Source organism: Chrysemys picta, chromosome 13, assembly GCF_011386835.1.
Source record: "Chrysemys picta bellii isolate R12L10 chromosome 13, ASM1138683v2, whole genome shotgun sequence".
Taxonomy (NCBI): Eukaryota; Metazoa; Chordata; order Testudines; family Emydidae; genus Chrysemys; species Chrysemys picta.
In genome coordinates, this window is record NC_088803.1 from 19,363,098 (window position 1) to 19,434,820 (window position 71,723).

The following is a 71,723-nucleotide window of genomic DNA, read 5'->3' on the forward strand; positions in this document are numbered from 1 at the left end:
TAACCTCCACACCTTAAAAGCTGCACCAAAGTAGGGAGTCTCTGAGATCTGCAGGATGGTGGTGGGCAATGCCCCTCTGCCAATTTCACTGCCTTTCCCCAAAGTTATCCACCACTTCATCATTGTTCCCTGAGTGCATCACAGAGTATTGACCTTCACAGCCCTCTTGCCAAGCTGGGGAGCTGAAGAATTACACCTATTTCAGAAGCGGAAACTGAGGCACAGAGCCTGTGATTTTCAAAGGACACTGGAGAGGTTAGAAATTCACTGATCAATGGGAAGATCAAGGGGAATTGGTCACATAACTCCCTTATTCTCCTTGGAAAATCCTAGACAAGGCAGGGATGTGAGTTATCCATGGGCACAAAGATTGTCTGTGGCACAGGACAGAAATTGGACCTCGCTCCCAAAGGCCAGTCGCTTACCCACAAAGCCATTCTCCCCCATTGCTCACAGCAGCATCCCACTCTCCTTTAAAGCTGGCTGATATTTTTTTACAGAAACAGACGCGTAAATACATTTTGAATTTTTATATTTTCAAGTGGGTAAAAAAGCCATTTTTCTCACCTTCTCACACTTTTTTTCTCCCCTTCCTTCCCCTGCCCCCATTTTTCCAAATAGCAAATTAAAAATGGGAGAGAAAATGCCTGGGAGGATATGGAAAACAGAAAACCAAACAAAGAAAACTAGAATGGCTTTTTTTTTTCAAAAGCCAAATCCAAATGAAAATCTCAGTACAAATGGAATCAAAATAAAAATTGGGCAGGAAAAGCAATGAAATGAACATTATCATTTTGTTTCATTAAAAAAATTACCTGTGAAAAAAGTTTGAACCAAAAATATCAGTTTTTTCCCTTCAAAGATGTTGCTGGAAATAATGGCTTTTTCAAGCAGCTCTAGAGATTTTCCAAATGTTTGATAGTGGGTGAGCAAACCACGCCTCTTCACTCCCAAGCTACTCGCAGACCCCCAGTCAGTACTTTCCCCAGGAATTGAAATAAGAGGGGGTGTTCAGATTTATAGGGTTGGCTGGACTAAATTGACTATACAGCGTGTAACTAGTTGACTACTGCGGGGGGGGGGGGGGGAAAGTTCAGGGTGTGTGAGTAGAGAAATCCCTGGCTCTTAGGGTCTGGTGAAGCAGGATTCCCCTGCAGTGGGGCTGAGGGGATAGTATTTAATTTAGGTGTAGTGTCCCCTCTCCACCCGGTTACCTTCTGTAATGACAATCTGCTTACAGGTTTTGATGGACAGGCCTGGGTTCTTCTCAATCCCGCCACCCACTCAGCGGGGTGTATCTTTTTTATTTTTTCCTATGAATTTATTTGGCGGTGCCTTCACCCCTCTTGCTCCTTCCTGGCAGGATTACTAGGGCAGCTTGGGAGGAAAACACTAACCACAACGTAACCCCCACTTACTTGCCAGATAGTTGGAGACTTCCAAGAAATAACACAAACACATACAATATATTCAACACAATAATTATATTAAACAGGAGACAAATATACATAACAGGGTAAAACACTATTCTTAGGGTCACCGGTGCCCACGCTGCTAATACCTGTGACTCTCCTCAGTCATGTGACTTGAGGTAGCAAATGTAAGATTAGTGTCCCATTGGTACGCATACTTTGTTGGGGCCCTTGATGACCAATGACAACAAATTCTTCTCTGCAGTGGTTTAGTCGTGTGGCTGACTGGGTTCAGTACAGCCCAATGGACTCACAAGTGGGAGGAGGTGGTAAATCCCTCCACAGGTTTAATATGCAGCAAGTTATAAAATCCCCAGACAGTCACTTGAGGACACAGTTCAGAGAGCAGGGGGTCCCCAAAACAAATTCCCTGACTGACTAACAGATGGTGTACTCACAAACTCCATGAATGATCCTTAGGTTCAGAGATGACTCTGGACTCCTCAGTCACTGCAGAGGGGCTGATCTCTGCTGGCAGTGATCCTCTTCAGGCAGGAATCAGGCTGTCTTGGTCCCAGGATTTCCCCTCACCACAAAGGGGTGCAGGGCTCAAGGTGCAGTTTACACAACTGTACTAAAATCCAAACTGTCGTCTCCTAGCCCAGCATCCAGACATACACACAGCAGGCAGCAGCCCTGAACTAGCAGGCAGAGCAGAGCTGACCATGTGGTGACTGGTCTCACCTAGGGAGCTGGAGGGCTAACTTAGCCTGCCTGGGAAAGTTTCCAAGCAAAACTCTACAAACTGGGAATCATCAGTGGAGAAGGAAAAGCCCAGCTGAGGGATCTTGCTTTCAGGTCCCTAAAGGCCAGTTTTCAGGGGGAACCCTGCATAAAGGCCTGGGACTCACCAACTCCCCACACAGCCAGTCCTGCCCTTGCCCTGGCTGGCTCCAGACTGACTCAAAAATGGCTTCTCCCCTTTCCTGAACTCCCTGGGAGGGGCATCTCACTCCCTATTGGTTGCCGGGGCAGACTCTGAGTTTGCCTTGGCTCCCCCAGAGCTGCCAGCAGACAGAGCCCCAGGAATTTTGATAATCTCCTTGGGGGTTACATAGGAAAATGCAGACCTACCCAAACCCAAACCCAAACCCAAACCCAAACCCAAACCCAAACCCAAACCCAACATCTTTCTTAGGGTGCAGTTAAGAAGGAGTCAATATCAGTAATTTAAAGGTGGAAAAAATATTATAAACTTTTATTAATTATTATTGTCATTCAGTTTCCAGGTATATTTTAAGGACACAAAATGGAGCAGGAGAACCTCACCACCCCTGTGACAGAATTTGTCCTCTTGGGCCTCACCCAGAGTTCTGAGCTGCAGCGATTCCTCTTCATTGTCTTCTCCATAGTCTACCTGACAACCTGGCTGGGAAACTTCACCATCATCACCACCGTGATAACTGACCGCCAGCTCCACACCCCCATGTACTTCCTGCTGGCCAACTTGGCTTTCATAGATATTAGTGACTCTACAGTCAGTGTGCCGAAGATGCTCTCGGGTCTCCTCTCCCAGCGCAAAACCATCTCCTTCAATGAATGCATCCTCCAGATGTTCTTCTTCCACTTCATCGCTGGTGCTATGGTATTTTTACTTGCGGTGATGGCCGCTGATAGGTACGTGGCTATCCATAAACCATTGCGATACTTGTCTATCATGAACCGGCGTGTGTGCATGGGGCTAGTGGCCGGCACATGGCTGGGTGGATTGGCTCACTCTGCTATTCAAATTGGAATGGTCTTCCAGCTACCATTCTGTGGGCCAAACGTCCTGGACAATTTCTACTGCGATGTCCCACAAGTCGTGAAACTGGCCTGCACCGACACCCGCTTGTTCGAGCTGCTGATAGTCTCCCACAATGGGGTGATTGTCATAATTATCTTCATTCTCCTGCTCATTTCGTACACCATCATCTTAGTCAAGATCAGGACACACCTCACGGAAGGGAAGCGCAAGGCTCTGTCCACCTGCGCAACCCAGATCATGGTGGTGTGTTTAATATTCGTACCCTGCATCTTCATCTATGCCCGGCCCTTCCAGAAATTCCCTATGGACAAGGTGGTCTCGGTCCTTTACACTGTAATCCCCCCAATGCTGAACCCGATGATCTACACGCTGAGGAACGCCGAGATGAAGAAGGCCATCAGGAGACTGATGAGCAGAATGCTCTTCTCGGGGAGAAAAATAAAGACATAATTTTTAAAAATTATGATTTCCCAAATTATGATTTTTTAATTTTGTTATTAACAAGGTACATGAACTTGTCATACAGTGTTAACAACTCTCAGTAGGTGTCTGTGTTTGTTCCCTTTATAAGACCCATTGTGTCGGGTCAAGCTGTAATAATTTTCTGTGGGTTTATTTTGTTCAAATTCTAAAAAATATTATACATTAGAAAATGTGGATGACCCTGTGATAGGGCTGGCTTCCCTTTTTCCTATTGGAAGGATTGTTGGGAATCAGGGTCTGCTACAAAGCTAGTCTCCAGGCAACCTACTGAGCACAAGTGGGTTGCCTAATTAGAGACACCACCTGTTTGGTGTCAAGAGTCAGTGGGCTGGTTTTTAAGCCCAGCAACCGCAGCAGTTCCACAGCTGCTCAAAGTATTCACCAGTGGCTGGGAGAACACCTGTGCTTTCTTGTTCCCAGCTTTGTTTCATCCCTAGTCCTATCTTGCGTCCTGCCTTCCCATACTCCAGTTTACCTGGTCCTGAGCCATGGCTGTGATTCTTGACTTCTGACTTTGGCTCTGAGCCTTGGCTCTTATTCCTGACTACCGATTCCAGCTGTAACCACTAGGCCTGAGACCTGCTCTAACCACTGGCCACAACTGCCTGTGTCCCAGTCACTGGCAGGATTCCACATAGTTTATTCCTCCAAGCCACTAATGTTGCAGGATCTGAAAACAAGCTACCACACATCCAGCTACTCGCCGCAATCATGTTATCAAGGGGTCCTTGCTGAGTCAATAACCAACATCGGACTTTAGCGATGGGCTTTATGCATAGCAGGGGCACTGGAAGGGGGGGCTGGGCAAAGGGCCATGCCCCACCCCAACTTTTGGGGCACTTCCGTGGCTCCTGGTGCATGGCCTTCTTCTTTCCTTGTTAATGGTCTCCAGAAATCTGGGCTTTGGACATGTGATTTGACAGAAAGCTTCAGTTGCAAGTATGCCAAATCGGATATATTCATCTTCACCAAGAGCTTTTTTATGGTATCCGTTTCCATAACTGTATCATGACTGAAATCGGCTAATGGTTTTACATTCTTTTCCCCTCCATAACGTCCTCTATTGGATTAGATAACCCAGGCTGAAACTGTGGCCTGTTTTATACAGATGTGAAACAAGAAGGGAAGTGGCTATGCCTCACCTCTGTCAAATGGCATAGCTGGGTGTGCCATCCAAGTAGGGTTGCCAATTTGGTTGGACATATTCCTGGAGATTTAATCACATGATATAATCCTTAATTAAAGATTAATCTTTAATTCCTGGAGATTCCAGACCAATCCTGGCGGGTTGCAACCCTGCACCCAAGGAGATCAGATACTGAACCCTCATGAAAACAGCATGCTATCGAATGAATTATAGACCCAGAACATGAGTCAGTGGGACATGTTAGTGCGAATCAGTGCAGCTTCACTAACACTAATGGGAAAGAGCCTCAGTTGGTATAAATCGGCCTTGCTCCATTGGAGTCAATGAGCCAATTCCACAGGAAGTGATGTACTTCCATTGTAGTCATTGGGGCCCAATCCCCAGCTGGAGTAAAAAAACTTTGCTCCATTGAAGTTAATATGGAAAATACTCAGCTGGTGTTAATTTGTGGAGCTCTGTGGAAGTGAATGGGAAATATCCACAGCGGGTATAAATCAACATAGTTGAAGTGAACATGTCCTTAGCTAGGCTAACATACTGCGGTTCAGTGAGTGTCTTCCACCAGGGAGCATGGGTGTTATTGTTGGGTGGGCTATCATCAGCAACATTATGAGCTAAATTCTTACCATCACCAGTGACACCTGTGCAAACCGCTGAGGTCTGCACGAGTGCACAGGAGTACCTGAGAGCAGATCATGAAGGAATGGTATTGCACAGTGTGTGAAGGATGTGAAGGAGTTGGGGCCGCAGAGGGGTCACTGAGGTTGGACTGTGAAAGCAGCATGGTGGGATGGTTTGGGGGATCTGTGTTTACAACTTATGAATGATGGTTGACATTTTGAAATTGTCACTATTAAAACTGCCATGTTTCTGAATTCCTCTGTGGAAATGAAAAGTCCAGCATGGGCTGACGGGGATGTGTCAAGTGTCTGCATTACCATGGACAATGACGTGTTGTTAGAAGCCAGTAACAGCCTACTCAAGGCAAAGCAGATTGGTTCCATGGCCTCGCTGGGGCTGAGGGTTTGAAGATGGAAAGTTACTAACAGTAGAACACAGAGACAAAGGGGGCAAAACAGGAGGGTCTAAAAAGGCTCACACTGAAGGAGACACACGGGAAGTTTTGGGCATGAGAGGTGTACCCCGACTGATCAGGGGAGATATTTATTTTGCTACACTACACAGTGGTTTGATAGGTTCTGCCTCCAAATCAGGCACCGCAATAGAATTATCAATAGAATGAGGCTCTTGAGGAAAGCCCAAGAAACAAGTCACATCCTGTTCTCCCAGAAGTATAAAATGTATTAGCAAAACAACCAAGATCACAGACAGTGTAACACAGCAAAGGAGGTAGAGCCAATACAAAATGGATAGCAGTTCTATACTCACAGCATCCTTTAAGCCCCAGAATAGGTGAAGCCGTCTGTGGGGTCATCAGGCCAACGCATTCCACTTATCACACTGCATTCAGGCTGGGTCTGACCTTTGATAGGGTGTTACGCCAAAGCCCAACATCTTTTATACATCTTAATGATGGGTTCTTTTCCTCCTTCAACTCACTTCCACCTCAACAATATTGGAGTTCTTATCTTCAGTAGGTCAGTCAGTCACTTATGTTATAGTCATTAGCGTTTATGTCAATTAGTGGCCATGGTACATCTGCAACTAGTACATGTAAGTTTAGGTTAAGCTCAACATCCTTTTAAACATCCCCTAAAATATAAAGGATACACGATGGTCCCTTCTGACCTTAAAGTCCATGAGACTATGAGTTCCTTGCTTTGCTTTTTCCCATCAGGTATCCCTCTTGTTTACTGTGATATTATAATTTAAGGTCAAATTATCAGTTAAATACAATGTACATAGCAACTACGTGCATCATCCTTTTATACCTAGGCCTTAGTTCTGGTAAGCTAATTGTCCTATAGGCTTGAGGCCTGTGGGCCCTTGCTTTACTCCTGTGGCAGGCTACAGAGGGACAATGGACTGTCCAACCAAGGTCAGAGACCATGAGCTGGAAGGGTGAAGTCTCCTTGTTTCAGAAGTGTAGCCATGCACAGCCGCATCAGGATCGAGGATAGCCCCAGAGACCCTTAAGCCTGGCCAAAAGAATGATAGTGATAGGTGAGGAAACTGAGGCAGGCAAATGTGTGTGGAGTTTATTGTATTGTGTATGTCTCCTGCTGTTAAAGAAAGAGAAATAGCTACTATTGGGTTGTTCACAGCGCTCTACAGGACCTTATTAGGTGACTGATGAAGTAAAAGACAAGGCCACCCTTTTGGGTGAGATTTGGGGCAAGGTTGGGCTGAAGCAATGCGGGGGACCAAGGGTCATCACAGGACCTCGGGACAGGGCAGAGGGTCACGTGGTCAAACTTTTCAGGAGGGGATATGATATCTACACCCCAAAAGTGTCCCCAGCGGCCCAAAGACAGCAGCCATGCCTGGTCCATTCCAAAAAATTGGAAGCTTAAAAGACTGCACAGGGGTCACTGGTGGTAGGGTGTGAAGGGGAGGGGGGCTGCACAGGGGTCACTGAGAGAAGAGTGAGAAGGGGAGGGGGCTGCACAGAGATCACTGAAAGAAGGGTGTGAAGGGGACAAGTCTACACTGCTCTAACCACTAGAATACAATTGCAATAGATCTCTGGAGTCTTGACTCTCAGTCCTCTGCAGTGACACTTGGGCTGGGAAGCATCGTCTCTCTAATTCCCCCATTGGAATTGACTATGAAGCGTTCTACTTGCCAGCGTACACAGCACATGCATAATACATGGGGTCCCGCAACAGTGAGGTCCAGTATTTTTAACTGAGCATAATCTATGCCCCAGGCCTCCTGATACTCTTCTGAACACACACCCAGGGTACGCAGACGGAGGTGAGGGTGGTTGTGACGTTGCACTCTATATGTTTATGGAAATATGCTTATGAGTGTGAATATAATGCAAATGGAGTATGCTTTTTGCAAAAGGTCTCTTGTAATGTGTCATAACAAAGCTTATGATCTACTGAGTGTGTTCATCCCATTTGTTTGCATATATTATTTCTATATCTGGAGTTAGGAGAATAAGATATAAACTTTTATTACTGATGTAAACATGTTAAGTGGAAGCCATTAAGAGTGCTTCAGAAGCAATCACCTGTAAATGACTCTGTTTACTTGCAAACCTTCCTGGGTACCTGCGGACCAGCCTTGGAAAAATGGAGTCAAGGGGTCTCACAGGACATGTGACCCTGTCACATCTTAAACCTCGTGCTTTTCCATTTGGAAGGAGGGGTGGGAACCCAGAGAGAGACTAATGCTTCCCACCTTGTGCCAAAGCTATAAAAGGAGGTGGAACAGAACAAAGGGGTCCCAGTCATGTGGAATACCCTGCTTTTCACCTAAGATGCCTGCTGGAACTAACAAGGTCTGTACCAGGAGAAAGGATTGGGCCCAGACTAGGAAGGAGTGTAGTCTGTGAAAGAAGCTTATTGGAACATCTCTAAGGGTGAGATTTACCTGTATTCAGTTTCTTAATGTATTAGGCTTAGACTTGTGTGTTTTGTTTTATTTTGCTTGGTAACTTACTTTGTTCTCTCTGTTATTACTTGAAACCACTTCAATCCTACTTTTTATATTTAATAAAATCACTTTTGTTTATTAATTGACCCAGAGTAAGTGATTAATACCTGGGGGAGCAAACAGCTGTGCATATCTCTCTATCAGTGTTATGGGGGGGGGAACACGACAATTTATGAGTTCACCCTGTATAAGCTTTAGACAGAGTAAAACGTATTTATTGGGGTTTGGATCCCATTGGGAACTGGGTGTCTGGGTGCTGGAGATAGGTGACCTGCTGAGCAGTTTTTGGTTAAAGTCTGCAGCTTTGGGGGCATGGACCAGACACTTTTCCGAAAAAAGGCAAAAACCCAAATTTCTGTCGAAAAATAGTGTTGCTGAATTCTTTTTGTCCCATCCTCATTTTTAACTCCTTCAGGTCCCTTTGAGAAGTGGATCTTTTTCTATTCTATTCTATTCTATTCTATTCTATTCTATTCTATTCACAAATAGGATTCTCATTTCTGCAGTTTCTGAGTTGTTTGAGATTAGCCAGAAGATCAAGATCTCTTTGATATGATTATCAACGTGTTCTGTCTTTCACTGATAAGAAAAAACCTTTTCAGAGAGGACATTACAATTTGTGGGACACACTTCTTGGGTGTGGTGGGTAGTCCAGATTTGAACGTTGATATTTTCATCAGAGGTCACCAAAAGGTCTTCGGTATCTACAGCCATTTTATGGGGGAGGCTATACTCTGATGATCTCAGATAACCTCCACAGCATGGTCCAGTGGGTAGGAAACTGGGCTAGAAACAAGAAGATCTAGGTTTTCCTCTGACTCAGCTACTGACTTCATTTGTGACCTTGGGCAAACAATGTATCCTGCGTGATAAAAGGACATAGAGTAGGGGTGGGCAAACTACGGCCCAGGGGCCGCATCTAGACATTCAGATGTTTTAACCTAGCCCTTGAGCTCCCGATGGGGAGCGGGGTCCAGGGCTTGCCCTCCTCCACATGTGCTGTGTCTCCACACGGCTCCCGGAAGTAACAGCATGTCCCCCCGCCGACTCCTATGCATAGGGGCAGCCAGGGGGTTCCGCATACTGCCCCAGCCCCAAGCGCTGGCCCAGCAGCTCCCATTGGCCAGGAACCATGAGCATTCATGGCCCGCCATACAATTTCCATAATGAGATATGTCCCTTGGGCCAAAAAGTTTGTCCATCCCTGACATAGAGGATCAAGCCCCTAGGACCGTGTCCCGAGTGAGTCATATCCACCTCTGATGGCCTTCCTGAGGGGACTTTTTCTACCTTTTGTCTCTTTCTACCCTTGTACATCTTGTCATGGCTTTAAAGACTTTTAAATTATACTGCATTGTGTCCCCTCCCCCTTGATCTGCCTTGCGTATTTGGATTGCAAGATGTTCAGGGCAGGCCCTGTCTCTTACTCTGGTTCATAGACCTCATTTGTGTTATCAGGACTCATTGGAGAAATAAGCAATGGTTTGAGATGGTCCAGTGTTTAGGGCATTTGTCTGTGACTTTGGAGACCTAGATTCAATTCCCTGTTCTTGTTGTACTTAAAGTACTGCACAGGATCTTTTCAGGGGGAATAAGACAAAACGCCACATTTATTAGTAATACATGTATTCATTAACACTGTATCATATGCATATAATATATTAAACTTACACTCACACACACACACAAACACACTCCGTCTTGTTTTTACCAATTAGTTGCTCCCCTTAACTTCACTGGCCAGGTGAGTTAGATGGGGGGGGGGGGTGGAGCCGGGCTTCTGCCGATCCGGATCGAGGCTCCCATGTTGACAAGATGAGACCCGAGGTCCTCTGCAAGACACCTCACTTTTATAGCAGCTTTCCTCTTATGCAAATCTATACCAGATTCAAATTCTGTGTCTGTGTCCATTGGTCCTTTGTGCTGCTTTCTTTTGAGTGTTGTCCCAATGCTGCAAAGAGGGTGTTTCCAAAAGAAGGTGCTTGCTTCTAACCCCCGAGGCCGTCAGTATGTCTGCTTGTCTTTAATGAGCCCACTTGACACGTTTTATTGTCCTTGGGTCTGGCTCCCAGCCCCTCTCCATCAGTTGAGGCTGTCTAGAGGTGCTTCCTTCCATGCCTTGCTCATCCACACCTCATTCATTCAACAGGGCAATTGATTAAGAGTTGGGGGGAGAGCTCTTGTTCTACTGCTAGCAAAAATAAATTTTTCTTCTATCTTATTCTATCCTTAGGGGCTATAATATTATACCAAGGGCAATGCAAAGTTTCTAAATGAGGCTTTAATACAAAGTCCCATGAAAACAGAGGTCACACGTGGGTAGACCCACCACAAGATTATATGAAGAGGCACAATGTAAAGTCATATGAAAATTATCAGAGATTTATCTACCTTGTCCCCCTTTTGACCTCTCAAGAACAATTCTTGAGTGGTCACCATATACATTTTTTTTATTTGTTGCAAACAAACCAAACAATTATAACCAGGTGAATATAACTAAAACCATTACAATTGACTAAACACCAGATATAACATAAACACAAATGCAAACAATTATAATTATAATAATTGGAAATACAACAAAACCATTACCATTACAATAATTGGGTACATTGACAAACAAAATGAGGCCCAAGTTTGATGCTGCAATAGCCATCAAACAATAAAAGTCACTGAGGTCAGGACCTTCTTAAGCACACACAACAAATAAGATTTTGTAGGAGTACCACAGTTGTTATGCAAGGTTAAGCTGATTTGGACTTAAACTAACATTCAGTTGCTAAAATGTTGTAGAATTCCCTATTTTTAACAGTTGTTTTCAGAGGTTTCTGTGGACCTGAAAGATGGGGCCATACAATTATGGGCCAAGGTCTTACAGGTTATGGGGGCCCAAGAACTACCCTTCAGGGCTTGGGGAAATAGAACCAGAGTACATAGAGGAAAGTGTGGAATTAATAATAATACAAGCAAATGTAACTAACAATACAAATGTATCAAGAACAAAAATCAACAACAAAATGACTATTAGAGAACCTAACAAAAAATAAACCTGATGCACTGGGGACCAAAGTGTTTTGGACACAAGTGGTGATTGATAAATTGGATGGACATGGGGGAAGTAGAGAGAGGAAAAGACATTTGCCCTGTCTAGTGTAGTATCCCCTCTTTTTCTGGACCCAATGCTAGCACAGGACACCACTAGAGACAGACACAGAACATGCAACACAGAACACTGAACACAGACTTTGTCATGACACTATAACCATGGTATTTTATAACTCTTCAGCTGGTACCAGCTCTCCTGATGTTCTGGTTCAGAACCTGAAAGATAGAAGCTTGGAAACAAATTAGCACAGTGCTTTAACCATGGCGGAACCTGCTTAGTCTCTGCCACAGTGTGTTTGGTACTTGGGGCTGCACAAATGCTAATTAAGTGGTGCATTTCTTGTGAGTGTAAATCCTCCCTTTCTCTCAGTAAAAGGGCGTTAACACTCCATCTAGAAAAATAATTCTGTTTTAAAATCTCCAGCCATTTTGCCATGGCCTGGAGATCTGAGGCAGAAGCAGGCACTGTTGTTAACTGTTTCAACGGCATTTTGGCCCTGGGAGGAGGAATTTACCCAAATATCCCAAATATCCCCCTTCCCAATCTCCAGAGGGGTCCCAAAGGTCTGCCCCCTTCTGGGGTCTTAAATGTTTCTTTTCCTGATGTTACTGCTGCTGTAAGATTTGAGAGTGCTGTTTTAACTCTCTATACCCAACCTGTTTTTCAGTTTTTTTATTTATTGCTTGCCTGGGCCCGATCCTGCTTTTTTTAATAGACAGTTTCTTTCCATGGGCACAAGCCTTGTTCCACTACCAATTTAGCAAGGAGGGTGGGCTTTTTAACTAGCCCCCACCCTTCCTGGTTCCGTTTCTTAAACATTTTCTCCAAAATTGTGAAATTACCTCAATATTACTTACACAGCAAAAACAAAACCAAACAAACATAAACCACACTACACTGCCCAAACTCCTATATTCTTCAGAGTTTGGTTTAACAGAACAAGATTTGTATTTTATATTTTTAACCCACTCTGGGCCATAGGGAGAGACGCTAAGCTTCCCTCTGTATTGCTCGGCCTTCTACCACCGAGGTTCATACACCAATTATACAAATCCTTCCCCGGATCAGAGTGAGAAACACTAAGTTCTCCTCTTATGCTTAGTCATGCTACGACTGAGGGTGTATGCACCTTTTCTCATAATTTAAACCTAAACTCCTATATCCTTCAGAGTTTGGTTAATTAACTGAAAGTTTATATTCTTTTTCCTAGTATGTACCTCTATAACACAATTTAAACCTAAACTCCTATATCCTTCAGAGTTTGGTTAATTAACTGAAAGTTTACACTCTTTTTCCTATAGTGCCAGGCTTGCTAAAGCTGGCGGTGTGCACACCAGTTTTATAATAACTGGATTCTATGCTTGCTCCCCCTTTCGCATTCTCCACCAAAATGTTGTACTTCAAGTACTGCACGGGGAATAAGACAAAACGCCACATTTATTAGTAATACATGTATTCATTAACACTGTATCATATGCATATAATATATTACACTTACACTCACACACACACAAAAACACACTCCGTCTTGTTGTTACCAATTAGTTGCTCCCCTTAACTTCACTGGCCAGGTGAGTTAGATGTGATGGTAATAGGTGCCATAGATGTACCAAAACCACACACAGACTCAGTGCGAGAGCAGGGGATATAGCCCTGCTAACTTGACTCACATCCTCGAGCTTTAGGCTGAGCTTTTCAAAGCTGCCTAAGGGATATAGATACCTGGAATTGGGAGTCCAAATCTCTTAGACATCTTAAAAAATCTCAGCCATAACTACAAGAGACATTCACTTCCCAGAGTCAGGAACAGAGTCCCGGAAACCTCACTCCCCGTGCTTTGTTCTAATCACTAGGAAGTATCCCCCTCCTAGAGCTCAGGCCAGAACCCAGGAGTCCTGACTCTCAGACCCTACCAGGGCTAGCCAGTAGACTGCACTCCTCCTCCTAGCTGGGAATGAAATCCAGGAGTTCTGACTGCAAGTCCGCCTGCTCTAACCCCTGGACTACACTCCCCTCCTTGAACTGAGTGAAGAACTCAGAAGTCCTTACTCCTGCTCTATGACCAGGATCAGCTTATTCCCCAGGACTGGAACCCAGGAGTCCTGGGATTGCCTCCTCTTTAGAGGCCAGTAAAACACCCAGTATTCCTCTGTGGTGTCTTCAACATCCTCCAGGTCAAGGGGTCATCTGTGAGGACACCCAAAGTCTGTGGTGTTTGTCTGTCTGTAAATAAACAATACAATTGAAGATTCCACCAACATTTTAATGATTTTCCTTGAGACTAAATCTCCAGATAATTAATCCTCAGCCCTCCAAAGCAGCAGCTTTCTTGATCACACCAAGTATTCCTCAGGTGGATTTCCGAATGGTTTTGACCCCAGCTCTAGTGTCAATGGGAGGGTATGAATGATAAAAGGGTATGATTTCTAGGGAAGCCTCCTCTTGTATCTGACCTAGTTCCCTTGCCTGTTATGGGGAACCACACACAGCTCTGAGATGTTCAAGGAATCCTCTGGTGGCTGGATATGGTTGGGGGGATATGCACAGAGAATCCGCTGGTAAGGAAAGAGAGATCTGGTTACGTGGGATAATCCTTAGCACCGGTAGACAGTTTCCTTTTCTAAAGGAAACAAATATCAGCTGGGATTTTGAAAGGAGCCTAGGGGAGTTAGATGACTAACCTATTTGAAAGTCAATGGGCATTGGACACCTACAGCAATTAGACCCCTGTGAAAATCCCAGCCACTCTCTGTGTACCCCATCACACGTTTGATTTTAACAATTGCTTCTAGTAGGACGGGTTGAATGGGTGGTGGCTTCCCAGGTCTTGGCAAGGGCTGCAGACCCATGGAGTGGGATGGTTCTCAGAGTGTATGTCTACACTTACAGTGGTGTGTAGCAGACAGACACTCCGTGCCCAGCTAGCATGGGTATAGTCAGCAGGGTAGACGGTAAGGCATGGCTTAGGTGAATAAAGTGCCCTACATGCCTAAACCCTAGGGTACGTACCTTGCACAGCTCTCTACATGTCCAACCAGTGCATCCCATGTCTGCATTGCTGTATTTATCAGTCTAGCATGCCACTGCTTCCCTGCTGCCAGAGCCTTTCCCTGTGGCATGTGGCTTCATACCCCAGTGACAGGTGCGGATGCAGCCTGCTGTTCACTGCAGCCAGTAGCGATATGTGTAATGCCTGTGCTCTATGTACAGCCGCAAGGGTAGACGCAGGCTGAGTCGAAGACTAAGGAGAAGGTCCGAGTGGGGATGCTAAAGGGAAGGTTAGATTCTTCTGAACTGGGGGAGATGTGGATATGAATGATGTAGACCCTTACCTTCAACACCTAGGCTAGCCCGTAACTACGTTTGTATGGACCGGGGCTAGTGCAAGGGTAGGTAGGGAGAACAAGGACTGTCAGGGTTGGAGTTAGGAGGGGAGAAGTCAAGGGACTGAATATTGCCATGACTGTCTGGTGCCATCATGTAACTATTCCCTACTGAACCCAGCTTTCCAGCCAACGTGGGCCACTCATCCCTCAAAGACTTCAACTCTGCTGCAGGTCAAAGTGGACGGAGCCACGTTCTGCTGATATCACCATTGTGAGTATATCAGAAAGGGCTTCTTGCTTGCTTGCTTTCTCATCCATTCCTGTCCATGAATTTCTATCTGAGTCTCTATGTCTCCGTGCGTTTAACTGATTGTATCTGGATGACCTACCTCATATGATGGAAGAAGACACTGAATTCGTTAAAACAAAATCTTCATTGATCTTACAAGTCAGCCTTAGAATATGACTCTGAACTGAAACAAAAGTTCCTGACTAGTTGTTATCTAGGTTGCTCTTTGCTCTATGGGTTTAATTAAACCAGTATAACTTTCAAAAGGAACAGAGAAATCCTTTTTCACTATAAAATTCATTTAGGAATCTCTCTGTCTGGCCTTGAACTTTTATTGTGATAAATAGTCTGTTTTTCTTTCTTCCTTACTTTCTAACGTGGCAGTCTTCATGAACATGACATTTCCAAATATGGGTGCCTAGAATTAAACACTAGAGTCTCTACTAGAAAATGACTTGGGGTCCAATCTTCAGCAAATAAGCCTATCTCCACATTACAATGTAATTACACTGCAATTACAACAAGGCCTAAGCAGATCTGGGTGCAGGCTTTGGCTGGGGGTTTCAATAGGGCCTAATGGAATTAGATGTCTAAGGCTTGCTATCCTAGATGACTTGCAGTAGTGGCTGAGCATTGATATTCCCTTAGGCTCCTTTCAAAATCTCCACCTAAATTATCTGAATATCCCTGGAATACAAGCGGTAACACTACCTCCTTCAGCCATGCAAGCCCTTTCCAGTCTCTCTAATCATCTCAGTTGGAGACTAGTTGGACAAGTCGAGATGGCATTAAATTAAGAATGGCTGGGAAGGGAGCTAAGGAGGCAAATGTGGGACAAACTCAAACTCAGTGTGTTGTGAACAAATGGAACCCAGGCGCTGAAGGATGTGAAGAGATTTTTTTTTCAGTTGCCATATACCAATGCTAGGTAACAAGCAAGAGGGAAGGGAAATTCTCACCGATGAGAAGAGATTTGATACAGTTGACATTTTTGATAACTGATTGGGATGTTAAAATCATTGGTTATCACCTGCTCAGGAAGGAAAGAGTGAATAAAAAGGGGTGTGGTGGGGGGACTGATGGGCCTGTCACTCCACATTAAAGACACCAGTACCTGTTTTAGAGTTATTGATAATTCAGAACTGTTTTAATGTTTTAATGTTTATGCATTCCAGACTTAAAACAGTCTGGAATGCATATGGGCCAGTGTTCTAACTAACAACGCTCAGGAGGGGGGATATTGTTAGAGACCACTTAATCCAATCAGAGACCAGGATGAGTTTCTCCTTAAATACCGGTCTCCCATGTGTGGAAATAAATGTGTTGTAATGGAGGAGCTATGTTTGGGACACACATACTTAAGGTCTCATGCAGCCAGTAGTAAACATCATTAGAGTTTCTAAAAAAATATAGATGATGATTTTCTAACCCAAAGGTATTGCACCCAACACAAGGTAACACTATATTGGACCTCATTCTGACAAATAAAGATGATTAATCACTGGACTGGAAGTTAGTGATTTCCTGCAGACCAGTAATCATGACCTGATAACATCCATTATGGGCAAAAAAAAGGACAGTCCCAACCAGTAATAGATATACTTGGTACTTCAAAAGAACTAATTTCCCAAAGCTGAGGAAAATTATGGACAAAATTGATTTGGAAGAAAAATTGAGACAGGAAATTGAGAATTCTTAAAGAAGAGTTTATTAGATGGTCCAAAAGCCATGATTCTGCAGTCAAGAAAAAGGACATATTTGGCTAAAAGCCAATTTTGGTTCAATAGCAAAGCGAAGGCAGAAATTAGGAAGAATTTAAAGAAAAGCAATATGTAACAAAATGGAAAAAAGGGGGCAAATAAATAGCAGTCAAGTGTAGAAAATTGGTAAGGGAAGCTAAAGACATATGGGGAAAATCCATGGCTGGCAGGGCAAGGACAAGAAGAAGGATGTATTTAAAGTATGCTAAAAACAAAAGAAATCCTAGTAATGATATAGGCTCATTACTACATGGACATAATAAAATCATTAATATGATGCTCGAATGCAGTAGTGTTCAATAAATATTTCTGTTCCCTACTTGGAAAGAAACAGGATGATATATTTGTATGACTTGTGGTTGTTGAATTACTGTCTAGTCTTGCTCATGTTAATCTTTAATAAATCTTGGAATTCTGGGGAAACTCCAGAAGATGGGAACAGTGCTAATTAGAGCTGAGGGAAATTCTTATATTCCAATATTTCTTTTCATGTTAAACAGCAACAAAAAAATTGGCGTTTCAAAATTTTGCATGGAATGTAAATTCTGAAATTTTCTGATTTGTAAATGTGGGAACACTTCAGAGGAGGAGCTGGGAGGTAATTTTACCTCTGTGCACAGGGTTGGTGAGACCAATACCGGACTACTGCATCCAAGTCCGGTATCCATATTTTAAACAAAAAATACTTAACATTTGGAGATGCTGCAGAAAAGAGGGGGGAAAATGAGAGATGGAGATAATGCATAACAGTGTAAGGTTTAAAGAGTTCAATCTGTTTAGCTTATGAAAAAGAAGATTGAGAGGTGATGATTACAGTAAAACAATACCTTTACCTTCTCTCGTGGAGAAAGGCAGAAAAAGAACCAATGGCCAGAAGCTGAGGCCGGACAAACTAAGGCACACATTTGTAACAAGTGATTAACCATTTGGTGCAAAGTACCAAGGGAAGTGGTAGATTGTCCAGTTCTTGATGTCTTCAGATCAAGACTGGATGCCCTTCTGGAAAATGCTTTAGTCAAACACAAGTTATTGGGCTCAATGCAGGGATATCTGGATGAATCCTCTGGCCTGTGTTATACAGGAGGTCAGACTAAATTATCTTCTGGCCTTAAAATAAATGAACCTGTGAATAATAATTAATACTAGTGTCACCTTTGCAGGCACATTTTAAGTTTAATCAATGGAACAGCAGAACCTCACCAGTAGAGTAAGAGAATTTCTTCTTGTGGGTCTAACCCAGAGTCTGGCACTGCAGAGATTCCTCTTTGTAGTCTTCTTCATAGTCTACATGATGACCTGGCTGGGAAACCTCACCAACATCATTACCGTGATCACTGACCACCAGCTCCACACCCCTATGTACTTCCTGCTGGGAAACTTGGCATTCATTGACCTGAGCGAGTCCTCGGTCACAGTGCCCAAGATGCTGTGGGACCTCCTGTCCAAGCAAGAGACAATCACGTTCGGTGGTTGCATGTCACAGATGTTTTTTTTCCACTTCACCGGGGGCACCGTGGTTTTCTTCCTCATGGTGATGGCACTGGATTGGTATGTGGCTATCCATAAACCTTTGCACTACCTCAGTATCATGAACAGGGGTCTGTGTGTAGGGCTGGTGGTCGGGGCATGGTTAGGTGGCTTTGTCCATTCCATTGTCCAGGTTGCACTGACAATCCAATTGCCTTTCTGTGGACCCAATACACTGGACAATTTCTACTGTGATGTCCCTCAGGTGATCAAATTGGCTTGCACAGACACCTACATGGTGGAGTTGCTGATGGTCTCCAACAGTGGACTCCTCACCATCATCATCTTCATCATCCTGATTGTGTCATACACAGTCATCTTGGTCAAGATAAGGACCCATGTCCCAGAAGGGAAGCACAAAGCTCTGTCCACCTGCGGAGCCCAGGTTGTGGTGGTGAGCATCCATTTCATGCCCTGTATCTTCATATACGCTCGACCCTTCCGGAAATTTTCCATGGACAAAGCAGTATCTGCTCTCTACACGGTCATCACCCCAATGCTCAACCCCATGATCTACATGCTGAGAAACACCGAGATGAAGAACGCCATCAAGCGATTAATGAATAGGGTGTTCTCATGTAGGAAACCAAATATGTAACCTCTTCGTTAGTGGGTCAGTCTTATGTTTGAAACGTAAAATTAAAGTAGGTGTTCTCAGTTTAAAAGGGGTTTTGGTTTAGATGAGGGAGAAAGAGCAAGAACGAATACAATTAAAAAAATCTTCATGAGAATCAAGAGCACAGTGCATTTCTTTCTGTTTCTAACAGTCTACAGCAACTTTGGCAACAAAATGGCTACTGTCGGTAACAGAATTGTGAATATACGTGATACACCAAACAATGACTTAACAGTTACATGGTAACAAATTTCAGTTAAACATTTTTTTTTCTATTGAAAATAGGTTTTAGACATTTTCATCTACAACATTTAGGGTTTTTTCTAAAAACCAAAACTCTGAAAAAAAATTGTTTTTGTCAACTAAAAATAGAATTTTTTCAGATATCAGGGTTTCAGTTGCAGTTAAAACCTGGGTTGGTTTGTTTTGTTTGTTTCCCCTGGGGAAAAATAAAGATCTGTAATATTTTAAATTGTCATCAATACTGGGGGTGGGGGAAGGAAAGGAGGAATATTTCTCAGACTGTTAATTGCTATTATTAATATCTCCATATATTATTGTTATTCGCCACAGAATGGTGGTGTTAGTGTAGCTGCAGGTATTTTCTCTTACTATATGTTTGTAAGAGAGCTTAACACAATGTGGCCTTGATCCTGTTTGGAGTTTCTAGGCACTATGCGGGAAAAAAAACAATATTTATATTGTTACCCCCTATATATCCAAACTTGTCCTCTAAGCCTCAGAGCAACTCCCAAGGAGGGCAGGGATTATGGCGTAAAGTCACATCTCCCCATTAGGCTGGAAACCGGGCTAAATTCCTGGAGTTAGGAGCCTCTTCTGAGAAGGACCACCTCCCTTGTAACTTTTAATCTATCCTCACCTGGGATGAGGAACACCTCCTGTTCAAGTCATCCCCACTCCCTGAGGGAGAAGATAGAGGTCTATAAAATCATGACTGGTGCGGAGAAAGTAAATAATGAAGTGATAGTTATTCCTTCTCATAGCACAAGAACTAGGGATCATCAAATTAAATTAATAGGCAGCAGGTTTAAAAAAAAAAAAGGAAGTATTTCTCCACACAATGCACAGTCAACCTGTGAAACTCTTTGCCAGAGGATGTTGTGAAGGCCAAGACTATAACAGGGTTCAAAAAAGAACTAGATAAATTCATGGAGGATAGGTCCATCAATGTCTATTAGCCAGGATGGACAGGGATGGTGTCCCTAGCCTGTTTGCCAGAAGCTGGGAACGGGCAACAGGAGATGGACCATTTGATGATTATCTGTTCTGTTCATTCCCTCTGGGGCACCTGGCATTGGACACTGTCGGAAGACAGGATACTGGGCTAGATGAGCTACCTTTGGTCTGACCCCATATGGCCGTTCTTATGTGTTCTGAAGAAGGGATTTGACTAGGGCAGTCACCTGAGAAATAGCAGATCTTGTCCTCAGGCAGAGGGGGAACTTGAGCTGGAAGCCTCCCTTTAGTGAGTCGGTGTGGCTCCCCTCCTGCCCAAAAGAGGGAGCACCCTTGCAGGCACTGGAGTGGGTGGAGCCACCGCCGCCTGTTCCCGCCCCCCGGAAGTCAAGGGGCGGGACAGGAAGTATAAAGGCCGGCCGCCGGAGCTCAGTCAGCCCCCAGCCACCACAGGGAGCAGACATGCGGCCGGGAGCTGTCGGCCGGGAGACCTCCAAGGCCCGAGGCCAGTGCCCTAACTGGCCGGAGCTGCCCCGGGCCCACTACGAGGAGGAGCCGCCGGAGCCCGTCCGCTCCCGTCGTTGGGAGGAACCCTTGGAACCCCCCCACACTAACCCTGAAGGCGAGACCGCACCAGAGCCCCTCCGCCCCTGCTGTTACCCGGAGGAGCCGCCCGAGTGCAATTGGCCGGATTTCCCCACGGAGCTGCTGGACCTGCCACCAAGCCCTGGCCGAGAGGAGCCCATGCTGGTGGACTGGCCCGGGCCCGGTGCCACGAACGAGGTAGGCCCTGAGGGGGAACCTGGAAGTAGCCCGGGGGTAGCTGACCCCGGTCAGGCTGCAGACGCATGTGAGCCAATGTCAGTGTGTTTCAGTCAGGATACCCCACTGACCAGCAGCGTTAGTAACCGCTGCTAGGGCCCCGGGCTGGAATGCAGTGGAGTGGGTGGGCCTGCGTTCCCCCCTGCCACCCCGCTCATGGGTGGCAGGCTTCCCCCTCACCCTACGCTCAGCTGTAGGAGCCTGGGCATACCCCAGCGGTTTGCTTGCTCAGCCCCTGCACCAGAGGGCCTGAGCTGTAACTGTGTGTGCCCCGCCCTGATCCAGGGCCTGGGCTCCTTAACTGTTTGCTCACTCAGCCCCTGCACCCAAGGGCTGGAGCTATAACTGCGTGGACCCTGCCCTGCACCAGAGGGCCTGAGCCCTGAATTAACTGTTGTCGGCTCAGCCCCCGCACCAGAGGGCCTGAGCCTGGAACTAACTGTTGTCTGCTCAGCCCCTGCACCAGAGGGCCTGAGCCCTGAACTAACTGTTGTCGGCTCAGCCCCTGCACCAGAGGGCCTGAGCTTCTGAACTAACTGGCTGTTTATTCCAGCAGTAGTGAGTCGGTGTGGCTCTCCTCCCGCCCAGGAGGGTCGAGCCCCGGCACGGACCTATTACACTCCCACATCGCAAGGGAGAACCCTAAGCACTAGGCTAAAAGTCATCAGAGTGAGGCCTTCTCTGCGCAGCTGTCTTGTCTGAGCTCCAGCACAGGACCTGATCCAGTAGGCAAGCTTTGAGCGCACTTGCTGGATCAGGCTCTGCTGGTGAGCTAGGCAGAGGGATACTTATCTCCCCCCATTTTGTGCATCTCTCTGGGGTTTAGGCATGCAGGTACCTAGAGGGAGACAGCAACGCACATGACCAGAGCCTGAAACATAGACTGGTAGCAGAGGTGCTGGAACTAGGGGTGCTGGGGTAGGGGGCTGCCTCGCTTGAAGTGGAGTCCATTGTATACAGGGTTTACAGTTTGGTTCAATGGCTCTCAGCACCCCCACAATAAAATTTGTTCCAGCACCCCTGACTGGTAGGGAAGTTTTACTGCAAAAAACATAGATGCTGAGTGATTTTAGGTACCTACAGGGTTAGCCAGCAGCTGCTAGAGGATTTTGTGAATCCCACGGGGGTCTGATTCTGGGATTTAGGGGTCTAAAGTGGCAGCACCCCATGCCCAGAAAGTCCTTATCCCCCCTGTTGTGGTTCCCCCTCCCCTTCCCTGTGTCTCTCCTCTTGGACAGGTTCTGTACAAAGTCTGGGCACCAAACCTGGGGAGCTTTGATAAGCACCTCACAGAGGTAGGGGATAAATAGGGCTCCCAGCATTCTGTATATATTCCCTATATCAAACAGGGAAGGGGGGAAGTGACCCAACCACCATGACCCAACCACCGTGATGATGGTGAAGTTTCCCAGCCAGGTGGTCATGTAGATGAGGTAAACCACAAAGAGGAATCACTGAAGCTCAGGACTCTGAGTGAGGCCCAAGAGAACAAATTCTGTCACTGTGGTGCTGAGGTTCTTCTCCATTTATTAACCTGAAGAGGGAACAGTGATGATAATAATTATGATGTGGTCCTACTGCATTACTGACATTATATGAACATTAACTCCACCTTGATAAAAACACTTGCCTGGTAATTTCCTTTGTTTGCTAAATTCCACACTGTATCCTCAGCACTGGTTGTGAGTAAATCTGCTTCAGCAGAACCTGTGAACTCCACCAGCGGTCTTCTCCACTCCTGGGGTCATAGGGAGTGTAGAGGAGTGGTCTACACATGCAGACAAGCCCTCTGCTAACCACAGTCTCCATTCTTCATCCTGCAGCCCTGATGGGGCACACCTCTGATGGTCCACAGATTCCTGACAGGGCCTAGGTTCAGGGTGGGGAAGAATATGGTTTTGCAGGGAGTGTGCATAGGCAGAGATTCTCTGTGTCCAGGGGTTCTCATTGTGGGGGTCACAGATGCTAAATGGGAGGGGGATCCCAGCTAGAGCCTCACAAGATGGGAGGGGGTTGCAATGGAAAATTTTAGACACACTGTTTCAGGGGCTCCGACACCCGATTCATGGCCTTGTTATCAGAGGTCCTAACATGTGTATCCCACCTTATCATAATGATGGTCTTTGACCCCTTCTAGTGACTACAAAAAGAGAAGGAATTAAGTCTGATTGACTTTACTAGGAATAAGGTGTGCTCAACATCTCTGAAAAATGATGTCGCTGTATTATGGTGCCCATGGATTCTGGTGCTGAACTTTAAACACCCGCATTTCAAAAGTGTAAATACATAAATGTTTCAAAGTGTGCATCTAGAGTGAAATATTCCAAGCTACCGTGGAATTATGTATGCCGAACTCCCATTAACATTTTTGCGCATCTCTAGAACTGGTCAAAAACCCTTTGGAGGACTGGATTAGAATTCATAATGACCTAGAGAAACATGAGAATTGGTCCAAAATCAATTAAATGAAATTAAAATAAAATAGGTGCAAAGTATTTCAGTTGGGAAGGAAAAATCAAATCCACGGCTACAAAATGGGGCATAGAATTATAGAATCTCAGGGTTGGAAGAGACTTCAGGAGGTCATCTAGTCCAACCTCCTGCTCAAAGCAGGACCAATACCAACTAAATCAAAAATTCTCTGTACCCAACGTGGGGCATAAACCCACAACCCTGGGATTAAGAGTCCCATGCTCTACTAACTGAGCTAGCTTGGTGCTGTATGACTGGCAAAGAGGCCATATTTGCTGAAAAGGATACAGGGGTCAGAGTGGATCACAAAATGCATATTATTCAACATGATGAAGTTGTGAAAAAGGCCAATATCATACTGGGGTGTACATAAGACACAGGAGGTAACTGTCCCTCTCAGCTCAAAAGTGGTGAGGCTTCAGCTGGAGTGTTGTATCCAGTTCTGGATGCCACAATTTAGGAAAGACACGGACCAACTGAAGAGAGTCGGGGAGAGCATCAAAAATGATGAAAGGTTTAGAAAACCTGACCTATGAGGAAAGGTCAAAAATACAGTCAGAGCCGGCTCTAGGATTTTTGCTGCCCCAAGCAAAATCAATTTTGGCCGCCCCCCACGTTTTTTTCTTACCCCACCCCCCGGCCCCGCCTCAACTCCACCCCTTCCCCAAATCCCCAGCCCTGCCTCCTCCCCCCAGGCTCTCAAGCCTGGGAGGGAGGGTGAGCAGCGGTGCGCGAATCAGCTGTTTTGCACGCCGCGGCCGCTGGGGATCTCCCCTTCCCTCCCAGGTTTGAGAGCCTGGGAGGGAGGGGGAGCAGCAGCACGCGAATCAGCTGTTTCGCGCGCCGCGGCCGCTCGTGATCTCCCCCTCCCTCCCAGGTTTGAGAGCCTGGGAGGGAGGGGGAGCAGCGGTGCGTGAATCAGCTGTTTTGTGCGCCGTGGTGTGCGAGCGGCGGCAGCAGCGGAGGTGAGCTAGGGCGGCCAGGGCACATTTTTAGGGGCGGCATTCTGGCGCCGTCCATGCTGCCCCTAAAAATGTGCCGCCCCAAGCACCAGCTTGTTTTGCTGGTGCCTAGAGCCGGCCCTGAACACAGGACATGTTTAGTCTTGAGAAAAGAAGACTGAGGGGGACCTAAGAGCAGTGTTCCAATTTGTTAAAGGCTGTTATACAGAGGACAGGGATCAATTGTTCTTCATGTCCACTGATGGGAGGACAAGAAACAATGGGTTTATTCTGCAGCAAGGGAGATTTAGGTTAGATATTAGCAAAACCTTTCTAGCTCTTAGGGTAGTTAAGTGCTGGAACAGGCTTCCAGGGGAGGTGGTGGGATCCCCATCACTGAAGGTTTTTAACAACAGGTTGGGCAAACACCTGTCAGGGATGGGCTAGGTTCACTTGGTCCTGCCTCAGCGCAGGGGGCTGGACTTGATGACCTCTTGAGGTCTCTTCCAGCCCCACATTTCTATGATTCTATGAAAATTTCATTTTCCCCAATATTTTCATTTCAATTGTAAACATTTTTTTCTTTCAAATTTCAAATTTTCAAATTTTGGCTCCTTTTTTGGGAAACAAAAAATATTTGTCCCTTTAATGACACTTAGCCCTCTATAGTGGGGTTCATCCATGGATCTCAAAGCAGCTTACAGAGGAGGTCACTATTGTTAATCCTATCCAACAGATGGGAAACTGAGGAGCAGAGGGGACGTGAGTTAAACTGTGTCACTTGCAGGCTATCGGTAGAGCTGGGAATATAACAGAGATGTTCTGCATTCCAGTCCAGTGCTCTCTCTGCTTGGCTGTGCTACTTTTAATGTCCCCTCAACCAATTTTCCCTCACTTTTTACTTTACCTCACCCTTTCCAAAGGAAAAAATAAAAGGGGAGGGTCTAAAAAGATGTGAGAAAATGTTGTGTGCATGGCAAGGGGCAGGTGTGGGGGCCCTTTCTCTCACTCTTTTTGCATTTGAAAGAGTAAGAAATAAAACTTCCAATTCAATTTTTTGGTAACAAAATGAAAGAAGAGATTTTCCTATTTGTAATTTGGATTTTGAGGGCAGCTCATTCTTCAGCAGGATTTCCCTCTCCCCAGCCCCCCGCACAAGAATGTCACCCAGCCCTAAAAATCTCATCCTTAAAGGAGCGTGCTCTGTTTCCATGAGGAAAGCGGGAGGATGGCTACAGTTCTGTCACAGAAATTCTGCCCTACTGCAGACATCTTTCTGGCACCCTGGAAAACTCACATCTCCTCCCTGTCTGGGAGTTTCAAAGGAGAATAAAGAAGTTAGATGCAAGGAATCGCACTCAGGTTTTATCCACAGATCAGGGCACTTCCCTGGGCTTTTCCCAGTTTTCACTTCCCTGCTCCAACCTGCCTCAGAGAAAATGTCTTTCACGTCAGAGCAGCATAGAGCCATAGGAGAAGCCATAGGAGAAGCTTGGTCAGATGGAGATAGTCTTATGGAAGGTCTCAGATAGCCTCCGTTCACAGTTCTCTTTCTGACTCACTTAGGTTCCTCTAAAAATCCAAGTCAATATCAGAAAAGCTGTCTTCCCACCTCCACCACCTGCTAGCACAATGTCTAGAGATAGTAGTACATTGAAGATTTTCTGCAATAAAAGTCTGCTTTCTGCTTTCAGAGCCAGCTGCCTCCAAATGACTGAAGATGGCCAGGGGAAGTCACATCTCAGAGATGTTCATTGCTCTCTTGACTGACAGGGGAAGTGAGCATGGTTCCAAAAATGGCACATCCTCAGAAATCTTTTCCATGTATAATATCTGCCCAGGTGCTGGGCTCAAAGATTCCCTGAAATCCCTTTGAGCTTTACGGGGCCTGATTGAGAAGTTGCTTCCCCAGAGGTCTGGAGATTGTGCCACAAGGAGAATTCTTAATAAGTTCCTGGAGTGTTTCATTTAGTTCATGTTTATTTCTGGCCATCCAAACTCAACAGGCTTGTAAACTTTGCAGAGTTGTCTGGGGCTGACACAAAGAGGATAGTCGGGACACTGGGGATGAACTAAGTGTTTGTCTGTCCTCCAAAGCAGCAGAAATCCCAGGACTCCTGGGTGCTGCTCCTGGCACTGAGAGATCAGGCTGCTTCAGGGGTCAAAGATGGAGACTTGTGGGTTGTATGCCAGGTCTAGGAGGGGAGTGAGGTGTAGTGGTTAGAACAAGCAGGAATGGTCATGCCAAGTCCCTCACGCCCTCTTTAATATACTTGAGCTACGAGCAAGGCTGAAGATCCGGATTACCTTTTGGTGAGCACTGCCTGAAAGGTCAAAGTTCAAATTCGGTCCCCTTTTGCACACAGCAGCCAATGGACAATCAGTGTCCAAGAATTTCAACATTCCAGCTCAACATGAACATGGGAATGTATGGCGTAAGTGAGGGACCTGGGACCAACATCTCGGCTAGAATGATCTTCTCCCGAATTTGCCAGTTACGTCAGGAAAACGGGGAGAGGATCGCCTGTTATGTGTGGGGGGACTGAGCAGCACATTAGACTGATGCCCAGATGTGCGTAGGCAGCATCAGGGGGGTTCAGAGAATTAGTGCCAGATTTTTAAAGGTATTCAGGTACTTAATGGGATTTCCAAATGCACCCGAGTGCCTAAACCCATTGAATACAAAGGCACCTAGGCACTTTTGGACATTCCACTGGGCCCCCTAAATACCTTTAAAAATCTCGCCCTTATGCCTTGAACAACACTGAATAAACCCTCCTGGGCCGGTTTGCAAGAGACGAGAATTCTGATCAGTTGGGTTGGGATCAGGTCAATCACTTACCATTTTCCCCAACACAACCCAAGTCTGCTGACCGCATGGGCATGGAAGCGATCATATTTTTCTCCCCACCTCTCTCACTGTGTCTTTCTCGGGTTACCTAGATGGTCTCCATTACTGAAAAGCTGCCCTCACTGACTCCTGTGGAAACCCATCTCCTTGACACCTTTCCCTCAATGACTCTCAGTAGTCCCCATCCCAGTCACATGCTGACCCCACTGACCTCAGTTGAATACCAAACCCTTAATTTTTTATGTTCTTGTTGACTTCATTCATTATATATAGGTGTGATTGATGTGACATTGATTGACAGTCCTGTTCTAAAGATATTACTGTCAGAAATAGCGTGTATGCAGTAGCTGTGTCAGTCTGAGGATACTGGAGAGATAAGGTGGGGGAGGTAATATCTTTTACTTGACACATCTGTTGATGAGAGAGAGACAACCTTTTGAGCTTACCCAGTGTTGTGCAGGTTTCCTTTGAGGATGAGGACCGACAGGTCATAGAATCATAGACTATCAGGGTTAGAAGGGACCTCAGGAGTCAGATTTGGAGTGATCACCTAATGAAAAGTGTTCACCCAGGTGTGATGTGGTGTTTTGGGCCATTATCGTTTTCCTGTATGAGTTCATTGGAGAGAGTTGTGATTGTCTGGTTTCACCAACATAGTTGCTATTTGGGCATTTAGGCCTGGTCTACACTAGGCGTTTATGTCGAAGTTAGCGCCGTTAAATCGAATTAACCCTGCACCCGTCCACACTGCGACGCTATTTAGTTCGACATAGAGGTCTCTTTAATTCGACTTCTGTACTCCTCCCCGACGAGGGGAGTAGCGCTAAATTCGACATGGCCATGTCGAATTAGGCTAGGTGTGGATGGAAATCGACGCTAATAGCTCCGGGAGCTATCCCACAGTGCACCACTCTGTTGACGCTCTGGACAGCAGTGCGAGCTCGGATGCTCTGACCAGCCACACAGGAAAAGCCCCGGGAAAATTTGAATTTGAATTCCTTTTCCTGGCTGGCCAGTTTGAATCTCATTTCCTGTCTGGACATCGTGGCGAGCACAGCAGCACTGGCAACGATGCAGAGCTCTCCAGCAGTGATGGCCGTGCAGTCTGGGAATAGAAAGAGAGCCCCAGCATGGACTGATCGTGAAGTCTTGGATCTCATCGCTGTGTGGGGCGATGAGTCCGTGCTTTCCGAGCTGCGATCCAAAAGAAGGAATGCAAAGATCTACGAGAAGATCTCTAAAGACATGGCAGAGAGAGGATACAGCCGGGATGCAACGCAGTGCCGCGTGAAAATCAAGGAGCTGAGACAAGGCTACCAGAAGACCAAAGAGGCAAACGGACGCTCCGGATCCCATCCCCAGACATCCCGTTTCTACGAGGCACTGCATTCCATCCTCGGTGCTGCCGCCACCACTACCCCACCAGTGACCGTGGACTCTGAGGATGGGATACTGTCCACGGCCGGTTCCTCGGACATGTTAGGGGACGGGGAAGATGAGGAAGGAGATGAGGAGGGCGAGGCAGTCGGCAGCTCTCACAACGCTGATTTCCCCGACAGCCAGGATCTCTTCATCACCCTTACAGAGATCCCCTACGAAGCGTCCCCAGCCGTTACCCCGGACACAGAATCTGGTGAAGGATCAGCCAGTAAGTGTTGTAAACATCTAAACATTTATTTTTAACAAAACAGGAATATTAACAATTAAAAGAATGGGTTGTTCATGATTAGTGTGCCCTAGGCGCTTAACGGTTTAGTAAGGGGCAGTGCAAGTTTTGAAAAGAAATCTAGCAATGTCCGGTTTTCAGTGATTGTCCTGCACAAGCCGCTCTACTGTTTATTCCCTGCTACTGCAGCTACAGTAAAATGCGGTCTATGTGTCCGGGGATAGAGCAGTAATCCTCCTGGGACATCTCGATGAAGCTCTCCTGGAGGTAACTTGAAAGCCGTTGCATGAGGTTCTTGGGAAGAGCGGCCTTATTGGGTCCTCCAAAGTACGACACGTTGCCGCGCCACGAGATTATCAAGTACTCGGGGATCATTGCTCTGCACAGCAGGGTGGCATACGGCCCTGGTCTTTGGAGGCTTTCCCGGAGCATTCTCTCTTTGTCGCTCTCGGAGATCCTCATCAGGGTGATGTCGGCCATGGTGACCTGCTTTTAATTAGGTAGGGGAATGTTAGTGTTGGGACTGCTTTCCCGTTCCTTTACAGAACTGTAACCGCTGGTTTGCAGCCACGCGGTGGAGGCGGGAGAGGGGCAGCCGAAAGGGATCGTTCCCGGGGACAGCCGCGAGGGGGTGGGACAGGGGCAGAGTTCCCGCTTGCCGGATTGCTGGCAGCAGGGACTGACATTGATTTAAATGTGAAATGAGGCCAGTGGTAATATAAAAGTTTTAAACTGCCACAAGTGTACGGCTTACCATGTCTGCCTGCAACAGAAATTCCGTTGTGCTGCCTCGCTTCTCAAATGTGCTGTTCAAGACCCCAGGCACTGAATGCGAAGGCCGAGAATTCGACCTTGTGCTGAGTGCGCATGTGAAAGGTGCTGTGCATGGTCTTGTTCACAGAGAAAGACTATGTTCTTTGTTCACAACTACATTTATCTTTCTGAGGAATTCACTCCCTTTTTCCCATTTCCACAGCCCCGTCTGCGACTGTCTCACAACCTAGCCTGGAATCACACTCCCAGAGGCTAGCGCGGATTAGGCGTAGGAAGAAGAGGACACGGGAGGACATGTTCTCTGAGCTTATGGCCTCTTCCCAAGCCCAGGCAGCACAGCAGACCCAGTGGCGGGAGAACTTGACCCGAATGCACCAAGCCAACATGGATCGGGAGGAGAGGTGGCGGCAGGAAGACCAGCAGGCGACTCAAACGCTGCTTGGACTACTGAGGGAGCAAACGGACACGCTCCGGCGCCTTGTGGATGTTCTGCAGGAACGGAGGCAGGAGGACAGAGCCCCGCTGCAGTCCATCTCTAACCGCCCTCCCCCGCCACCAAGTCCCATACCCACCTCACCCAAAGTGCAAAGAAGGAGAGGCGGCAGAGTCCCTGCTAAGTCTCACTCCACCCCTGCAGAGAGCTCTAGTAGCAGAAGGCTCTCATTTCCCAAAATTTGAAAAGTTCTTTCCTTCCCGCCTGACACAAGCCCCCGTCCAAGTTTCACCTCCCAATGCCATGTGTAGTTGATAATAAAAAATTCGTTTCTGTTAACTACTGTTTCAATCATGTTCTTTTGGAGGAGGAGGGGAAAGGGGGTTGGTAATTGGACAGGACAGTCTCCTTTGGCAGGGTACATAGTCGGGGGCAGGCACAGCAGCAGGGCACATACACAGTGCAGTGATGCAGTGACTAGTTGCCCCGGTTAGTCTGGGAGGTTGTTTTGATGTAATGTTGGGGGGGGGTGGGTTGCTCTGTGACTTTGTGGCGGGGGAGGGCAGTTACAGATCTTAAGCGCCGGTCCTTAGGCAGGATCACAGAGCCACACAGCATGGGATCTGTAACCGTCCTCCCCCTGCCACAAAGTCAAATAGACCCCCCATACACACAGTCCCGATCAGGAGGGTTGACAGGCTCCGTTGAAACAAGCATCCCACCGCAGCGGAGCCTGTCAATCCTTGAGTTTAGAAGCTGCATTCGCCCCGCACCACAGTCTGCGTCCCAGTTTTAAAAAATTCCCGCGAAAACAGTATTAAAGAAAACGGTGTGCTTTAACAAAGTAGAACTATTTTTATTTCGACACGTGTGTTGGAGGGGGGGTGAAGGGGGTATGTAACTGGATAGGATAGTCAACATTACCTGGGTAAAGAAACGGGGGCAGGTTTAGCTTCTCAGTACACAAACTATAAAGTCACAGGTTACCCTGCTCACTCAGGAACTTTGCTTTCAAAGCCTCCCGGATGCACAGCGCTTCCTGCTGGTCTCTTCTAATCGCCCGGCTGTCTGGCTGTGAGTAATCACCAGCCAGGCTATTTTCCTCAACCTCCCACCCCGCCATAAAGGTCTCCCCCTTGCTCTCACAGAGATTGTGGAGCACACAGCAAGCTGCTATAACAATGGGGATATTGGTTTCGCTGAGATCACAGCGAGTCAGTAAGCTTCTCCATCTCCCCTTGAGACGGCCAAAAGCACACTCCACCACCATTCTGCACTTGCTCAGCCGGTAGTTGAAGAGTTCTTTTTCAGTGTCCAGGGCGCCAGTATAGGGCTTCATGAGCCAGGGCATTAGCGGGTAGGCTGGGTCCCCGAGGATGACTATAGGCATCTCCACATCCCCAACAGTTATTTTGTGGTCCGGGAAGTAAATACCTTGTTGCAGCCGTCTAAACAGACCAGAGTTCCTGAAAACACGAGCGTCATGAACCTTGCCCGGCCATCCCACGTAGATGTTGGTAAAACGTCCCCTGTGGTCCACCAGTGCTTGCAGCACCATGGAAAAGTAGCCCTTTCGGTTAATGTACTGGGTGGCCTGGTGGTCCGGTGCCAGGATAGGGATGTGAGTTCCATCTATGGCCCCACCGCAGTTTGGGAATCCCATCGCTGCAAAGCCATCTATGATCGCCTCCACGTTTCCCAGGGTCACTACCTTTGGCAGCAGTACATCAACGATTGTCTTCGCTACTTGCATCACAACAACCCCCACGGTAGATTTGCCCACCCCAAACTGGTTCGCGACTGACCGGTAGCTGTCTGGCGTTGCAAGCTTCCAGAGGGCTATGGCCACTCGCTTCTGTACACTCAGTGCAGCTCGCAACCGGGTGTCACTGCGCTTCAGGGCAGGGGACAGCAACTCACAAAGTTCCAGGAAAGTTCCCTTCCGCATGCGAAAGTTTCGCAGCCACTGGGATTCATCCCAGACCTGCAGCACTATGCGGTCCCACCACTCAGTGCTTGTTTCCCGTGCCCAGAATCGCCGTTCCACGGCATCAACATGACCCATTGCCACTGTGATGTCCTCGGCGCTGGGTCGCCTGCTTTCTGACAGGTCTGTGCTACTCTCAGACTTCAGGACATCACCGCGGTGCCGTAGCCTCCTCGCCTGACTTTTCTGCATCTGCCTCAGGGAAACCTTTATGATAAGCTGCAAGACGTTGAGAGCGGCCACAACTGCAGCGATGGTCGCAGCGGGCTCCATGCTCGGAGTACAGTGGCGTCCGCGCTGTCAATGACTGGAAAAGCGCGCGAACTGTTTTCCCGCCGGCGCTTTCAGGGAGGGAGGGCGGGAGTGATGGACGGATGACGACAGTTTCCCAAAAGCACCCTCGACTCATTTTGTTACCCAGAAGGCATTGCCGGCTACACCCAGAATTCCAATGGGCAGAGGGGACTGCGGGAACTGTGGGATAGCTGACCACAGTGCACCGCTTCGAATGTCGACGCTATCACCGTTAGTGTGGACGCACAAAGTCGAATTACTGTCCTTAGTGTGGACACACACGTTCGACTTTGCAATATCGATTACAAAAATTCGATGCAAGTAAAATCGAACTACTCTCGTAGTGTAGACAAGGCCTTAGTGTCCCCCCAACTTTCTCTCCTCCCTATGACTGGAGCATTGTTAACAGGCCAGTTCACCTTGAATGATCCCTGTCAAGGTTGTATCCCCACTTTGAACTTTAGGGTACAAATGTAGGGGCCTGCATGAAAACTTCTAAGCTTAACTACCAGCTTAGCTCTGGTCCCGCTGCCACCATTCCCTCCCTGGGAAGCCTTGAGAAACCTTTCACCAATTCCCTGGTGAATACAGATCCAAACCCCTTGGATCTTAAAACAAGGAGAAATTAACCATTCCCCTCCTTCCTCCCACCAACTCCTGGTGAATACAGTTCCAACCCCCTTGGATCTAAAACAAGGAAAAATCAATCAGGTTCTTAAAAAGAAGGCTTTTAATTAAAGAAAAAGGTAAAAATCATCTCTGTAAAATCAGTATGGAAATTAACCTTACAGGGTAATCAAACTAAAAGAGCTCAGAGGACTCCCCTCTAGTCTTAGGTTCAAAGTACAGCAAACAAAGATAAACACTCTAGTAAAAGGTACATTTACAAGTTGAGAAAACAAAGGAAAACTAACACGCCTTGCCTGGCTATTTACTTACAAGTTTGAAATAGGAGAGACTTGTTTAGAAAGATGTGGAGAACCTGGATTGATGTCTGGTCCCTTTCAGTCCCGAGAACGAACACACTCCCAAACAAAGAACACAAACAAAAACCTTCCCCCCCCAAGATTTGAAAGTATCTTGTCCCCTTATTGGTCCTTTAGGTCAGATGCCAGCCAGGTTACCTGAGCTTCTTAACCCTTTACAGGGAAAAGGATTTTGGAGTCTCTGGCCAGGAGGGATTTTATAGTACTGTACACAGGACAGCTGTTACCCTTCCCTTTATAGTTATGACAATCCCTTTAAATATGTGCTAACTACGGATGCTAAACCATCTGTTCCATCTTCTATTTAGCAGTGACACTCTGAGTAAGTTTCCCAGACCAGAAGAAGAGCTCTGTGTAAGCATGAAAGCTTGTCTCTTTCACCAACAGAAGGTCGCACAAGAAAAGATATTACATTACCTACCTTTTCTCTCTAGAAATAGTGTGAAGCTGTTGTTGCAGACAGTGTTTGTAATGGAGGTCTTAACAGGAGTATAAATAGTTATAATTCATTTCTGGATCTGAAACTCAAGTTCTGATACACAGGAAGAGTAGATCTGTTGTGGAACAGGTGCCCAGTTTGATCTAAATAATTATCACTGTAGAACAGCTTTTTTAGTTCTTAAATTTTGAGAATATGGAACTTTTTGAGAAAGAAAAAAGAACCACAATATTCTTTGAAAGTTTACAAAATTATTTATATTTTGAAAACAACTGTGTTTTTCTCTTATTGGAAAATGTCATAATTGTTTCCTTTATACCAAAATATCCACCAATTTTTCTTTCTTTCTTTCTTTCTTTCTTTCTTTCTTTCTTTCTTAGTAAATATGGAAACATCAACATCTTTTTTTCCTCTTGACAATAAAAATCTGGAATATGTACAGAAACTTTTTTTAATGTTATTTATATATTATCAATGAAAAGGACACTTTAAAAAATCTATTAAAAATGTTTCCCAACTCTATCCGTTACTGCACTCTATGTAAGGATTAACAGAAAAGACAAGCAAGCCCAAGTTGTGTTTTGTTTGTTTTGGCTTTTTATCTGTGAAGTTAGAGAGAGAAATAGAAATAGCATGTACAAAAATTAAAATCAATTCCTTGTGAAAGTAAGGTTTGATCATTCTTAAACCACTTTGATGGAAAGTCACATGATAAATACAGGTAAGCGTTGTATATGTATAAGGGAGAAAAATATAAGCCATAAAGCAAAAGATTGTTCCTAATCACTTGTTGCAATACTCTACAGTAATTTTCTCACCACAACCAGTACATTATTTATGACACTTAATATATTGAACAGCTCTTTTCTCAGAGAAGATATTGATTACTCATGGATTCCTCTTTGGTTGAAATCATTCTTAGAATAATTTCGACCATCAAGTCTCAGTGTCAAAGCCTAAGCTGGTGGAAGCAATATAGGGAGATGCCCCCATTTCCTCCAGCTGGGGATCTGGCCTATTTACCTGGATGCAGTCATATCTTATTTAAACTGACTGCTTTTCATCCGTTTATGGAGGTTCCGGCCCTCAGTATATCACTCATTTGTGAGCACAGTTTCTCACGAGTGCACTGTATGACCACACAATACATTCCACATGCCACATACATCTACTCTCTGCTATGCTGAATTCCGTTTTTCAACACAAATCGACATTGAAAGATAAATTATGTCTTTATTTCCCTCCTTGAGCACAGCACTCTCCTCATCAGTCTCCTGATGGCCTTCTTCATCTCGGCGTTCCTCAGTGTGTAGATCATCGGGTTCAGCATTGGGGTGATTACAGTGTAAATGACTGAGACCACCTTGTCCAGGGTGAACTTCTTGAAGGGCCGAGCGTAGATGAAGATGCAAGGTATGAATATTAAACACACCACAGTAATCTGGGTTCCACAGGTCGACAGAGCCTTGTGTTTCCCTTCTGTGAGGTATGTCCTGATCTTGACTAAGATGATTGCGTAGGAAATAAGCAGAATGATGAATATCATTACAAGTAGCACTCCACCATTGAAGACCATCTGCAGTTCGACCAGGTGAGTCTCGGTACAGGCCAGTTTGATGACCTGTGGGACATCACAATAGAAATTGTCCAGGACATTTGGCCCACAGAATGGTAACTGAAGGAGCAGTCCAATCTGAACAGCAGAGTGAGCCAATCCACCCATCTATGCCAGTACCACTATCCCCCCGAGCAAACCAGGGTTCATGATTGTCAAGTACCGCAGTGGTATATAGATGGCCACGTACCGATCGACTGCCATCCCCACAAGGCATAATGACATTGCTCCGGCGATGAAGTGGAAGAACATCTGCAGGAAGCACTCATTGAAGGAGATGATTTTACGCTGGGTGAGGAGACCTGCCAGAAATTTTGGAGCATTTACTGATGAGTCACCGACATCCAAGAAAGCCAGGTTGGCCAGCAGGAAGTACATGGGGGTGTGGAGCCGGTGGTCGGTGATCACAGTGGTGATGATGGTGAAGTTTCCCAGCCAGGTTGTCAGGTAGACTATGGAGAAGATGATAAAGAGGAATCGCTGCAGCTCAGGACTTTGGGTGAGACCCAAGAGGACAAATTCTGTCACTGTGGTGGTGAGGTTCTCTTGCTCCATTCATGAACCTCAAAATGCACCTGCAGAGGGAAGAGTGATGATAATAATCATTATGTAATCCCACTACATTACTGACATGAAATGAGCATTAACCACCTTAAGAAACACATTTGATTATGAATTTATTTTGTTTGCTCCAGTGTTCAGTAACTCTGCTTCAGTAGACACTACGATCTCCACCAGTGAATAGGAGTGATCTGCCCACCCAAACAAGCCTCATACTAACCACCATGTCCATTCATCTTCCCGCAGTCCTGATAGGGCACACCAACCATCGTCCACAGATTCCTGGTGGGGCCTAGAGGTTCTGGTTTGGGAAGGATGTGGATTTGCAGGGAGTGCATTTAGGCGGAGATTCTCAGAATCCAGGGGCTCTCATCATGGGGATCATAGATGCTAAATCAGAGGGGGATCCTAGCTAGATCCTAACAAGATGGGAGGAGAATTGCAATGGAAAATTTGGGAACCACTGATTTATGGGATTTTATTTCCCAATTCCTGGCCTTGATATCAGAGGTACTGAACACCTGTAACCCACCTTAACATGATGCTGGTCTTTGGCCCCTTCAAGTGGCTCCAAGAAGAGAAAGAATTTTGTCTAATTGACTTGATCAGGACTACCATGTGCTCAACATATCTGAAAAATGCTGTTGCTTTATTAAGGTGCTCACAGATTCTGGTGCTGAACTTTAAACACCCATATTGAAAAAGTGTGAATTCATAAATGTTTCCAAGTGTGCATCTAGAGTGAATATTCAAGGCGACTATGGAATAATGGATGCTGAACTTCCATTAACCGTTTTGAAAATCTTTAGAGATGGTTGAAAAAATCACTTTTTCCCAACAAAAAAATGTTCAATTAAAATATGTGAGAAATATGTGAGAAAATGATGTGTATGTGGGGGGATGACAATTTCTATTATTTTATTCACATATGAAAAAGGAAGAAATTAAACATTCCATTAAAAAAGAGAGAAAGAGATTTTCCCAGCTGAAAGTTTGGTTTTGTGGAAAAGCTCAAATTTCTGGGGCTGTTTTGTTTGTTTGTTTTTGCCAAAAAATGTCAACCAGTCCTAAATATCTCACTGTTAAAGCACAATGTTCTGTTGCTGAGCATGGTGAGGGAAAATGTATTTGTGGGTAAAGCACGGCTCTTGGATTCTGAGGAGCTGGATTCAATTTATGCCCTACTATGGATGCTTTCTGGGACCCTGCCTAATTCATGTCTCCTCCCCATCTGGGAGTTTCAAAGGAGAATAGGTGCAGGGAATCTCACTGAGGTTATATCCACAGATCAGGGCACTTCCCTGGGCTTTTTCCAATTGTCACTTCCCAGTTCCAAACTGACTCAGAGGAAATGTCTTTCACATCAGAGCAGCATAGAGCCACTGCCATAGGACAAGCTTGTTCAGACAGAGCCAGTCTCATGAAGGTTTCACGAAGGGGAAGTCGTGCCTGACTAACCTAATTGCCTTCTATGATGAGATAACTGGCTCTGTGGATGAGGGGAAAGCAGTGGATGTGTTATTTCTTGACTTTAGCAAAGCTTTTGATACTGTCTCCCACAGTATTCTTGCCACCAAGTTAAAGAAGTATGGGCTGGATGAATGGACTGTAAGGTGGATAGAAAGCTGGCTAGATCGTCGGGCTCAACGGGTAGTGATCAATGGCTCCATGTCTAGTTGGCAGCCGGTTTCAAGTGGAGTGCCCCAAGGGTCGGTCCTGGGGCCGGTTTTGTTTAATATCTTTATTAATGATCTGGAGGATGGTGTGGACTGCACTCTCAGCAAGTTTGCAGATGACACTAAACTAGGAGGCGTGGTAGATACACTAGAGGGTAGGGATCGGATACAGAGGGACCTAGACAAATTAGAGGATTGGGCAGAAAAAAACCTGATGAGGTTCAACAAGGACAAGTGCAGAGTCCTGCACATAGGACGGAAGAATCCCATGCACTGCTACAGACTAGGGACCGAATGGCTAGGTAGCAGTTCTGCTGAAAAGGACCTAGGGGTCACAGTGGACGAGAAGCTGGATATGAGTCAACAGTGTGCTCTTGTTGCCAAGAAGGCTAACGGCATTTTGGGCTGTATAAGTAGGGGCATTGCCAGCAGATCGAGGAACGTGATCGTTCCCCTTTATTCGACATTGGTGAGGCCTCATCTGGAATACTGTGTCCAGTTTTGGGCCCCACACTACAAGAAGGATGTGGAAAAATTGGAAAGAGTCCAGCGGAGGACAACAAAAATGATTAGGGGTCTGGAGCATATGACTTATGAGGAGAGGCTGAGAGAACTGGGATTGTTTAGTCTCCAGAAGAGAAGAATGAGGGGGGATTTGATAGCAGCCTTCAACTACCTGAAGGGGGGTTCCAAAGAGGATGGAGCTCGGCTGTTCTCAGTGGTGGCAGATGACAGAACAAGGAGCAATGGTCTCAAGTTGCGGTGGGGGAAGTCCAGGTTGGATATCAGGAAAAACTATTTCACTAGGAGGGTGGTGAAACACTGGAATGCGTTACCTAGGGAGGTGGTGGAGTCTCCTTCCTTGGAGGTTTTTAAGGCCCGGCTTGACAAAGCCCTGGCTGGGATGATTTAGCTGGGAATTGGTCCTGCTTTGAGCAGGGGGTTGGACTAGATGACCTCTTGAGGTCCCTTCCAACTCTGATATTCTATGATTCTATGATTCTATAAGGTCTCAGACAGTTGTACTAAAAGGGTCTGTTCACTGTTCTCCTCATAATTCACAGAAGATCCTCTAAAAATCCAAGCCAATATCAGAAAAGTTGCCCACCCACCTCCCCCCCTGCAATCACAATGCCTATCCCTGCTAGTAGTAAATTGCAGTTTTTGTGCAATAAAAGTCATTACCTCCCACAGCCTGTTGTGTCAGTGATCTCAGAGCTGGCTGCCTCCAAACGACTGAGGATGGCCAGGGGAAGTCACATCTCAGATATGTTCATTGCCCACCGACAGGAGAAGTGGAACCTGTTTCCAAAAATGGCACATCCCCAGATATCTTTTACATGTTCAATATCTGCCCAGGCACTGGGATCAAAGACTTTCTGAAATCCCCCTGAGCTTTACAGGGCTTGATCGAGAACTTGCTTCCCCAGAGGAACGATTAATACGTTTGTTGGGATATGTAAGGGTTAAGTAGAGACCTGGGAAGCTGCTAATGTGCTGACATGGCATCAGGGGACAAAGGCATAAGAAGGCTGTAGTTCTTTGTTTAATAAATAAGTTGCCATATTTTGCCCTTCCCTGTTGCTTGTAAGAATTGATAAGTGTTGCAGCTGCATAAGAAATGTGGGGATCTAAAGGATACCTTTTGGGTAAAGCAGTGCTATCTCCTCCCTTCCTTTCTCAGCTACATAAACAAGCCCTGGCACATGGCCCTTTCCTCCCTCCCCTGAGAATTGCTGACCAGGGAGATTTGTGGCAACAAATTGTTGCAAAGAAATATATTTTCAAGGTAAAATGCCTGTGTAATATGTGTAATGCTGTGCACAATAGATAGGATGGGTTTACTAACAAAACGGGTGTTTTTATTACTTAATAAGGGTTTTTGGGGTGTTGTAATGGATGTAGGCATGTACAGACTAACAAACAAAAATAATGTGCTGTAACTAAATTAGTGCTTACTGGACAATTGGGTCCAGGGGAACAAGTATCGCAATAAAGAAGCCTGTACTCATATCCACTTCTGGGTCAACCTGCTCTTTCTTCTAATAAAGTTCCTGGAGTATTTCATTTGGTTCATGTTTATTTTTAGCTATCCAAACTCAACAGGCTTGGAAATTTTGCAGAGTTGTCTGGGGCTGATGCAAGGACTATATTCAGGACACTGGGGATGTACTGGGTCTTTGTCTGGCCTCCAGAGCGGCAGAAATCTCAGGAGTCATGGGTGCTGCTTCTGGCACTGAGAGATCAGTCTGCTCCAGGAGTCAGAGCCAGAGATAGGAATGGGGACTTGTGGGGTGTATGACAGTTCTAGAAGAGGCGTGAGGTGTAGTGGTTAGAACAAGCAGGCATGGTCATGCCAAGTCCTTCTCGTCCACTTTAACACATTTGAGCCAAGAGCACGGCTGAAGATCCTGATCATCTATTGGTGAGCTCTGACTGAAAGGTCAAAGTTCAAATTCGGTCTCCTTTAGGACTTAGCACTCAATGGACACTCAGTGTCCAAGAATTTCAACATTCTAGCTCAAGAGGAAAATGGGAACGTATGGTATGAGTGAGGGACCTGGGATCAACATCTCCACTAGAATGTTCTTCTCCCTGGTTTTGCCAGCCACGTCAGGAACAGCAATGAGGGGATTTCTCCTAGCCATTGTTGCATGTGTAGGCTGAGCTGTTCATGCAATGACTGAGAGCGGCACATTGAACCAATGTCTGGGCGCATGCTGGCAGCAGCAGGAGGCATTAAAGAATTGGGGCCAGATTTTGAAAGCTATTTAGGCCTCTAGCAGGATTTTCAAAAGCACATGGGTGTCTAATCCCCATTGATTACGAAGATGCTATTGAAAATGATTCTAGGTCGCTAAATACCTTAACATTCTGGACCGTAGGTTAGAATAAATGGACGTATCTGCTCTAATTTATTACAGAATAGAATAGAATTCCAATATGTTGGGTTGGGGGCAACTCATTTCTAGCAAATATCCCTTGATTTTGGAATTGCTTACCATTTTCCCCAACACAACAAATCTGTTGATGGAAGTAGCCATATTTGTATTCCTGCTTCTTTCTTTCTCTCTCTCTCAGTTTACGTGGATGATTTCCACCACTGTAATACTGCCCTCAGTGACCCCTCTGCATCCCTGTCTCCTTCACACCCCGCCCTCAGTGACTTCAGTTCAATACCATTCCTTATCATTCTGCCCTCAGCTTCTCCCGTTCCCTTCTACTGTCGTCAATGGTTTTGCACAGGTGTTATGGGTTACAAATGAGTTCTCTATTCTTTTGATGTTCCAGCTGGAAGTAATATCCATCCACTGTCCCACTGCTCTGAGGCAGCGGGGTGGGAGATTGGTTGGGTATTACTTAACCAGATTTCACAGCCGATCAGCAATTTACTACTGCAAAGTTATAAAAGTAAAGTTGATTGGGAAAGAAATAAAATATTTCACAAAAGTATTGAACAATTTCAAAACCATTTTTCATTTCAGGTGTTGTAAAGAACTTGTATTTTAAAATAAATATTAATAGCATTTTCCCTTCTTCTATCCCTTTTTTCTCTTTTTTACTTTCTTCTGATTTTCTAAGGAAAATGTTAATAGAGGAAGAGAAAAGAGGGAAGGAAAGTAAAACCTACTTCCCCCCTCCACCAAAAAAACTCCTCTGGATAATGTATGATAACATTTTCCACTTTATTTTCACAGTGTCTAAAAAGCCACTTTTAACAATAACAACATTCCAACAAAAAATGATTGATTACCTCAGTAAAAGTCAGGATTAGGGAAAAAAGCAACCAAAAGCCTGTAGTTTAACCTGTAAAGCTAGAAATAGAAATGGAAACATATAAAAAAATTAACTCTTATCCTCTATGAAAATAGAGACTGAATCTTATTAACTCATACTGATATCTAATCATATGGAAAATACAAGTAAGCTGCAAATGTGTATAAGTAAAAAGTCTAAGCTATACAATATTAGAATACCATATTCCTCTCCTGTAATACGTTATAAAATAATATTTATGCTAATTAAGACTTATTTATGACACATAATTTTTCAACATATATGAAAATGTATATTGCTCCTTTTGAGAATAAATGATTTGTTTCAGGAATTGAAAGCATTCGTAGAATATTTTTTTTTAACCAAAAAATTTCAGGGTCAGTAAATCAGCTGTTTGTGAGCGACACCATTTTGCATCAGCTTGGGATCTGCCCACTGACTCCAATGGATCTCTGTACACCAGTTGGGGATCTCAGCCATTGATGCCAATGGATCTATAGAGATTTAAACAAGCCTGGGATCTGGCCCATTGACTCCGATGAAGGTACGCTGATTTAACAAGTTGGCCGCATGGACTTCAATGGAGATTTGTGACCCTTGGTGTGTAATTTATTCATTAACACAATTTTTCATGAGTATGTAGTATCTGTTCTCTTTGATGGGATGCACATTTCACATGGTGTGTACATCCAACATCTGATGTGTTGAGGTCTGGTTTCTAATAGAAATGATCATTCAAAGATAACCGATGTCCTTCGTTTCCTCCATGATAATAGCATTCTGCTCATCAGCCTCTTGATGGCCATTTTCATCTCTGCATTTCTCAATGTGTAGAGCATTGGGTTCAGCATTTGGGAGATGACTGTGAAACAGACTGAGGCTGCCTTGTCCAGGGTGAACTTCTTAAAGGGCCGAGCATAGATGAAGATGCCAGGAATGATATTAAGCTCACAACCAAGATCTGGGCTCCACAGGTGGACAGAGCCTTGTGTTTTCCTTCCGTGACATGTGTCCTGATCTTGACTAAGATGATGGTGTAGGAAATCAGCAGACTGATAAATAGTATGATGAGGAGCACTCCACCATTGAAGACCATCTGCAGTTCAACCAAGTAGGTGTCAGTGCAGGCCAGTTTGATGACTTGTGGGACATCACAATAAAAATTGTCTACGATGTTAGGCCCACAGAACGGTAACTGGAGGAGAAGTCCAATTTGAACAGCAGAGTGAGCCAATCCACCGAGCCATGCCAGTACCACTAACCCTGTGCACATGCCCCGGTTCATGATAATCAAATATCTCAGTGGTTTATAGATGGCCACATACCGATCAATAGCCATCCCCACAAGAAAAAACACCATTGCACCCCCGATGAAGTGGAAGAAGAACATCTGGAGGATGCACTCCTCAAAGGAGACGGTTTTATGCTGGGAGAGAAGACCTGAAAGAAAGTGGGGAGCATTGACTGAGGAGTCGCTGACATCTATAAAAGCCAGGTTGGCCAGCAGGAAGTACATGGGGGTGCGGAGTCGGTGGTCGGCGATCACCGTGATGATGATGGTGAAGTTCCCCAGCCAGGTGGTCATGTAGACTACAAAGAAGACCACAAAGAGAAAATACTTCAGTTGCTGATTCTGGGTGAGGCCCAAGAGAACAAATTCAGTCACTATACTGGTGAGGTTCTGCTGCTCCATTTTGTGTCCTTAAACTATACCTGCAAATTGAAAAGAGCTAATAATAATTATATTTTTTATCCTCCCTTTAAGTTATTGATATTAAATCTATTTTCAATCCACATTAGGAAGCACACTTTGTTTGAGACTTTTCTTACTAACACTAACCTCAGCCTCACTTCAGGAGAACCCTGATTCATCAAACCCAAGTCATCCCACCCCTGCTTTCCACAGGGTGGGGTGCTTCCATCATGGGCTGCTGGTAAGGGAAGTGTAGTAGTCTACTCACCAGAAGAGCCCTCTGCTCACCACAGGGCTCTCCCTGATTCAACAGACCTGCCAAATGTTGATATTGACTGTCAGGTTTTAGCTTTTCAATCTCTTTCCTCCTAGTCTCGCACTGCTTTACTTTACCCCCACCTTTCCTCACTGTATGTGGAAATTTAAAAGAAGGTAAGAAAGTGTGAAAAAAATGCCATCTCTCACAATTCGCTACGTGAAGGTTAAGAAATGAATCCAAATGAAATGACAAGTTTCACTTTGTTTTGAAATTTTCTCATAGAAAAACACAGATTTTCATCCAAAAAGCCATTTTCCCATAAAATATTTTGAGTCCGAGAAAACCTCTCTTTTTTTTGGACAGTGACATGTCTTTTGTCAGAAGAAAATTTTGGTTAAAAATTAAAGAAAAAAACATTTTGATTCAAGTTTTCTGATGAAAAATTGAAAAAAAAATAATAATAAAAAGCAAAATTTTCCCATCCAAAATCTCTTGTGGAGTGTACGCCAGTTCTAGGAGGGGAGTTTATTGCCAAAAACTGTGGGGTGAGGAGTTCTATTTCTGCCTTGCTGTGAACATCCTCTGTGACCAAGGATAACTCACACCCTGTCTCGGATTGGGATTTTCAAGAGACAGGAAGATAGTTGGGTGCCCAATTCTCATAGAACTTCATTGGGAGTTGGATACCTGAATTCTTTCAAAAGCTGATCCTCCCTGCATCTAGTCCCTACTTTTCAGGAGTGTGAAAGCACCAGCCAATACCTTAGAACCCGTTAGGATAGAAAATAATACAAGGGCTCAGTGTGATCTCCCCAACCAAATCTCTCCTTGCTTCTCACCACGGGCTCTGAGCATTCCACCTGCAATAAAAAATTGGTTATCCCAAGTATCACGCTGCACATTTAATGAATCAAGAGTCAGTACCTCCTCCGGCATGCTATCAGAGTCAGCTGCCGCCAGACAAAGCGAGGAAGCCCTGGGGAAGTCACATTGCTGTTCTGCCAGGCAGGGGAAGTGGACCTCGTTCCAAAGCCAACACAGCCCCAGAAATCTTCCTCTTACTATAGTGTCTGACTCGTTCACTCAGGCTGGCACTGGTATCGGAGACTCTCTGAAATCCCTCTCAGCTTTCCTGGGCAGGATCAAGAGAGTTGCCTCTTGGGAGACTGAGAGAGTCTGCCACAAGGGGAATCATTAATAAATTCCTGGGGTGGTTCAGTTTGGTTACGTGTTGATGTCACCAAAACTCATAAGTGATCTCTCTCCTGCCATCCATCTCCACCCTCTGACAAAACAGAGGCTATCAACCAGCTCTGGATTCCCCTGCTGGGCTGGCAGACACAAGAGGGATATTGAGGATGCATGGAAGGAAATGGACTTTTGGGTGGGCTGTGAAGAAGAAGAAATCCCAGGAGCCCCGAGTTTAATTCTCGGCACTGGGTGAGAAATGTGATCACTGGCACCAGAACCAGGGGGTCCCAGGGGCCATGGCTTTAACAAAAGAAACATATGCACTGTGGGGAAAAAAATGATGATACTGCTAAAGGCCAAGATGCACTGTGAGATTGGGTCAGATGCATTCCTTGATATCCACTGCTATCTAGGGAGACCATATTTCCCAAAGGGAAAATGGAACACCACACAGGGCAGGCCAGAGCCCCCTGCCCCTCCCCCCCATGTGAGTCACCCCCCTAGCCCTTCCTGCTTCCTGCCTATGGGGCCGGCCCGTGCCCCCATGCCACCAACCCAGGACCGGCCCAACGGCCCCCCCATAACCCCTGCAGGTGTGGCAGCCCAAGACCCCCTGCCACCTGCCTGCGTGGAGCTGGCCTGGGCTGAGCTGCTCATTTACTCCTGCCCCCTGCACATTCGTCTGCACCCCACTAGGGGTCGCACCCCACTTTTTTTGCAAAACTGTGCATTTGTCCCGTTTGCTCTTGCCAACTGATGATCAGTGGATCATAAGATGATGATGAGATGATCCCGGGAAAGGGCTTAAAAAAGGGACTGTCCCAGCCAAAACAGGACATATGGTCACCCTATTGCAATCCTAGATAATCACATAATTGCATGAGCAAAATTGCATTAAGTTTACATTTTTTGCTTAATAGATATTGTATTGCTCTGATCTGCTACAGCCTGTGGATGGTGTTTGTTAGGTTTTCTACAAATATAAAAATATATTTTTGATTTTATTTTATTTTTATAAAACAGAAAAAAAATCATTTTATATGGTAGGTCTTACATGGGGACACATTTACCTCCCTTCATAGTTGTTTGTTTTTATTATTATTTATTTTTCCAACACCTTTTTCCAAGGAGATTTACAATTTAGAGTTACAATTTCTAAAATACGCATCATATGTAAACAAAGATGATTTGATTGTAATGTTACAAAATTGTAAGTTACAGTTCAATAATAAAAATGATGCAGTATTAATAGGAGTATATACCCAGTAAAATGATAAATGCAAGTGAAGCACAATACATGAAGTGCAAAAATAAAATGCAGTCTGATGTTTAGACTAAAGTTGTCATATTTTTTCCAATTGTTCGTACTGTAATTATACGTTAAATATTATAATGTAGCTACATTTTGTATTCTGGTTATTTTTACTCTCTTGTACTAGTTGTACTCTGCGGGATATTTAAGTAGCATTTTAATTCCCTCCCGCTTCTACAAAGGTTCCGGTGGTAGGTCCACCGGCCACCTTGGAAAATCCCAAACACTGAAGTCAGTTTCTGGGCTCTGTTGCTCAACTTTCTGAAATGTGTCTGCAAAAACGACATTGTCAGGGCCCTTTGGCTGTTGTGTCGGTTTACAGGTCAAACACTATTACCCTGCCTATGTGTTTGGTGAGCTCAGCCCGGGACCTGAGAGGGAAGCTGTGCCTCAACTTCTCTGTCACCACCACCAGCAACAAAACTGAACTTTAACTGCCCCTGTGCAGTCCCCTCCCCTTCACACCCTGCCTCGGTGACCCCTGTGCAGTCTGCTTGCCTTCAATAGGTCTGGACAGGAGTAATTGATTGGGACATAGGCTAGGTCTACACTGGGGGGGGATCGATTTAAGATACGCAAATTCATCTACGTGAATAGCGTAGCTGAATTCAACGTATCCGATCCGACTTACCCTGCTGTGAGGACGGCGGCAAATTGACCGCCGCGGCTTCCCCGTCGACGGCACTTACTCCTACCTGGGCTGGTGGGAGTACGTGCGTCGATTCGGGGATCGATTGTCGCGTCCCGATGAGACGCGATAATTTGATCCCCTAGAGATCGATTTCTACCCACCAATCCAGGCGGGTAGTGAAGACAAGCCAACATAATACACAGTCCTAAATAGAATCCATCCCCCCTTCCCATTTCTGAGTATTAAAAAATAGAGAAACATTATTTTTCTCCCTAAGTGTAGGAACTCGGACTCTGGACACATGCAAGGAGAATGTGTGTGGAATAAGAAGCAGCCATTTTTACACACTGACTCTTCAGACTAGATCACTTTAACAATATAAAAAAAAGGCTGCTTGTGTCTGAGGAAAAATAGTTAATTAAAGATAGGGGAAGCTTAATGGTGGGATTTTGAAAGGAACCCAAGGGATATATAAACCAGGAAATAGTGATTAGGGGTAGGAAGGTGATTTTACCTCTGTATGCAGCGTAGGTGAGACTGATACCGGAATACTGCATCCGGTTCTGGGGAGGGACAGAGCCACAAAAGTGATTCATACGCCGGAGAAAATGCTTTACAGCGAGAATCTTCAAGAGCTCAGTCTGCTCTTATTATGCACTTCTGAGAGTGACACGACAGGGGGATAGCTCAGTGGTTTGAGCATTGGCCTGTTAAAGCCAGGGTTGCGAGTTCAATCCTTGAGGGGGCCAGTTAGGGATCTGGGGTAAAAATCTTTCTAGGGATTGGTCCTGCTTTGAGCAGGGGGTTGGACTAGATGACCTCCTGAGGTCCCTTCCAACCCTGATATTCTAAGATGGTTTTAGGGGGGAGGGATAGCTCAGTGGGTTTGAGCATTGGCCTACTAAACCCAGGGTTGTGAGTTCAATCCTTGAGGGGGCCACTTGGGGATCTGGGGCAAAATCAGTACTTGGTCCTGCTAGTGAAGGCAGGGGGCTGGACTCGATGACCTTTCAAGGTCCCTTCCAGTTCTAGGAGATGGGATGGGATGGGACAGGAAATAATATAAAAGTAATCAAAGATAGAAATAGAACAGTGCAAAAAATATAAATAAATAACCCACCCCACACACATTTCAAATGCAACCAATGTTAACCCTGGAAAGTGTTATGAGCTTCCAAGAACTAGTTGAAATAATGTGCCAGACAAGAATGAATGATTGGGACAAACAACATTTATTTCCCAGAAAATCTCTAAGGGGATGTGATGCAAATGTACCAGCTCCTGTCATGCAAAAACGCTGCCTCTTAAGCTGCACCCTGAGGAGGAATCTTTGTCTGCTGATTACCTGTGACAGGAGGACAAAATCAAAGGCTCCAAATACATAAGGGAACAATGAGTGACTCATGTGGGTGCTTGTTCTGAGCTAACAGCTGGTCCCAACTTGTAACCAAGAACGCCCCCTGCAGGGGAGCTGGAGTCAGTCCACTAGGGCAGACACAGCATGTACCCAGAAGGAATTTTTCTACTGGAGTAGGACCACCTCTTCCCCAAACGATGCTACCTGTGCCAGCAGAGCCCCTTTGAAACAAAATTCTGAAACTTTCCTAAATGGCAATTTCCCCAAAGTGAAATGTTTCAGAATTTTCATTTAATGGGAAATATGGAAATATTTGTTCTTGTTCCAGCTCAGACTGAAAACAAATTTCAAAATGTGAAAAATTCCCATGAGCCAAAAGAGTTTAGACCAGTTCTACTCTCTTCCTCCTTTTCTCACTTTTTTCAGTCTACCAGTACATCTATCTATCTTAGGTAATTCCGTAGACACACTGTTAAAGGACTATTGTCCAATAGTTTCATATCTGGACCCAAAGTTTGTGTCTTATTGCTAGGGTTGCTCTAGATGGCAGAAAATCTAGGCCCCAGTGAGTAGGAGAAAGTGTGTGTGTGTGTGTGTGTGTGTGTGTGTGTGTGTGTGTGTGTGTGTGTGTGTGTGTGTGCTCTGATGTGTTGCGCTCTGTTGGTGAAATGCTGGCCATATTAGAGTCAATTATTAGACTTCCATTTACCTCAGCACAGCCAGGATTTCACCCTCTGTAGTTTTTCTGGATCTCTCTCTCTCTCTCTCTCTCTCTCCTTTTTTCTTGATTTCTCCATAAAGAAATACAGCCAAGAAAGCTGCCCAAACTATTTTAGGTGTGAAATTTTGTCCAGTGGACAAAGAACTGAGAATGACCTATAGCTATTCCTTAACGCTAGGGTACACGGGCGCAGTCTACCAGACACAGGGATGCGTGGAGGTGACAGGACTCAGCTTACTTCCTGTGCATGTAAAGACCCCTGCGGGCCCTGACCTGCAGCCTTTATTTCATCAAACTTCCTACATACTGCAGGACTGAGTCCAGTGGGACTTTTGGGTGCAAGTTTATGAACTGCTGACCATCCTCAATTCCATGAAGGTCCTTCAGGCCCAGAATGGCACCCCCTAGAGGTGTTGTGACTCCCCATCTCCCATTCCCCATATCCCCTCCCAGGGGGAGGGATAGCTCAGTGGTTTGAGCATTGGCCTGCTAAACCCAGTGTTGTGAGTTCAGTCCTTGAGGGGGCCACTTAGGGGTCTAGGGCAAAATCAGTACTTGGTCCTGCTAGTGAAGGCAGGGGGCTGGACTCAATGACCTTTCAAGGTCCCTTCCAAGGAGATAGGATATCTCCATTAATTTAATTCTGCAAGCCAGTACAGGAAGGATGCAGCATGGCCCAGTACATAGACAACTTCACTGGGCCTCAGGACACCTGGGTCCTCTTCCCAGCTTTCCTATGGGGTGAATGCTGGCAACTAATTTTCCTTCTGTCTTACTCCCCAGCCTTGCGTACTTAGATTATAAACTCCTTGGGCAAGAGTTTTCCATTTTTTGGTCTCTGGGCAGCACCCAACAAAAGGGGGCCCTGAATTGTGTTGAAATTTCAGGATGCTACGGTAATCACAGTAGTAGTGGCTCAAACCAGAAGCCCATCCAGAACTGGACACAACACTCCAGCAGAGTAAAACCTAAGTAAGGTGGAAAGATTTGGCCAATGGACTCCAATGGGAATTTGATGTGAGCAAACACTTAGTAAGGATTGAGTAATGATGGAGTAAAGACATCAGGATCTGGTCCCTGTTAGTTACAGGCTTTTTGAACTCACATTTGTAGAAGAAATCACCACCGGCCCAAGCAGTGAACTCTGGGTCAGGGATTATTAACACAGGCATTTCTGCACATAACTTTATTACCAGGAGACTAATTAAGAGGATTCACACTATTAATGAGAGGGGAGAGCAAGTAGCTTCCAGAGACATAACTAAGTGCATTGTTAACTTCTTCTGCTTCTCTCTCCATCCACTTGTGTTCAGAACTTTTTTTTCCCCAATCCCGTTCAGGAATTTATTAAACAGATTTCTGCACCATTCATTAGCAGGAATTTGTTGAGGGAATTGTGTCTCCAAAGTTACACTGATTAGTGTGGGGTTTTGCATGTGAGATGGGAAAAGAGAAAAATCTAATTGTTTAGTAGCTAATTGGATCAAAAAAAGCTGGTTGAAATGTTTGCCTCTGCAGAAAACTGACATGTCCTCACCGTCTTTGGATCACAGCCGCACCGGGGACTTTTTTATTTGAAAGATCACAGGAATATAGGAATTGCAGCAATGGATCAAACGAGTCCAGAGAGCCCTTCTGCAGAAGTCCGGCTGGCTAGACCCTATCAAATCATGAAAATCTAGGTGGTTTATTAGTCTATATTCAATTATCACTTGAAGTGGTTTAGAATGGCTAGCGGATGATTTCAGAGTGACAGGTCATTTAAAGGAGCTATATGTCCAACTCCCATTGGATTTCAATTGGAAAAGGGATCTTAAATCTCTTAAAGGCCTTTGAAATCTGAGCCTAAATCCTCCATTTACCCCAGTGTCAGCATGGGTGATTCAGATGGCCCGGAGCTCCGACCAAATACTCATACCCTGATGTGGAGTATCCCACAGGGATAAGAAAAGAGTTAAACAATGTTCAGTGTTGAGAAATGCAAAGTAATGCACATTGGAAAACATAATCCCAACCCTACATATAAAATGATGGGTCTAAATGAGCTGTTACCCCTCAAGAAAGCGATTTTGGAGTCATTGTGGATAGTTCTCTGAAAACATCCACTTAATGTGCAGCGACAGTCAAAAAAGCTAACAGAGTGTTGGGAAGCATTAGGAAAGGGATAGATAATAAGACAGAAAATATCATATTCCCTCTATATCAGAGGTTCCCAAACTTATTTGGCCTACCGCCCCCTTTTCAGAAAAAAAATTACTCAGCGCCCCCCTGGAAATCTACCTTCTTTAAGCGAACAAACAAAGATGCAGTGACAAATTTGCGTTCTTTTATGTATCTATATTTCTACCTACGTCCTACAATATAGTAAAGAAAGATGGTGTTGTAAATAAGACACCTTGAAGCTTGAAATTATAAAATTATTTATTAAAATCAACTATAGTAACATTCACATTACACACAGAAAATTAAGATAATGAAGGATAATATTAAAATAAAAATTACAAATAACATTACAAATAATCCTGATGAGAAGGATGAACCTGGTGCACTGCTATCAATTTATTAATGTTCGGCTCTATTTTTGTCAGCAGCATTCTTAAATCACCGCGATTAGCTATTTGCAGTTGGTTTCTTTTTTTAGTTAACAGATTTGTGACCGCACTGAACCCACATTCCACTAAATATGATGAAGGAAATGCAATTAAAAACTTTTGTACTATAGCCCATAATCCAGGATAAAGTGTAGGTATCTGCTTTTGCAGCCAGAACTGTTGGTAGCCGTCTTTGAATTTAAATTTAAATTCCTCATTTGTTGTTACTTCTGTCAGTTCTTCTTGTAATTTTGGAGATTCTTCTGTATTTGTACTTGAAAAAGGGACCAAAACCCTATCGGGTATGTTCATTTTAAGAATATCTTCAAATCATTGATTGAAGTCAGAATGGAGAGCCTCCAAGTGCTGACAATAGGTAAGCAAGTCTTCATCATGTTTTTCTACTGTTAATAAATTTGGAAACTGGCTGAATTCTCCTCATCCTAAATTTCGTTTGTACAGAAGAAGTTTTGCCACAAACGCGGAAATAACAGTTTTTGTTTTGATTAAATTCAGCTCATCGCCTTGGAGCTGTAAATTTGTTTCATTAAATTTATTAAACAAGTCTGTCAAATAAGCGATGTCATTTTTGGAATCAATCAAGTTGGCTCGTAAAGCATCATCTTTGTTTTCTAGGAACTCTAGCACTGAGTCAAAGAGTTTATAAAACCGATCCAAACAGGCACCTTTTGATAGCCAACGAAAATCTGTATGAAGCAGCAAGCGATTGAATTCTTCATCGTTTTCAGTACAAAGTTGTCCAAACAATCTGTCATTCAATGAATTGCTTCTGATTTTGTTGATTGCTTTAATGACATAATGTAATGACCTATGTAGGCGTTCACTCAAATTTTTGGCAACTAAATGTTGACGATGAATGACACAGTGTACAGCGAATACATTTGGAACCGCTTTTTTTAAATATGCAAGAAAACCCCTGTAGCGCCCTATCATCGCTGGAGCACCATCAGTAGCAACTGACAAGATATTACTCAGGGGGATTTCTTTTTTTTTAAAAAACACTTCCAATACATGAAATATCGATTCTCCTTTAGTATCAGTTCGCAAATTTTTAGCAAATAATAATTCTTGGCAATTTTTTTCTTCTGTTATGAATCGCATGTATGCTAAAAGTAAGGCTTCATTTCCTGGCAAAGTTGACTCATCAAGCTGTATAGAGAACTGGGATGTTTTTAAATACTCACATAATGAGTCTTCAACATCTTGAGCCATTTCATCAATTCTTCTTTGCACTGTATTATTGCTCAAAGAAATTTTCTTGGTAATATCAGACGCTGGTTTGTGTAGCATAGTGCGTATTACCTCACTTATAGCCGGTAGAATTAGTTCTTCACCAATAGTATGCGGTTTTCCCGATTTAGCAATCAGTAACGAAATGTTGTAAGAATCACGCAACCCATCGTCATCTTCTTTGGATGCTATTGAAAAGAGTTTTGCCAATGTCGGCTGTCTCAAAAATTTTCTTTAAGTGCTTGAAAATAAGATAAATCCTTATCTTTCTCATCAGCATGAACTTTTGTCAAATGTTCTTGTAGTCTTGAAGGCTTCATAGCTTCATTTGATAAAACTTCTTGGCAAATCAGGTACATCGGTAATGTATTGTTTGTAGGCGACTGAATAAAGCCATAGTTCAAATATTCAATACTATACTGTCTACATTTTTTCTTGGGTTCAGCCATGATATTATCTGTAAAAGAAATAAAATTTGTGTGTTTATTTATCATAATAGGGGTATAAAATTATCAAGATATATAACAATTTATATAATTGGAAAAAGTGCAATTTCTCTCGCCGGAACCAAAATTTTTTGCAATAGTTGTGTTGTTAGAATATCGCCCATGACATCAGGTATACAGTGGTTTTTGCGTAAGATGGCAAAAGACAACTAAACTAAAATACTACTGAAACTAATAAACTGGATTTTGTTCTTTGCTCAGCATTAGATATATGTATTTGATATTAAATTGTCAAATATCAAACTAAATTGATCAAGAAATAATTAATTTAAAAAATAATCAATATGCAATTAAAAATCAGTTAATAGTTTTAATTTAGTTTGCCCTTATTTAAATAATTGTTCCTTATTAACATGCGCCTTATTTACCAATTAACACAGATGATTCGATAGATATAAATAAATGATAAGTTAACAGATTTTTTTACTATTTCATTCCCCTGTTTTCGTTAATATTGTAATAAAAAATATGACAAATATATTGACTGTACACAAGTACAGTACAGGTACTGTACCGACACAAGCCTGCTACGATTTTATTATTAGTAAGCACTAGAGACACAGAAACGTACGGTAGATATGTAAGAAAATGTATAAAAATACTCACGTGTAAATTGCTGTTTTATTGAAACAACAATAATACAATTTGCTTTGTATGTGATCCGTAATCCGTAAAGATCGAAGGTATCGAATATGAATAAAAAATTTTTGCACTATTGTTAACTGCTTTTTACACAATTCAGAAACAATCTAAATTAGATTTCATACATGTCGCCTATTTATAGTATCGTATTGTAAACAAGTCATTACACTCACATATTCCTGCCGATGCATGCTGGATTTCCCGACAATGCGCGACACACTCGCCTGCCAACACTTGCTTGTTAAGAGCTGTTGGCGGACTTCACACCTGATCGGTTATAATTTGTGAATTTATTTGGAAAATAAAGTAATCACTACAACTTTAACTCTATGTTACACAACAGATGAAACATGTACGAACAGTTTTTCAAAATTTTCTTATATTCTCTTCTTTCTTTATGCTTCCACCGCCCCCTTATTTTTATTCAATGCCCCCCAATTGCACCCGAGGCTACTACTGCCCCCCTGGATCGTTCCAGTGCCCCCCAGGGGGCAGTATCGCCCACTTTGGGAATCTCTGCTCTATATAATCCATGGTACGCCCACATCTTGAATACTGAGTGAAGATGTGGTCGCCTCATCTCAAAAAAGATATATTGGAATTGGAAAAGGTTCAGAAAAGGGCAACAAAAATTATTAGGGGTATGGCACGGCTGCCATATGAGGAGAGAATAATAAGACTGGGACTTTTCTGCTTGGAAAAGAGACAACTAAGGGGGGATATGATTGAGGTCTATAAAATCATGACAGGTGTAGAGAAAGTAAATAACGAAGTGTTATTTACTCTTTCTCATAACACAAGAACTAGGGGTCACCAAGTGAAATTAATAGGCAGCAAGTTTAAAACAAACAAAAGGAAATATTTTTTCACACAACGCACATTCAACCTGTGGAACTCCTTGCCAGAGGATGTTGTGAAGGCCAGGACTATAACATGGTTCAAAAAAGAACTAGATACATTCTTGGAGGATAGGTCCATCAATGGCTAGTAGCCAGGGCCGGCTCCAGGCACCAGCACAGCAAGCAGGTGCTTGGGGCGGCCAATGGAGAGGGGCAGCATGTACGGCTCTTTGGCAGCAATTTGGCGGCGGGTCCATCAGTCCCTCTCGGAGGGAAGGACCTGCCGCCGAATTGCCGCCGAAGAATGAAGCGGCGGCGGTAGAGCTGCCGCCGAAGTGCCACCGATCGCGGCTTTTTTTTTTTCCCTGCTGCTTGGGGCGGCAAAAACGCTGGAGCCAGCCCTGCTACTAGCCAGGATGAGCAGGGATGGTGTGCCTAGACTCTGTTTGACAGAAGCTGGGAATGGGCAACAAGGAATGGATCACTTGATGTTTACCTGTTTTGTTCATTCCCTCTGGGCCACCTGGCATTGGTCACTGTCGGAAGACAGGATTCTGGGCTAGATGGACCTTTGGTCTGACCCAGTATGGCCATTCTTATGTTCTAAAAATAATAATATTTACCTCTACGCTCTGACTTACAGTGAAGACACCAGCTATTTCTTGTGAGCTGGACATTTCTCCACTGGGAGATTAACTGAGACCTAACATAATCGATACACAAAGCCCAACAGCACAGTCACTAGCAGAAATTTTCTCTGGGCCTGCTTTTCCTCTCACACCAGTTTTAAACTGGTACAAGTCTGTTGAGATCAGTGGAGTTGTTCCTGGTTTACATGACGATTAGTAAGAGAGAAATTGGGTCCATTGATTCCAAAGCAGTTAACTCTGATCTACACCAGGGTGAGTGAGAAGAAAATTCATCCTCCTTTAGCTCCTAAACTAGGGATTTTAGGTATAGCAGTATAGGATTTTGTTCCTTTTTCATTCAAGGACCTCAAAGCACTTTGCAAGCAATGATGAGTTTAATCTCACTGCACCGGTGAGCATTACGGCTCGTATTGTATAGAAGGGGAAACAGAGGCACAGATCGTCGAGTTGACTAGCCCAGGGTCACAAAGGGAGCGGGTGCCAGAGCTGGCAATAGTATCTATGGGGCCTAAGTCTCCCTCTCACTTTCTATTGGCTTTACACATGCATAATTTCACTGATTTGTGTAGAATTTAAACAGACACGGGGGAAAATTCCTTCTCAACCCCAAATATGGTGATCAGTTAGACCCTGAGCATGTGGGTGAGACCCACCAGCCAGACACCTGGGACATATTCTCTGTAGTAACTCAGAGCCCTCCCCATCTAGTGCCCATCACCAGCCATTGCAGATATTTGCTAATTGCAGTTGCAGATGTGCCCCATGCCATTGTCGGCAGTCCCATCATCCCATCCCCTCCACAAATGTATCAAGCTCAGTCTTGAATCCAGTTAGGATTTTTGCCCTCACTGCTGCCCTTGGGAGGCTGCTCCAGAACTTCACTCCTCTGATGGTTAGAAATAAGGTTGCATCTCTGTCACAGAGGTCACGGAAGTCATGGATTCTGTGACTTTCCGTGACTTCTGCAGTGGCCGGTGCTGGCTCAGGCCAGGCAGCCCCTGGGCCAGCAGCAGCAGTTTGGGTGTGGGAGGGGGCTCAGGGCTGGGGCAAGGAGGTAGGGGGGGCCACTTACCTGGGGGGGTCCATAGCTCCCACCATGTCCCCACAGCTCCCAGGGGGAGAAGCGGCCAGGGGGGCTCTGCGAGCTGCCCATGCCCACAGGCACTGCCCCTGCAGCTCCTATTGGCTGCGGTTCCCAATGGGCCAGTGGGAGCTGCGCCTGACCCTGGCCATCCTCCCCGTAGGAACTGCAGTGACGTGCTGGTCGGAGCCGGGTAGGGAGCCTGCCAGCCCCACCAATTCCCCCACCCAGCACCAGCAGGGATCCTGGGCTGTGTGCTGCTGCCTGCCTCTGCCCCAGCACCAGCAGGGGTCCTGGGCCATCCCCCAGCACCTGCAGCACCCCCAGAACACCCCTTCTGAGCACCCCCAGCCTCCTGTCCCAAGTTTTAGTCAGGGGTATATAGTAAAAGTCATGGACAAGTCATGGGCTGTGAATTTTTGTTTACTGCCTGTGACTTGTCCATGACTTTTACTAAAAATACCCATGACTAAAACGTAGCCTTATTTAGAAACCTTTGCCTAATTTCGAGCCTAAACTTATTGATGGCCAGTTTATCTCCATTTGTTCTTGTGACCATATTGGTAATTAAATAACTCCTCTCCCTCCCTGTTATTTATCCCTCTGATGTATTTATAGAGATAAATCCTAGCTCCCCTCCACCTTCTGTTGGTAAGGCTGAACAAATCATGCTCTTTGAGACCCCTGTCCACCTGGCCTACTTTTGGAACCAGTAGGAGAAACAGGGTCAGGAGAACACCAGCTAGTGAATGGGCTGGGAACTATGAGCGACCCTCCATAACCCTTCATCCCCTATTCCAGAGAGAAGTGTAATCTTGTGGTGATTACAGAGCTAATCCAGGACCACACCTATTGCTTCTCTACCCTGGTGCCCCCTTTGCAACTCTGGCTATCTGTTTCCTGTGTCTCTAGGCCAAGCCAAGGGGACGGGCAGCCCTTTAAGTCATAACAAGAACCAGTGGCTGGAAGTTAAAACCAGACCACTTCAAATTAGAAATAAGTGCCACACGTCTAACAGGGAGGGTGATTAACCCCTGGGTGGAACCAACTCTCAAGGGAAGTGGTGCATTCTCCAACTTCTGATGTTACACCCAGATGGGATGTCTGTCTGGAATATATGTGTATTGGACTCAATATAGGCATAAGTGGGTAACATTTGATAGCCGTCACTAGGCAGGAGTTCAGATTAGATGGTTCCTTCAGGCTTTTGGATCTATTATACTAATCTTCCTTTATTGTGGGACAGTTCTGAAGTCCACACTATCTTCTGGTATTCCATCTGCAGGGTGTTGCCATCCAACTGAGATGGTGTTGCCGAGTTCAACCCCCATGTATCAGTTACTGAAGTAACTTTGCAGCTTAAAATAGCACAATATACAAAGGGACAGTTTCTCAGCTGATTTACTTCAGTCGAGTGTCTGGCCCTCAACTCCCAGTGTTGCGAGTGCTCACTTGAACTAAAGTAGACCCCCCATTAAATATCTGCAGTATGGGCTCTATGACACAAAGGGTCCCTGTCTCACAATTGAAGCCACGGGGAGCTGAGGGAGTGCCTGTCCTTTCAGGGTCACATCCACATACTGGACAGCCAGGGAAAGCAAAGTCCCAGTGGGAAGGCAGAGTTAAACTAGTGCTCACCCTCCCTCCAGTTGTGACAGGCTAAACCATTTTGCCCTAATCCACAAACAGGTGGCAGGCTCTAAAACTGGTGACGTTGCAGGTTACAGAACCCAGTTGTTGGTGCCAACCCTGGGAATAAGCTCCTGGAGTCTAGACACTCAGGGTATGTCTACACTGCAGAGAATCCTCATGGCAGGGAGTCTCAGAGCCTGGGTCTACTGATGTGGGTGTGCGGGCTCACACTAAAAATAGCAGTGTAGGTGCTCTCATTAAGGCCACAGCTTGGGATCTGGAACCCGTCAGTCTCAGCGTCTGAGCTCCAGCCCTAATGTAAATCAGGTGTAACTCCATTGGAGTTATACTGTTGCAAGAGAGAGGAGTGTTAGGCTCACAGACTCCAGGGCTTGCCATCATCGACTGGATAGCGCACTGGCCCTGTATTCATGAGACCTGGATTCAATTCTTTGGGCCTCCTTAGACAGCCTGTGTAGCCTGGGGAAGTCACTTAATTTCTTTATTGCTCAGTTTTCCATTGTAAGATTAGAGTAATAATTCCCTTTTTCACAGGAGTATTGTGAGGGTACCATCCATTCACAATTAGAAGGGGCTCATATGGTGCTGAGGACCATATAAGTAGATAGACAGAAGGCTGAAATTGTGATTTAGCTAAAACATGTCCTTGAGAGCCCAGCAGACGTCAGATGTGTGGGTCCCAGCCCAATGCTCAGTCCATTAGAACTGGTGCCTATTTTTCATTGCTGATTTCACAGAGGTATATACACAACATGGAAAAGCTCCTAGGTGTGCTTGCCAAGCTGGGTGATCAGGAAAAGGCATTTCAAAAATATGCTGGGTGTTTTCCACTGATGTGTGGCTTCCAGTCTCTGTGACCCCTGGACAGTGGAGTTCACAATTATGACCAGGGAATGGGGCATTGTGGGACAGTTGCTGGAGAACTTCTAGGGTCATACAGTGTCTACACTTGCACTGCATCAACCTCAGTAGGTTGACGAAGACTCAACACTGTTTGGGGAGGTGATTTCACTGTGTCACCATAACGGGGTGCTTATCTCAGCCAGAGACAAATTAGAGTGTAGACCCACGCACAAATAGGTTGATGCAATTTGGATTATGTTGACCTAACTTTGTAATATGGATCAGGGCTTAGTTGTCAATGGCTGAACCTCAGTTTGATCCCGGTCAAAATGACTCCTCAAGCCAAGATGAATGATAACGATGGGAGACATAACTGTTGAATTTAGGGAAAGGAGCCTGCCCATGCTGGTATTGGAGTCTAGAAGAAATGTGATATCTATCTATCTATCTATCTATCTATCTATCTATCTATCTATCTAATCTGCGGTGGATGATCAATACTGCTAAATATCAGTTCTTAGATAGTTTTTGTAGTAGTATTTTGGAAACTTTTTTTTCTCCTTCCACCAGGAGAAATGTTTATAACTGGCCCCAGAGGACAATGTTATGGAATATACTAATCAGTTGGCTAAAAATACACATGGTGAACCAGAAAAGAACTGGCTATTTCCCACATGCTTCTTTGCTGCCAGGGGAGATAATTTCAAGCAGCAGATAAATTATTCTTGCTCAGCACCGATGCTTCAAATATCTGACTGCTGGAACCCATGATCTTGTCATGTTGGGAAGTGGTGGCTGGATACTGACACAGATTATGCTATTAGCAGGTTCTCAACTGGTAGCCAAATTGGTGCATCCTGCCAATACATACTGCTGAGGTTAAGACTTGGGTTATTGTCAGTACAGTAGTGAACAGTTAAATTAGCAAGTCTGCTCTCAGTGGTTCTATAATTCCTACAATGAAGTTGTCTCTCACACAAATTTCCAAGCTTGGAAAACCTGTATGGAAGCCAGTGGTCTGGGTATAGGCAGGAAGACCGCAGCTGTCGTTAGTTGAAGATGTCCTGAAAGAAGAGAACTCTGCATTCTGGAGTCCATATAGGCTGGATGGGATCTTTCCCCTTTGAGAAAGGACAATGGATCCAAACACAGCTCCTTGATGATGATGTGTGGGAGATGAAGTGAGTATTTCTGACTGTTGTATCTTGTCTATTTCATGGCTTTCTGGTGTAATTCGTATGGGGTCACATCAAGGCGTTTTGTATAGGGCTTGCTTCTCCATTGCCTTGTAACTTGTGTTGCCATTTATTCTTGTGCCATCTGGGTGTACAACAACAACAACAATAATAATTATTATTTTTATTACCTGGAAACGCCAAACAAAAATGAACCCCACTGTGCTATGCACTGCACAGACATATAGGGAAAGCCAGTCCCCACCTAAAGATCTTACAGTTTAAATAGAAATGACAAAGAAAGGTTGAGAGGAGAAAGAGAGGTACAGAGAGGGGAAGGAACTGTCACAAGGCCACACAGCAGGCCTGTGACAAAGCCGGGAATAGAAACCCCAGGTTCCCACTAACATTCTGCTTTTGTAGCATTTTGCACACCTTTTTCTCTGCTGTAAATGAGAACACAAGGTGCAATACACAGAGAATTGAACCATGAGTCTGGTATGCTGTCCAGGAAATCCCGCCTTGTAAAGAGAGCTGTAAACCCAGGAGTTTTACCTGGCTGTTGCATCGTCATACCTAACTAGGAATCACATTGCATTCCCTGGCTAAACCAACAACTTCTTCCTTTGCATCACTCCCCCCCCGGCCCCAGTGCTTATCAGACTCAGATCTGTTAACTGAAGGGACAGTGCCAACCTTCTGTGACTTTTCATTCTGGTCATCCTCCTGAGTCAAGGCACTGATGAGAGACAGATCATATTCTGGCTCTTGCATTGCCAAGCAATTTTCATTTACATGGCCAGCTTCTAACTTATAGACCCAGGGAAGGCAGCAGGACTGCAAAGTTGCCTTTATTCCTTGACTTCCATTGACCTCATTCACACCAGGCTGAGTGAGAGGGGATTCAGCCCTGTTGGATGAGGAATTACACTACAGAGAAATATGAGCCCCAGTGTTATTAATTTTCTTTTATTTCACACCACAAACCTACATGATGCTTCATAAAACATAGAGCAAAACCCTTTCTAAGCCTTGTAGATCTTAAAAATCTAAGAAACATTGACATTTCACATTTCTCATTTAAGAGACTAGAAAAGCCACTCCTGTCAGATTCTGTACTAACACCACAATTTAGGTCACTGTTTTATTAAGTTGTGTAAAATAATGCCTAATACACAAATATGTCATTCAATAAATGCCATCAATAGATCTGATTTTCCCATGCCTTATACCATGCGTTAAGAATTGTTGCATGATGAATGCAAACTGGGTGTAAAATGGTACCAAATCCAATAGTAATCTCTGGCAACTACTTTATATTCTTTTTGTATAGGCGTAAAAATGTCTCTTCTCTTTGCTTCTCTTCTCACTTTATCCTGCTTCCCAACACTTATCTCAGCATCTTTGACATAAAATAGTTTGCCCATACAAATGCGTCTAAGGTTCTGACTAGTCCCCATTTTGGGGGTATAAAAACCTGCTGAGGGTAGGGCTATTTTTCTCTTTGCTTGTTTTGTTTGTTTCAGGTCTTTTTATAGTTCTTTTGCTTTGGATGCATTTTTCGGTGGTTGTTTTTTACTGAATAATTTTTCAGGGTAGGTAGGTATAGGGGTAGGTATGGTATAGGGCAATGGTTTTCAAACTTTTTTTCTGATGACCCGGTTTAAGAAAATTGTTGATGCCCATGACCCAATGGAGCTGGGGATAAGGAGTTTGGGGTGTGGGAGGGGCTCAAGGCTGGGGCAGAGGGTTGCGATGTGGAAGTGAGGGCTGCAGGATGTGGTCAGGAATGAGGGGGCTCCAGGTTTGGGGGGGAGGCTCAGGGCTGGGGCATTGGGTTGGAGTGCAGCAGGGAGTCAGTGCTCTGTGCTGGGGGTACAGGCTCTGGGGTGGGGCTGGGGATGAGGGGTTTGGGGTGCAGGAAGGGGCTCCGGGTTTGGGGGCAGGGGATAGGTGCGCTCAGGGCTGGGGCAGGGGATTGGGGCACAGGCTTACCTCAGGCGGCTCCCGGTCAGTGGCGCAGCGGGGGTGCAGAGGCAGGCTTCCTGCCTGTCCTGGAACCGCGGATTGCGCTGCACCCTGGAAGCGGCCAGCAGCAGGTCTGGCTCCTAAGCGGAGGGGTGGAAGCGGCTCCAAGCGGCTCTTGCCCACAGGCATTACGCCCCCATCACCTGCTGCTGGCCAGTTCCTGGCCAATGGGAGTGCGAAGCCAGTGTTCAGGGCAGTGCAGCATGCGGAGGCCCATGGCCCCCCCACCTAGGAGCCGGACCTGCTGCTGGCCGCTTCCGGGGCACAGTGCCGTGTCAGAACAGGTAGGGACTAGCCAGTCTTAGCCATGCAGCACTGCCGCCGGGACTTTTAACGGCCCAGTCGGTGATGCTGACCAGAGCCGCCGTGGCCCAGTGCCTTACATTCTGCAACCCAGTACTGGGTCGTGACCCACAGTTTGAAAACCACTGGTATAGGGCATGCTGTTGGCACAAAGCGTGAAGCAGGGAAGAGCAAACCCTGAAATATTATTAAAGATGATGGACAAATAAACTAAGATTGTCAAAGTACATAGCAGATTTATATGGCCAATTCCAATTAATTTTAGTCTGCTTTGAAAATATAAGCCTACATGTTCAGATCAGATCATCATATGCTTGGGAGAAAATAAAAATAAAAGTATGCCTTGTTCCACTTTTGTGGTTTAGTTATTTTGCATCATCATTAACTTCTGCTACTCTATTTTCATTGTTGTTGTCATCTTTTTGATAGATTCATAGATTTCAAAGCCAGATGGGACCATTATGGATCACCTAATCTGGCCTCCTGCATAACATAGGCCAAAGAACCTCACCCAGTGATTCACATATCAATCCCAATGATTCAATCTTGTTTTAGAGGCTCTTCTCCTTCTTTATGTTCTTGTTCGTCATCTTCATCTTCTTCCTCACCATTTTTTTCTCCATCCTCTCCTACATCTTCTCTATTATTATTTACAGTTATCTATTAATTAAACCTCATGTTTCCCACTGCAATTCTGAGTAAAGTTCTCAATAACACTTGAAAATATGTTGGTTTCATTATTTTATTGTTCTCTGTCTAGGTAAGGATCATAGCAGGTATGGAAGCAAGGAACGGGACACGTGTGACTGAATTCATCCTGATAGGTTTCCCTAGCTCCCGTGAGGTGGAGATTTTCCTTTTCATGCTATTCTTCATCATCCTGGTGGTGGCAATGATTGGGAACTCCATCATCATCACCTTAATATGCACTGACTATCGCCTGCAGTCACCCATGTATTTCTTCCTCTGCAACCTGTCCCTCATTGAAATACTCATGACTATGACTGTGGTCCCAAAAATGCTGGAGAACTTCCTATCGGAGAGGAAGACCATCTCCTTTTATGGGTGCCTGGCTCAATCCTACTTCTATTTCCTGCTGGGAATCTCGGAGTATGTCCTGTTGGCCATGATGTCCTATGATCGGTATGTGGCCATATGTTACCCACTGAGCTACAGCACCATCATGAATGGAAAGGTCTGCGTCTGGTTTGTGGTGGGGTCATGGATGGGGGGATTCTTCTCTGTCTTGGTCCCTACCGTGATCAAACTTGGATTGCCCTACTGTGGCCCCAACATCATCAACCATTTCTTCTGTGACAGCGCCCCCTTGTTGCACCTCGCCTGTGCTGACACCCGGCTGGTGGAATTCATTGACTTCATCATCTCGCTGCCTGTGTTGCTAGGCTCCCTGCTGCTGACAGTCATCTCCTATATGTATATTATCTGCACCATCATCCGGATCCCATCTGCCAAGGGCAGGCAGAAAGCTTTCTCCACCTGCGCCTCTCATTTCACTGTGGTCACCATCGGCTATGGCACCTCCATCTTCATCTACGTCAGGCCCTCGCAAGCCAGCTCCATGAACTTCAACAAGGTCGCCTCTCTGATGACCACCGCAGTGACCCCCATACTCAACCCACTCATATTCAGCCTCAGGAACCAGAAAGTCAAGGAGGCATTGAGAGACTCAATTGCCAAGTGCCTGGGGCTCATCAAACACACAATCTGAGCTGGGCTAAGAAGGAGAGAGTGCAGAAGTATTGAGGCTTGGTATTCCCTAGTACATCTGCTTCACAATGGGCATGATTGTTTGGGGTGCAGACAACCTCCCGGAATTGGCTGAGCACCCACAACTCCACTGCAGTACTTGCGGATGCTCAGCATTTCCCGAGAAGCACCCGGCAGGGTCACAAAGGAAGGCCAATGTTTTCTTTTCAAAGCTGCCCATTGTGTCGTTTAGCTGCTCCTTGTGTTTGCAGTGCTGATGGCTGGGTTATAAACTGACAAGTGATTTATAAGTGTCCCACAGCAGAAGATTTCCACTGGTCCACCAATATGGGACTTACAGCATCTCAGCTAGGAACGAAAACCGTGATGAAGATGTTGATCGTTTCCTGTGACCAGTGCAGAAAAAGTGGGTGTTTTAGGAGGGAGATATGAAAAAATATACCAGTATGAATAAAATAAAAGTTTTCTTTCTTTCTTTCTTTCTTTCTTTCTTTCTTTCTTTCTTTCTTTCTTTCTTTCTTTCTTTCTTTCTTTTTAAAATCACTCCTTTCATGTCAGTAATGCAGAAGAATCTGCCTTTAGAAGGGAAATATAAAAAAAATATTCCAATCAGAATATATAAAATAAAATGTTCTGCATTTAAAAAGGAAAATATAATGTATGCATCATTTATTTGCTTACAGTATATCCCTTGTGTGAATGTGACCCTCTCTATAATCAGCACTCTACAGATGTGTAAACTGAGGTGCAGAAAGGTGAATCGATTGGCTCCAAGTTGTACAGTGAGTCAGAAAGAGAACCCAGGTTTTGGTAACGTTGAAGTGAAACATTTCATTTCAATCGAACTCGACAAATTTTGCTTTGATTTCAGTCATTTTGACTAAAGGAAAGGATCCACAAAATGTCATGGGAGTTGTGGGAGAAGGGGGCCTCCCTTTTAGCCTTTCCGTGATGGGAAATTTCTGAATTTATGTTAAATCTTCAAAATGTATCCAAGATAAAATGTGTACATTGCTTGCTATATAACCAATAACTGTGTGTTTGTAAGAGGGGCTCCACCCATACTGGTGACCAGAAGACCAGGGAAGTTAAGATAAACAAGAAAGTACAGTTAAGGAAAGTATAGTAGAGAAAAACAACTCTGGACTAAAAGTAATCAGTAAATGAAGTGGTCAACATCTATGGGTTAATAACAATTAACCAATGAAAAGACTAATATCACGCGTGTTTTTGATATGAATTGGAACCTGTGAAATGCTTTATGCAAATTGGAAGAAATTTCATGAATATGTAATATGGATATGTATAAATATGTTACCACGTAAGGGGGTAATTGGAACATCATAGGAGAAATTGATCATGACCTGCCTATGCGGCAGGAGAAGGTAGCTAGTCCTCACCTTTTCCTGCCTATCAGTCACAATCTACTGCTTTATCACTGGCTGTTAACCACAAGAAATGCTTTTGGTTCAAAGAAAGGTTTGAACTAATACACCTCATCAGGTGATACAGACAACCCAACAGTTCTCCCCTCTGCCTGATATGGAGAAGATCTGTGAAGCTGGGTTGTCTGCACTACAAAGTAAAGCTTTTGATACGGTCTCCCACAGTATTCTTGCCAGCAAGTTAAAGAAGTATGGGCTGGATGAATGGACTATAAGGTGGATAGAAAGCTGGCTAGATCGTTGGGCTCAACCAGTAGTGATCATGTCTAGTTGGCAGCCGGTATCAAGTGGAGTGCCCCAAGGGTCGGTCCTGGGGCCGGTTTTGTTCAATATCTTTATTAATGATCTGGAGGATGGCGTGGATTGCACCCTCAGCAAGTTTGCAGATGACACTAAACTGGGAGGAGTGGTAGATACGCTGGAGGGTAGGGATAGGATACAGAGGGACCTAGACAAATTAGAGGATTGAGCCAAAAGAAATCTGATGAGGTTCAACAAGGACAAGTGCAGAGTCCTGCACTTAGGACGGAAGAATCCCATGCACTGCTACAGACTAGGGACCACGTGGCTAGGCAGCAGTTCTGCAGAAAAGGACCTAAGGGTTATGGTGGACGAGAAGCTGGATATGAGTCAACAGTGTGCCCTTGTTGCCAAGAAGGCTAACGGCATTTTGGGCTGTATAAGTAGGGGCATTGCCAGGAGATCGAGGGACGTGATCGTTCCCCTCTATTCGGCATTGGTGAGGCCTCATATGAAGTACTGTGTCCAGTTTTGGGCCCCACACTACAAGAAGGATGTGGGAAAAATTGGAAAGAGTCCAGCGGAGGGCAACAAAAATGATTAGGGGTCTGGAGCACATGACTTATGAGGAGAGACTGAGGGAACTGGGATTATTTAGTCTGCAGAGGAGAAGAATGACTGGGGGTTTGATAGTTGCTTTCAACTACCTGAAAGGGGGTTCCAAAGAGGATGGATCTAGATGGATCTAGACTGTTCTCAGTGGTAGCAGATGATAGAACAAGGAGTAATGGTCTCAAGTTGCAGTGGGGGAGGTTTAGGTTGGATATTAAGAAAAACTTTTTCTCTAGGAGGGCGGTGAAACACTGGAATGGGTTACCTAGGGAGGTGGTGGAATCGCCTTCCTTAGAGGTTTTTAAGGTCAGGGTTGACAAAGCCCTGGCTGGGATGATCTAGTTGAGGATTAGGTCCTGCTTTGAGCAGGGGTTTGGACTAGATGAACTCCTGAGGTCCCTTCCAACCCTGATATTCTATGATTCTATGACAGGGAACAAGAGATGTGGCTGAAACAAAAAACATGTTTAATAACGTACATATCAGATGCTGTAATTGCTCTTTCTTCTTTTCTTTGTCTTTAATAAAAGGTTTAAAGGATTTTTAATGGTGTGTTTGCCGTAGGAACTAAGCAGGCTGAGGCATGTGCATACGAAACCCTGAACCTTGTTTAACACTGTTTGATGTTGGACAGTGATTGGGATCCATGTATTCCATCGAAATTAAAACAACACTACTATTTTAGACACCTAAATTGAAAATTTAGGCACCACTGAGGTCCTCAAAGCTCCCACTTAGCTGTTACTGAGCCATATAAGTGCCTTAATTCACTCGATGCAGAAAGTTTTGCTGCAAAAGTCCCTTGAGTGTCTATGTTTCTACCATGATACATGTACACTGCAGCCTCACTCAAGGTGTTTGGTTGCCTGTCTCAAATCTAAGCCCCAGCCGGATCCTCAAACCACGCAAACATAGACATGACTGCACTTCTTTCTCCTGTGGAACCTGATCTGGTAGATGGGCTCTGAACACGCCTAAATCCACAGAAGACAGTGTAGAGTGCTGTGAGGATTTCCCTCAGATCTAAGCTGGGAAGGAATAGATTTTTATCGATAAATATCGCTAACCGGCGATTTCACCAAACACAAAATACGACCAAAAAAAAATGTTTCCATCGATAATCAAAATTGACTGACAGGCAAAGTAAGCACAATGCTACCTGAGCACTGATTAGAGTTTGATTTAAGGATATTGACCTTGTATATTTTGACATGTGATGTTGCCAATTTGTGTTGTAGCCATTGTTCACTACCTGTTGAGCCCGATGATCTAGCCAGCTTTCTATCCACCTTATAGTCCATTCATCCAGCCCATACTTCTTTAACTTGCTGGCGAAAATACTGTGGGAGACGGTATCAAATGATTTGCTAAAGTCAAGGAATAACACGTCCACTGCTTTCCTCTCATCCACAGAGCCAATTATCTCATCATAGAAGGCAATTAGGTTAGTCAGGCATGACTTACCCTTGGTGAATCCATGCTGATTGCTTCTGATCACTTTCCTCTCCTCAAAGTGCTTCAAAATTGATTCCTGGAGGACCTGCTCCATGATTTTTCCAGGGACTGAGGTGAGGCTGACTGGCCTGTAGTTCCCCAGATCCTCCTTCTTCCTTTTTTTAAAGATGGGCACTACATTAGACTTTTTCCAGTCATCCGGTACCTCCCCCGATTGCCATGAGCAGGGCCGCCTGGGGGGGGGGGGCAAGTGGGGCAATTTGCCCTGGGCAAACAAGAGTTTTCAGGGGCTCCCATGAGAGTTTTCAGCAGGTCTTCGGTGACAGGTCCTTCAGTGCCACTGAACACACCCAGAGCGAGTGAAGGACCTGCTGCCGAAGACCTGGAGCTTCTTCCGCTCTGGGTCTTCAGCGGTAATTCGGCAGCGAGGACTTCTTCCACTCCAGGTCTTCAGCAGCAGTTCGGTGGCCGGTCCTTCACTCGCTCCGGGGCCCACCGCCGAAGTCCCCTGAAGATCCGGAGCGGAAGGACCCCCGCCGCCAAAGACCCCAAGTCCCCTGAATCATCTGGGCGGCCCTGGCCATGCGTTTTCAAAGATAATGGTCAATGGCTCTGCAATCACATCCGCCAACTACTTTAGCACCCTCAGATGCAGCGCATCTGGCCCCACTGACCCTCACTCAGGCTTTGTGAATCCCAGTGATTTTCTAGGTGCCTAAAAGTTAGTTTCTCTGTGAGTCCAGCCCCCAATTCCTATTTACTGTCAATGGGATTTAGGTGCCCGCGTCCCTTAGAAAGTTCAAGCCTGCGTTGCTACTGATATTTTCAATTAATCACCACTAGAACATAGGGTAAAACAAATGAAAAGACAAAACAAATGTAGAGACAAACTTTATTAACAGCTAACACCTGGGATGGGTTATATATATGTAGACCATATATGCACATATATGCAGAAATAGAAAAGGACAATAGAACTTTCCCCGAGATTTTTACATTTGGACATGTAATGATTCACTCAGCTCTAAGTGAGGGCTCTGGAAACTGGCTGTCTCAGGAGAGAGGAGGACTATAACCATGGTTCTTTCTTTTCAAGTGGGAGATTTTCAAAGGTCTTCAAATTTCCTCAGGACTATAATCATGGTTCTTCAGTCTCTTAAAAATTCCAGCCTGGAATTCCTGGCCTCTATTCGTTGAGCGAAAGCAGGTCTCCTTTAGCTACCAGCAGGTCCCTTATTCTCTTCTAGCCCACAGAGGGGGACGTAATACAATTATGAACATATGACACAGTCCTAGCAGTTACGAAAAAGGCTAATATTATTCTGGGGTGTATTAACAGGAGTGTTGTACATAATACACGGGAGGGAAGTTTCTAGCTGTACTCAGCACTGGCGAGGCCTCAGCTGGAGTCCTGTGTCCTGATCTGGGTGCCACACCTAAGGGGGAGGAGCGCAGCAAAAATAAGCAAAGGTTTAGAAAGCCTGACCTGTGAGGAAAAGATAAAACAACTAGGCATGTTTAATGTTGAGAAAAGTAAACTGAGGGGAGACCTGAGAACAGTTTGCAAATATGCTAAGGTCTGTTCTAAAGAGGACAGAGATCCATGATTCTCCATGTCCACTGAAGGCAGGACAAAAACCAATGGGCTGGATCTGCAGCAAGGGAGATTTAGGTTGATATTAGTGAAAACGTTTGAACTCTCAGGGAAGTTAAGCTCCCAGATCCTGGTGTGCTGACACAGGAAGGGCTAATGGTGCACCCTGTTTCTCCATGGGGCCACCTGGGCCACGGCAGGCTCCCGGACGGTCTGCCTGGCACCAGCCATAAGAAGTAGGGGTTAGCTTCACAAAGGGAGGAGGGCTAGATCAGGGGGGAGGGATAGCTCAGTGGTTTTAGCATTGGCCTGCTAAACCCAGCGTTGAGTTCAATCCTTGAATGGGCCTTTTAGGGATCTGGGGCAAAAAAATAGTTGGGGATTGGTCCTGCTTTGAGCAGGGGGTTGGACTAGATGACCTCCTGAGGTCCTTTCCAACCCTGATATTTTATGCAAAACAAAACTAGTCCTTCAAAAAGGGAAGGAATGAGATGACTTTCCAGTCATCTTAAGCAAATTTTCCTGCTTTTAAATAAACGTACAAGTCTACCTATCTGGTGGCATCACAAGGTTTGAATTACTAAATGGAAATATTTCACTTTAAAACTCTGCTCCTAGGGAATGTGTGCTGTTATTGGGGGGCACCTTGGTCTCATTTGTAAACTACTTCCAGCATTGGAAAACCAGAAACTTTGCCATGTGGGACCTAGGCATGGGGATGCTGAGAATCACCTCAACTAACTTCTAGGTGCCTAGAAAATCACTGGGATTCCCCAGAGGAGCCTGATCCTGCAGGCAAGCTCAGAGCATGCTTACAGGATCAGGCCTCACAGGTGAGTAAGGTAGAGGAACCCCTATATTACCCTGTCACTCTGGGGCTCAGGCAGCTGGATTCCTGGCGAGGGGATGCAGTGCACATGCCCAGAGGCAGAAATATAGGTGCTGAGGGAACTTTCACTGCAAAAATTCAGATGCTGAGTGAGTTTAGGATCCTACAGATTTCAAGGGTAACTGAGTGGGGGCTTTATGAATCCCAGTGGGGCCTGCTTATGGGATTTAGGCACCTCTCGTGGCAGTGAGGTGCCTAAATCCTTTTGTGATGCTAGCCCTTGGTGCCTAATTCCCTTAGGCCCCTTTGACCATGACAGACTTGGTTTCTCTCCGGGCCAGATTCTCTCCTGATGTAAATTATTTCAATGAAATGATGTCAGTTTACATCAACTGAGGAACTACCTATCTACCTTCCCAACTTTCTCACCAAGATATTTTACACCAGCTTCTTTTCTGTCCCATCACCCAATCTGGCTACTGTCCATGTAAGAGCCTTCTTCCCTACCAGCCTTCACCCCATCCCAGTCAGTGTTCCCCCATCCCACTCCCCAATTCCTTCCTCCTCCTCACCCCCACTCCTTCCTCTGTAACCCCCACCTTACAGAACTGTGACTCTGGACTCATACACCCTCCATCTGTTCATCCAGCAGTGGCCTACTCCCCCCGCTCCCCAATCTCTCCTTTTCTCCAGTTCCTGTCCTCTGATACTCTTTTCCCATATCTCATTGCCTAGTTAACTTTGTGTACAGGGGGAGTTCCAGAACGGGGCCTTCAGTTTCCATTGCTACACTGATCCCACCTGAAAACACGTGTTCCCTCTCTAGGACACTGGCCTTAGCCTCCTCTACAAATAGGAACAAAGAGTGAGCCAGTCGTACAGAATAGAAGGCTGTATTCTGCAGGGCACAGACTCTGCAGAGGATTTGGGGTCTTCGTGAACAAGGCACTCAACATGAGCACCCAGCATGGTGGCATGGCTAAAATGGTCAAAGAGATGCTTGGATGTAGAACAAGGGGAGAAGAGAACAGGAGTAATGAGCTGATAGCACTTCTATACACAACAGCGGTGAGGCCAGGACTGGACTATTGCATCCAGTTTTCGTGTCCACTTTAAAAAAGGATATAGAAAAGAACTGGAGAGAGTGCAGAGCTGAGTCACTGAAATGATTTAAGGGCTGGAAAAGAAGAAAGTAAGAGAATTAAAGAGCTCAATCTCTTTCACTTTCTAAAATGAAGATCCAGAAGTTACTTGATCGAAGTGCATGTGTACCTTCATGGGGAGAGGCTACTGAGTATTTAAGGGTTGTTTAATCCAGCAGAGAAAGGAGTAATAAGAACCAATGGCTGGAAGTTAAAGCCAAACAAATTAAAATTAGAAATAAGACCCACATTTCTCTGTGGGGGTGGTTAACGGCTGGAACAAACTCCCAAGGGAAGTGGTGGATCTCCATTTCCTGAAGTCTTCAGCTCCGGAATGCATGCATTCAGTCAAACCCAAATTAATGGGCTCAATATAGGAATAACTTGGTGAAATTCTGTGCCCTGTAATATGCAAGAGGTCAGA

General features: G+C 45.0%; 4 protein-coding genes and 2 pseudogenes across 4 annotated transcripts; 4 read left to right on the forward strand and 2 right to left on the reverse strand.

The window, feature by feature from the left end:
- Window positions 1-2,721: 2,721 nt before the first annotated feature.
- LOC101949700 (olfactory receptor 4D2-like) lies at window positions 2,722-3,669 on the forward strand. The gene has a single exon (XM_005284231.2). The coding sequence runs from the start codon at window positions 2,722-2,724 to the stop codon at window positions 3,667-3,669; it is 948 nt and encodes a 315-aa protein (XP_005284288.2).
- A 14,405-nt stretch (window positions 3,670-18,074) lies between these two features.
- LOC101949433 (olfactory receptor 4D1-like) lies at window positions 18,075-19,019 on the forward strand. The gene has a single exon (XM_005284230.2). It carries the CDS (start codon window positions 18,075-18,077, stop codon window positions 19,017-19,019), a length of 945 nt encoding a protein of 314 aa, XP_005284287.2.
- Window positions 19,020-27,995: 8,976 nt separating this feature from the next.
- LOC135975278 (uncharacterized) lies at window positions 27,996-30,950 on the forward strand. The gene is made up of 2 exons (XM_065565594.1): window positions 27,996-28,968; window positions 29,963-30,950. Exons 1-2 carry the CDS (start codon window positions 28,392-28,394, stop codon window positions 30,436-30,438), a joined length of 1,053 nt encoding a protein of 350 aa, XP_065421666.1. The 5' UTR covers window positions 27,996-28,391; the 3' UTR covers window positions 30,439-30,950.
- Window positions 30,951-34,923: 3,973 nt separating this feature from the next.
- Window positions 34,924-36,085, reverse strand: LOC135975275 (olfactory receptor 4D2-like; annotated as a pseudogene).
- A 6,174-nt stretch (window positions 36,086-42,259) lies between these two features.
- LOC101935039 (olfactory receptor 4D9-like) lies at window positions 42,260-43,221 on the reverse strand (annotated as a pseudogene).
- Window positions 43,222-63,029: 19,808 nt separating this feature from the next.
- LOC101948632 (olfactory receptor 6M1-like) lies at window positions 63,030-63,983 on the forward strand. The gene has a single exon (XM_005284229.2). It carries the CDS (start codon window positions 63,033-63,035, stop codon window positions 63,981-63,983), a length of 951 nt encoding a protein of 316 aa, XP_005284286.2. The 5' UTR covers window positions 63,030-63,032.
- The last annotated feature ends 7,740 nt before the right edge of the window (window positions 63,984-71,723 follow it).

Coding starts and splice junctions, on each gene's coding strand:
- LOC101949700 (XM_005284231.2), top strand. CDS start 2,722: ATGGAGCAGGAGAACCTCACCACCCCTGTGACAGAATTTGTCCTCTTG.
- LOC101948632 (XM_005284229.2), top strand. CDS start 63,033: ATGGAAGCAAGGAACGGGACACGTGTGACTGAATTCATCCTGATAGGT.
- LOC101949433 (XM_005284230.2), top strand. CDS start 18,075: ATGGAACAGCAGAACCTCACCAGTAGAGTAAGAGAATTTCTTCTTGTG.
- LOC135975278 (XM_065565594.1), top strand. CDS start 28,392: ATGCAGAGCTCTCCAGCAGTGATGGCCGTGCAGTCTGGGAATAGAAAG. Junction 28,969..29,962: donor ATCTGGTGAAGGATCAGCCA/GTAAGTGTTGTA, acceptor CCATTTCCACAG/CCCCGTCTGCGACTGTCTCA.